Source organism: Schistocerca nitens, chromosome 2, assembly GCF_023898315.1.
Source record: "Schistocerca nitens isolate TAMUIC-IGC-003100 chromosome 2, iqSchNite1.1, whole genome shotgun sequence".
Classification (NCBI taxonomy): domain Eukaryota; kingdom Metazoa; phylum Arthropoda; class Insecta; order Orthoptera; family Acrididae; genus Schistocerca; species Schistocerca nitens.
Window position 1 is genome coordinate 84,485,948 of NC_064615.1, and position 68,336 is coordinate 84,554,283.

At 40.0% G+C, this 68,336-nt stretch overlaps 1 long non-coding RNA gene across 1 annotated transcript; it reads right to left on the minus strand.

Annotated features, from left to right (window-relative positions):
- Positions 1–12,622: 12,622 nt before the first annotated feature.
- Positions 12,623–56,508, minus strand: LOC126234279 (uncharacterized). Its single transcript, XR_007544704.1, has 3 exons — positions 56,414–56,508; positions 47,353–47,529; positions 12,623–13,577 (listed from the first exon to the last, which is right to left on the minus strand). It is a non-coding gene; the product is annotated as an uncharacterized LOC126234279 (long non-coding RNA).
- Positions 56,509–68,336: the final 11,828 nt, after the last annotated feature.

Here is a 68,336-nt window from a genome sequence, read left to right on the forward strand (position 1 = left end):
CTATGTAAATAAATAATCTGGCAGGAAGGATGGGCAGCAATCAGTGTTTGTTTGCTGATGAAGCAGTGTTGTACAGGAAGGTGTCAAAAATGAGTGACTGCAGACTGATACAAGGTGACTTAGATAAAATTTTTAGTCAATGTGATGAATGGCAGCTGGCTCTAAATGTAGGAAAATATAAGTTAATGTGGATGAGTAGGAAAAACAAACCAGTAATATTTGGATAGAGCATTAGTAGTGTCCTGCTGGACAGTCATTCCAAAGCAATATGAAATGGAACAAGCATATGAGGATTTTAATAGGGAAGGTGTATGGGAGACTTTGGTTTATTGGGAGAATTTTGGGAAAGTGTAGTTCGTCGGTAAAGGAGTCTGCATGTAGGATGTCAGTGCAACCCATTCTTGAGTACACTGTCATTTCATTTAAATATATGGGTGTAATGTTGCAAAGCAGTATGAAATGGAATGAGCATATGAGTCTTGTGATAGGGAAGGTGCATGGTAGACTGGTTTATTTGGAGAATTTTGGGAAAGTGTAGCTCATTGGTAAAGGAGACTGCATACACTGATCAGCCAACACATCACAACCACTGGACACTGGATGCTGCCTGGTGGCATTGCAGCCACATGAGGTGATAACAAAAGGATGTAAATGGAACACACCTGGACAGGGGATCATCCTAGCAAAGATATGGGCTGCAAATGAGGGAATCCATTGAGATATATGGCTTTGACAAAGGGCAGATTATTATTGCACAGAACCTGTGAGTGAATATCTCAAAAATGGTGAAGCTGGTTGAATTTTTCACTTGATACTGCTGTGAGTATGTATGGAAAGAGGTAGAACAACACTGAAACTACCATGAAATGTCAGGTTTGGAGGTCTGTCTGCTCTGTAAAGTAGGATAGATGGTAATCTGTGGCGTCTCTGCTGAAAGAGCAGAATGCTGGTGCATTCTCAAGAATTTAGAGCACATCATTCACCATACATTGCTGAACATGGAGCTCTGCACAGACAACCTGAACTCATGTTGTCCCAATGACACCATCAATTATGACTGCAGTGGCATGGAACCATTGGGATTCAGCTGTTGATTGATGGAAACATATTGGTTCTTCAGGTGAATTACATTTTTGCTACACTATGTTGATGGTCGTCTCTACAAATGCCATCATTGAGGTGAATGGCAGCTCAAAACATGTGGAGTTCCTTGGGTGCAGGCTGGTGGGTGCAGTATTATGCTGTGGGAGACATTCTCCTGTGATTGCATGGGACCTGTGGTAGTAATTGAAGACATGCTGACAGCTGCAAACCACCTTGAGGCATCACAGCTAGGGCACGATCACCAATTTATGTATTAAAGCTTTCTTGTATGAATGTACGTGGGCTCCAGTGTAAGCAGTCAGAATCTTATACGATCTGCAATGGGCGAGCTGTGTCCTGCAGATGTGCGTCATGACCACATGGCATGACTACAGCATGTGAAAGTGGCAGAGAGGCACTTACAGAGTAGTTACATTCTCTGGAACTATAAAAAATTAATAACTGATCTACAAATAGCCTGAGTAACTTCATATTAGGTACATAACCTTCTGTAGTGTAAGGGAACAATCTTTCAAAATCTGAAGTCAATAACTGTCATAATCTGGAAGTTACACACAAAAAAGTCAGTAAAAAACGTAATTATCCGACGCTTAAAAAACTAAATCAATATATATATGTTAATAGTTCACCAACTGTGACTATTTGAAAAGACATGATAATACCTTCAGTATTTAGATTCAAATTTGAAAAGTTACCATTTTAGAAAACCTTTCGTAATTTTGCTGTAGTAATAACATTAAGAATTTCAAGTAGATATTTATGTTTTGTGTTAGGATGAGTGTGAAAGAGATTACTTGTGTGAGTGTATGTGGGACATTCACCAATATTAAATTTTCAGTTTGTAATTCTCTACAGGAACTTGCAAGTGTTCCAGCTTTGTATCGTGGGAACGAATCCACCAGTGGTTCCCCTACTAGTGGATGACGGATGTCCAAGCATGTTCGAATATGTAAGAGACAGCCAGAACATTCACGACTATATAGTTAAATTCCAGACGTAAAGTACAGCTTAAAGTTTATTTCATTTTATTTGTTTAACAAGAGAGTTTTGAGTTGATTATTTCAACGACGTCAGTGAGCTGAGAGCAGTGGTTGGTTCTTGCTAGATTTTGGCGTGAGCTGTGCCCTGAAAGTCAGTTCTGATTGGACGTAATTCTGTACAGCCAATAAGAAGTGAGGCGGTTTGCCACCTAACACATGAGATAGAGGTGCTTGTAGAGGCAGAGAGAAGAAGAAGTGGTGGACTAGCTTTCGAAGGAGCCGGTCATTCTGAAAATGTCCGAACGCGTTATGTGTAAAATGAAGTGATATTGTGACTTCCGCATTTTGGTACAGTGATAAAGGTAGCTGGTGTTTACCATTAACTATTTGTGAAATTTTAAGAGTCGAGAGATATTTTGTTCTGGAGAAAATCGCATGTGTAAACTTTGAACTAAAAGCATGGCGGTACTAAGTAAATTTTTTTTACTGAGTATTTATGGCTCTGTTGGGATTTCTCTGCATTGGATTACACATCAGGCTGTTCATGCAGTCACATTTAACATCATCATTATTATATAGGATTAGACATCAGATTATTAATGATGTCACAATTATCCTTATCAACGCCATTATTATTATTATTTTGTCATTATCATTGTCTTGCTTTTGTTTTATTATTATTGTTTTGCTATTGCTGATGCTTCTTGATAACAGGCTATCACATCCATTCTCAGCACTAATGAGCAAACAAATATTTTTCTAGTCTGTTGCAATACGATCAGCTCAATAAGTCCTACATAGTAAAAGGTATCTCTTAGATTTAAACAATTAAAGTCCACTCTTGGTTACCATTAAAACAAGATTTAAAAAAAATCATTCAAGAAACAGTCTGGCTTTCATTTACAAGGGTTTCAATTTCAAGTTCTTGACTGTATCACTAAAATGTGTTAATGGTGAATAGTAGACAAATCAAATGGAAAAACTAAACACTATTATATGTGTAATATAACATGGTACACATTTTCAGAACTGAGAGCATTTTGTTCTCTGTCAGATTCATTTGTCTAAATTCATACAATAATAAGGAGGAATATTACTTTTCCCATGGCTGTGATATGATGCTATTCTTAATAACACTAAGTCAGATTCATTTGACTAACTTCATTCAATACCACGGAGAAATATTACTTTTCTCACAACTGTGATATGATGGTATTCTTAATAACACTAAATGGAAAACAAAAGACAAGTGATTCAAATTGTGAGTCAGTGAACAGTAGCCAATCTCACACAAGCTACACTAAATCCAGTGACCAAAAAGATGTGCGACTGTTCCTAACATTCATAGATCGATTTAAATGTCCAAACTGACTAATCTAAAGTATTTAATAAGACAGTGCAAGTCTCCTCCCCACCTCCCCTCCTTGATAGCCACAACCCATCAATAAAATTTTGGCTGTGGTGAGAGATTGTGTCAACTGCAGCGTAGCTTGAAGTCTAAGTTAGAATGGAATGTGAAAGTATGGCAATGAACTGACAAAGCCAAAGAACTCAGGATAGAGAAATGTTCAATATGAGTTGTGGGCTTTGACTAGTTACACAGGAAAGATGTGACAGTCGTTGTAAACAATATGATGACGTTAATGTGACATTACTAGCAATTTTTTCAAATGGGCTATGCTACACATCAGTCTGTCACCACAACCAGATTTGTTTAGATTCACATTTAGTGACTCCGACAACTCACAGCCAAACTGTCTCTTTCCAACCTAACAAATTCCTCAGGCTAAGCTACAGATCACCTGTCACCACAACCAGTTTTTAATGCTTTCTAATTCGTTGCTTTCACCAGCTAACAACAAAAATGTGAATACATGGCATATCCACCAAATGGTGACAAGTCAGCAGTCATTAACATTATGTTGACTGGTATTGAACATTCCTCTTGGGCCAGGACTCCAATATGGAGTAGAGTACAGCAGCAAATTGATCTACGCCTGTGGGATACATCATTGGTAACATTTGTTCCATATTTAAAACGTCATTATCACTGCATGTGAATCTTATTTCGCAAGGGTCATTTCTACTTCTGGACAGAATCCTCGATTATTATTGTATTACCAGTTCTGTATCATTTCCCAGTCACGACTGGGACTGCATCACGATTACATACACACAAGTTACTTACAATTTTTTATGTATATAAAGAAAAGAAAATAGGTTAAACAGAATCATTTTGTCCATTCACTTTGGCCACTAGCACTGAAGAATGTTCAATTGGATTATAACATGTACTCTTTCAGGTCCTGTGCAACTTTCCTTCTGAATGATCTGGCGGCAGGGTCTGCACTTCTCTGGTCAATGAGCTGAACGTTTTTAAAGCAACCATTGTAAAACTATCTTTTGTTAAAGACACTGATAACTTGGTATATCAACGTTCCTCTAGTTGTGGTTGTCACAGTTATGTAGGCCTATATGTCTTTGCCTCTTGCTGAAAACCCCTTGGTTTTCTTTTACATTGATGAGGCATAAAAACATATACTGGCTGAAGATTATCATTATTCCTAACTGGATGAAAATAAGCTTGCAGTGCTCCAGCCTTGTGCTTGATGCAATAACAATGACTGCTTTCTTTTTTAACATTAATACATCCTTGCAATCTGCAGAGTCCCCATAATAGTTGGCCATGATTTATGTGGCTATGAAATAATACATAATACACTGTCATTAGGTATCAGTCAGTTACACCTTTTAATCTTCTCAGAAGGTATATTACACAGGAGAGCTTGGAGCACACATACGCCGTGTGCTCATTCATTGATAGTTTGCTGTCAATCATGAATCCCAGCAGTATGAGAGCTTCCGTATTATGGCAGTATCCAGCACTACTAAGACTGCCTACCAGATGTGTTTTCTCTTAATTCATTTTCAGTGTGATGTCTATTAATCATTCTTTGATGTTTTCAAAGAGCGCATTTATTGCTTGAGGAGCTTGTGCAGCTTTTCCTTTTGCAAAAAGAGTGGTCTCATCAGCAAACCGTTGTTACAACCCAGATGGTTGACGTAAATAAGGAACACAAGTGGTCCTATGACGAATCTCTGGTGTATGCCATGCTCCAGTTTTTGTTCTTGGGAGATTATACCATGAACTGATACTACCTGCTTTCGGTTTTCGGGACAGGATTGGAGAATAGACAGTGCAGCACCTCCAATACCATAACACTTTCATTTACTAAGCAATATTTTGTGCGAGATGCAGTCAAATGCCTTTTCTGAGGTCACATTAGCACAGTATTTAGTACGCTTTCCTTCATTAATAGCTAAAACAGTAAAATAAATTCGGAAATGCTGTTCTATGTAATAGAGATGTCGCCTACGAGTATGCAAGCTTTTCGTAAAGGCCTACCTACACAGGCCTATATCACAGATCAAACTTTTTCAAGCCTAGTGCAGATCTGGGTCAGGTAACAGAGTATGTAGGTGCTTTATGCAAGGATTTCACAAAGGAGGATGCCGTGGTTATAGTGGGTGGTCTGGGAAATAGCATTGGCAGAGACTCTGAATATTCCATAGAGAGTGACCTGGTGAAGATAGTGTCAGCAACGAAGCATACGAGTGTGGGATTTTTGTCTGTGTTGAGACGCCATGATCGGCCTCATTTGAACTCTTCCGTAGGGAGGGTGAACTTGGAGTTGAAGTGGCTGCTTAGGACAGATATAGGGTCCCATATTGGTTTGATTCCTGTGGATGTTATTGATAGGTGGGATTACACTAGGCATGGCCTTCACCTCAATAGGAAAGGGAAGGGAAATCTGTCTGGGTTGATTGCAGAAAACTTAAGGGGGGACACTGGCACAAGTGGTAAAATACCAGTGGTCACAGGTGTCAGAGGGATGCCTTTTTTAGGATAGGGAAGGTGGAAAGAAAACGAGTTTTAAGAGAGATCGGCAGACACAGTCAGTTTGAGAAAACAGATGAACAGGAGTCAGATTTTATCATACAGCCTCCATTTAAACAGTGTTTAACAGAAAGTAATCAGAAACTGCCAGTTCATCTTCGCAGAAGCAGTTACAATCCCATTAGTATGCAGTATCAGTTATCTTTATTACACCAGAACTCCCGGGATTTAGAAATAAAGTTGATGAACTACTCATTTGTATCGATGAAATGAATTCATCTAACCAAATTGACATAATCTGCCTCTCTGAACATCAAGTGACCACTGATATAGATATGTTAGACATTTCAGGATTTAAGCTAGCTTCCTACTTCTGCAGAGTAGATATGGATGGAGGAGTTGCCACATTTATCAAAAACTGCCATAAATTCAGAAGTAGAGTTCCATAACAGATCCTATATAATGATAACTATTTACCGAGCACCTGCAGGAAATTATAATCTATTCTTAGATCATCTAGAAGCTCTTTTGGGTTATTTAACAGGAAGAAACAAAGAAATTTTGATTGCTGGTGACTTTAATACAGATTTTCTAATGCAATCTTCCAGTAAACATTCACTACAGTTAGTAATGTTGTCTTTCAATCTAACTCTCACTGTAAACTTAGTCTTTCAATCTAACTCACACTGTAAACTTTCCAACTAGGATCACTAAATCCTCACGGCAGCCATTGATAACATTTTTATAGACAAATCAAAGGAACAAAATCATATCATAAAACCTGTTATAAATGGACTATCAGATCATGACATGCAGCTCCTTGTTTTAGATGTAAATTCTAAGCAGATTGTCAAGACTGCTAAATCTGAGTACAGGAGAGTAGTCAATCAACCAAAAATTGAGTGTTTTAGAAAACTGCTCAAAGATATGAACTGGAAAGATGTTTATAGTGCTCATGACATGAATGAAAAATATAACACATTCATGAACAATGTCAGTACCATGTTTGAAAACTGTTTTCCTCTAAAAGTTACTCAAATTAAACAGAAGTCTATAATAAAACCATGGATTACACAAGGAATAAAGATTTCCTGTAAGACAAAAAGGAAAATGTATCTGTTGACCAAGAATACACTCCTGGAAATGGGAAAAAGAACACATTGACACCGGTGTGTCAGACTCACCATACTTGCTCCGGACACTGCGAGAGGGCTGTACAAGCAATGATCACACGCACGGCACAGCAGACACACCAGGAACCGCGGTGTTGGCCGTCGAATGGCGCTAGCTGCACAGCATTTGTGCACCGCCGCCGTCAGTGTCAGCCAGTTTGCCGTGGCATACGGAGCTCCATCGCAGTCTTTAACACTGGTAGCATGCCGCGACAGCGTGGACGTGAACCGTATGTGCAGTTGACGGACTTTGAGCGAGGGCGTATAGTGGGCATGCGGGAGGCCGGGTGGACAGACCGCCGAATTGCTCAACACGTGGGGCGTGAGGTCTCCACAGTACATCGATGTTGTCGCCAGTGGTCGGCGGAAGGTGCACGTGCCCGTCGACCTGGGACCGGACCGCAGCGACGCACGGATGCACGCCAAGACCGTAGGATCCTACGCAGTGCCGTAGGGGACCGCACCGCCACTTCCCAGCAAATTAGGGACACTGTTGCTCCTGGGGTATCGGCGAGGACCATTCGCAACCATCTCCATGAAGCTGGGCTACGGTCCCGCACACCGTTAGGCCATCTTCCGCTCACGCCCAAACATCGTGCAGCCCGCCTCCAGTGGTGTCGCGACAGGCGTGAATGGAGGGACGAATGGAGGCGTGTCGTCTTCAGCGATGAGAGTCGCTTCTGCCTTGGTGCCAATGATGGTCGTATGCGTGTTTGGCACCGTGCAGGTGAGCGCCACAATCAGGACTGCATACGACCGAGGCACACAGGGCCAACACCCGGCATCATGGTGTGGGGAGCGATCTCCTACACTGGCCGTACACCACTGGTGATCGTCGAGGGGACACTGAATAGTGCACGGTACATCCAAACCGTCATCGAACCCATCGTTCTACCATTCCTAGACCGGCAAGGGAACTTGCTGTTCCAACAGGACAATGCACGTCCGCATGTATCCCGTGCCACCCAACGTGCTCTAGAAGGTGTAAGTCAACTACCCTGGCCAGCAAGATCTCCGGATCTGTCCCCCATTGAGCATGTTTGGGACTGGATGAAGCGTCGTCTCACGCGGTCTGCACGTCCAGCACGAACGCTGGTCCAACTGAGGCACCAGGTGGAAATGGCATGGCAAGCCGTTCCACAGGACTACATCCAGCATCTCTACGATCGTTTCCATGGGAGAATAGCAGCCTGCATTGCTGCGAAAGGTGGATATACACTGTACTAGTGCCGACATTGTGCATGCTCTGTTGCCTGTGTCTATGTGCCTGTGGTTCTGTCAGTGTGATCATGTGATGTATCTGACCCCAGGAATGTGTCAATAAAGTTTCCCCTTCCTGGGACAATGAATTCACGGTGTTCTTATTTCAATTTCCAGGAGTGTAGCTCCAATGCTGATGATTTAGCTAAATACAAGGAATACTGTAAAACATAAAAAAAAGTAATTCAGACGTCTAAACAAATGCACTACGAGAAGAAGATAGCAATGTCAGGGAACAAAATAAAAACAATATGGGATATAGTGAAAGAGCAGACTGGTAGAACCAGAAAGGAACAGGAACAAATAGCACTAAGGGTAGATGACACATTAGTAACTGATGGGCATAGTGTGGCAAATCTATTTAACAAGTACTTTATATCCATTACTGATAGAATGGGACTTTCAGGATCAGTAAATAATGCCCTTGAATATCTGAAACTAGCCTTCACAAATAGCTTCAAGTACATGAATATATCACTCACTTCACCAAAAGAAATAACTTCCATAATAAAATCTTTAAAAACAAAGTATTCTAGTGGGTACGATGAAATATCAACAAAGTTAATTAAGGCATGTTCTTGTGAGTTTAGTACAATTCTAAGTTACTTGTGTAACCAGTCACTTATAACTGGGACATTTCCTGACTGGCTAAAATATGCAGATGTTAAGCCTCTATTCAAGAAAGGGGATAAAGAGATACCATCAAACTACAGACCGATTTCACTTTTGCCAGCATTCTCAAAAATTTTAGAAAAAGTAATGTACAGGCAGATGCTCAACCATCTGACCACAAGTAACATATTATCAAGAACACAGTTTGGATTTCTGAAGGGTTCTGATATCGAGAAGGCTATTTACACCTATAGTGAAAATGTACTTAATTCATTAAATAACAAATTACAAGCAGCAGGTATTTTCTGTGATTTGTCAAAGGCATTTGATTGTGTGAACCACAACATCCTTTTAAGTAAATTAGAATTCTATGGTGTCATGGGCAGTGCTGCAAAATGGTTCAAGTCATACCTCACTAACAGGAAACAAAGGGTGTCAGTGCAAGGGACTAGTAAATTAAGTCATCAGTCATCATCAGAATGGGAAGAAATTACATGTGGTGTCCCACAAGGATCCATCTTAGGGCCATTGCTTTTTCTTGTGTACATTAATGATGTCTCATCAGTTACACTGCCAGAAGCAGAGTTCGTTTTGTTTGCAGATGACACAAGTATTGCAATAAATAGTATGTCAAGTGTAGTTCTAGAAAGATCTGCTAATGACATTTTCATGGATATTAATAAATGGTTTAAAGCCAACTCACTGACATTAAACTTCGATAAGACTCACTATATGCAATTCAGAACCTGTAAGAGGTTTCCACCCAGCATATGCATAAAATACGAAGAAGAGCAGATAGAAGAGGTTGACAGTCTTAAATTCCTGGGATTACAACTTGATAATAAATTCAGTTGGGAAGAGCACACCACAGAACTGCAGAAACGCCTTAACAAACCTGTATTTGCAATTCGAGTGTTAGCAGACATAGGCGACATAAAAATGAAAAAGCTTGCATACTTTGCCTACTTCCATTCCATAATGTCATATGGTATAATATTTTGGGGTAACTCTTCAAGTCAAACAAAAGTTTTCAGAGTCCAGAAGCATGTAATACGTATTATTTGTGGAGTAAATTCACGGACGTCCTGCAGAAACCTCTTCAAAGAACTGGGTATACTAACTACTGCCTCTCAGTATATTTACTCATTAATGAAATTTGTCCTAAATAATATATCTCTTTTTCCAACAAACAGCTCAGTTCATACATACAATACTAGGAACAAAAATGATCTGCACAAGGACTTAAAAGCACTTACTTTAGTTGAAAAAGGGGTCCACCACTCAGGAACACTCATCTTCAATAATTTGCCAGTAAACATGAAAAATTTAGTTACAAATAAATATCAGTTTAAAAGGAGCCTGAAAGACTTACTAGTGGCCAACTCCTTCTACTCCATTGACGAATTTTTTAATAGAGACAAATGATGTATTGTATATATTCATACTATGAGTATTGTTATTTCAGCCTTTGTCAAAAAAAAAAAAAAAACTAATCTCTCATTCACATCTACATAAAAAATACCACCTAATTCAGATTCAATACAGTCATCGTCTGTTTTACATATATCAATAACACTGTTTTCTGACCAAGAGAAGAAATCATTAGTACACACAATATCAAAATTCTCATTACTCACACATTCTGGTTTGTGATTAGTATCTACATTACTATAATTAAACATAGTATTCCAAAACTTTTGATTAAAAAGTAAATGAGAAATCTGATATTCCTTCTATTCAACTTCAGATACCTGTGCCACATAACTGTAAGTGTAAATTGGGGGTCTTGTACTTGTTGTGTTTCCTCGCACCAAAACTGTGGACATTCACTAAGGCAGACTGCCATTTCCTGAATGGCCACCTCTATGATTATTTCTTCTATTAAACTGACCATGGTTATCCCCATTATTCCTATTCTGTTGATGTTCAAAATTTCTGTCTGTCTACTACTATTCTGACCCTGATAAAAAATAGCATTATCTTTGTTTCTAGAGTTGTTACCATTGTGATCTCTATCATTTTGATTGTTATGGTACATGCTTCTTTCTACTGCTCTATCCAGCTTGTCAATATATCGTAAAATGTTTCAAGGCAATCATCTGGTCTGTGTAGTAAATCCCAATGCAACCCTTCTGGTTATCTCCTTTTTAGAACATCAATCAATGTCATTTTGTCAAATGGCCTGTCAAGGTGTGCTAATTTCTTAAGTTGATTCTTACAAAACTCTTTCAGTGTACTGCCCCTATTCCTAGAATTAGGACCATTCAGAAATTCACTTTTAATTCTCCCTCATTTGGCTTCTGACCAAAATTTATTTAAAAAAAATTCTTTTGATCCAAACTACTAAAGTTCTGTTCCATTTTTTCTTCTGCAGCCTTCTGTTGAATTCTCGCATCATTAACTTTCTTCTCCTGATATGCAGATTGTGCAACTAACTCATTTTCCAAAACAATAAATTTATCTTCTAATATATCAACGTTTTCATTCACACTTTTTAATCCATCTGACAACCCATTTTTTAGCTCCAAAATCTGATTACTACAGCTCTTGGTCTCGTGGTAGCATTCTCACTTCCTGAGCATGGGGTTCTGTATTTGATTCCCAGTGAGGTCAGGGATTTTCACCTGCCCTGATATGACTGGGTGTTGTGTCATCTTTTTCACCATCATCATTCATCCCCTTTACAGTCTGAGGAAGGCAACAGCAAACCACCTCGATTAGGACCTTGCCTAGTATAGCGGTGGGGGTCTCCCACATTGTTCCCCTACACTCTGTCAAGAAGCATGTGACTTCATCATTATCATCAAGTTGGTGTATTTGGCATTGTACCCCGTCCATTTTAACGATGTTATCAGTTCATATTTCCATTAACTGATCATTGATTGTGCTATATTTTCTACTGTTGTCCATCTTCATCTCCTCTAATTTTGCTCAAATCAACTGCAAACTATCAGTTTTGACTGTTTCTTTGCTGACTACACTTTCAGTTGGTTCAAACATGTCTAGGCTACATCCTACAGCTTTTATTTCATCAGCACTACCTTCATCCTCATTTTCCTAGCAATCAAGCAAGTCCACCAAGAAAAATTAATTTCACAAATGGTTTGTACTTATCTTTTCTGATGTCCTTCATCATACTTGAACCATCTCCTTTCAATTCATCCTGTCTGTCATTGTTGATATTATCTCATCACTGTTGATACGTCTTTGTTGGGCAGTTCTCGGGTCTTCTTTCGTCAAGTGATTGAAGTTCATTTACATCTTTATGTAAAAATACATAAATAATTGTCATTCCTTCTTCTGCAACAGACTAAACTTTGTTATCAGTCAACAGATCCCGGACAGGCCCCCACTTGTAATCTTACCCTCCCATACATCACTATTAAAATTCTCTTAGTGTCTTAATTATTTTCAAAAGCTTTGAGAGGTGTAAGATATACAAAAGAAAAACTTTTTACTTATCTTCATTTTCTCTTCTTGCTGTTGGCTCCAAGTCTTGTGTCTAGGGGTACATTTTTGCAGCTGAAATTTAATTTAACATTGTAGGTTCCTGATGACTAAATAACTGATGAATATTTGTCTGTATATTTCTTGAATTTTATTCTTTGACACATTATTAAATATCACACCATCTTTACATTTTCCACATTAAAACAAAAAGACAATAATTACATTGTAGTTCACAAACTTATAAAAACGTCTCCTTCCATTAGAGGCATGCCCACTACTCCCTACATTCTGTGGTACCCACAATATTCCAAAGAGTTTACAAAGCAAAAAGATTTTATAAACTTTCTTGACAAAAGAAAAATCTTCAAGTTATATCATTATTTTATAAATGAGTACAGAAATAAATTTTTTAATTATTGTCAGATTGTGCAATTAATAATATGAATTTTAAGTATACCAGAAATTTCATAATTTAAGAAGAGTAATTATAACCACACTTACAGATTAGCACGTAACAATTGCAACAATTTATTTCTTTTTTATACATTTTAGCCTGAAATATAATATATCATATACAGAATCATGAATTTCTTGTGGTTAAACAGCTGAGATAGTGTTGGCCTATATGAGATTCGGGTTTAATCCAGCTATCAGTTACTTCTATAAAAAAAAATGTAGTGTTTAAGGAGGGTGTCACATTACAGTGTTCCCTTCAGATGCAAATCCATTGATAATCACTCTCCAGTCTAAATTGGGACTCATCTGTGAAAAAAAAAACATTGGCCCACTGTTCGACCGCCAACGTGGCTCATTGATGATTCCACTCTACATGTTCCATTCTGTGAAGACACATCAGACGTAGACATACAGTAGGTCTCTGACAATAAAGACCACTGTGGTGAAGCCTTCTGCACACCATTTGCCTAGATACAACAGGTCCATTGGATGCTGCGAGTTCACATTCCAGTTGCCGTGCAGTATTAAGGCAGTATTATCATCCCCTAACAGCCAAATGATGGTCCTCTCTTCTGAAGTCACACATGGTCAGCCCTGCCCTGGTCTTTGAGATATAGTTTCAGTCCCTATAAACTGTTGACACACCTGAGAAACAACAAAGCAGTTCACACTAAATTGGAGCAGCACCTTTTTTAGGATAGGTAAGACAGAAAGATGTCAAGTTCTACGAGAGGTCAGGATTGAAACAAATCTTCAGTTTAGGAAAGAAATTAAACAGCACAATTCTAGCACATTGGATCACCAATCACAGCTGTCAATTATAAATTTTCACCAATCACCAGAAATTTTTTCTCCACCAAGTTGTATCTCAGTCCTAGGTTATTGCATTGATGAATTAAAGTCACCCAACCCATTTGACATAATCTGCCTCACTGAACACCATGTGACCACTGGTATAGGAACTAGGCATAAGCACAATGAGAAACACAGACAGGAGAGTACTGCAAATGTTAGAATAAGGAAAGGTTCTCATAAAAGTATAATTAAAAATAATGTAAGTATATTTCATCAAAATATTGGGAGTTTAAAGTATAAAATAGATGAGCTTCTGGTTTGTTTAGAAGATTTAGAAGCTGAGGATGAAATAGATATACTATGCCTGTCTGAGCATCACATTGTTACTGATATGGATAAGGTAAATGTAAGTGGATTTAAGCTCTCTGTGTTGTGGACTGTTAAGGCAGCCAGTCCACAGTGAAGTAGCCGAAAGGGCACACGTCTACTCACGCTGTCTGGCGTTAAGTCTGGAACAGGATGCGTAATGAATGTGATAAAGAAAAGAGCGTAGCTACTAGAACACTTAACTTTTATATTGTCCTTTGGTATACAGCATTCTGGATGATACAAGTGAGACTCTATCATGAGGTACACGCAACGTTACAAATGGTTAATGGTGCCTTGCTAGGTCGTAGCCATTAACTTAGCTGAAGGCTATTCTAACTGTCTCTCAGCAAATGAGAGAAAGGCTTCGTCAGTGTAGTCGCTAGCAACGTTGTCGTACAACTGGGGCGAGTGCTAGTATGTCTCTCGAGACCTGCCTTGTGGTGGCGCTCGGTCTGTGATCCTGACAGTGGCAACACGCGGGTCCGACATGTACTAATGGACCACGGCCGATTTAAGCTACCACCTAGCAAGTGTGGTGTCTGGCGGTGACACCACACTCTGCATATGTAATTAGAGAAAATATGGAGAAAGGAGGAGTTGCCATATATGTCAAAAGTCATCATTGTGCAAAAAGTATAGAAACAAAAAAGTATTGTGTAGAGAAACATATAGAAGCATGTGCTTGTGAGCTTAAATTAAATAAAGGCACATTTATAATTGTAACTGTATATAGGTCCCCATCGGGAAATTTTTATCTATTTCTGAAAAATTTGGACTCCTTGTTGTGCTATCTGTCAGACATGGGGAAGCAAATTATTATTTGTGGGGACTTTAATGTAGATTCTCTGAAAGAGGGTAATAGGAAAAATGACCTTGAAGTATTACTCAGTTCTTTCAATTTGACACCCGTTATTGATTTTCCTACTCAGGTGGTAAAGGATAGCAGCTCACTGATAGATAACTTCTTTGTAGACCAAGATAAGTTTAACCAGATAAATGCTCAGCCTGTTGAGGATGGTCTTTCTGATCATGGTGCACGGCTAGTTACAATATATGACATAGCTCCATTCAGCAGTACTAAACAGTCCACCAAAATAGTACGTTCAGTCAACGATTTAACAATTGGAAATTTCAAGAAAAGCCTACAGCAGTTAGACTGGAATGAGGTGTACCATGAACCTGATGCCAATTTAAAATATAATTTATTTCATGACGCTTTTGTAAATGCATTTGAAAACTACTTCCCCAAGAAAATAGTTAAATATACTCGTAAGAAACCATGTAACAAACCATGGCTTACGAAGGGTATAAAAATATCTTGTAACCGGAGTAGAAAGAGTAGTGACCCAGAAACTATCAAACATTATAAAAACTACTGTGCTATATTAAGAAAAGTTATTAAAAAATCCAGAAGTATGTGTATCATGTCTGAAATCAGCAACTCTGATAATAAAATTAAAACAATTTGGAATATTATTAAAAGAGAAACAGGTCAACCAAGAGCACAGGAAGACAGTATTACCATCAAATTGAATGAAAACTTTACGAACAAAAAGTCAGGAGTTGAAAATATTTTTAATGATCATTTTCTAAATGTGGATATAGTAGGATCCAGGTGTTCATTAGAAGATGCTAGGCTGTTAATGGAAGAGGCCATACCTGTACAATTTGACACAGTTGAAATCTCACCCACTTCTCCCTCTGAAATTAGGAAAATAATAAACTTGCTTAAAAGCAAAAACTCACATGGAATTGATGGCATTTCCAGCAAAATACTAAAAGCTTGTTCTCAACAGATAAGTAAGATTCTCAGCCACCTGTGTAATAGCTCTCTGGAACAGGGCATTTTCCCTGATAGACTGAAATATGCTAGTGTTATACCTTTGCATAAAAAAGGGGATAGATTTGATGTCAACAATGACCGTCCAATCTCCCTTCTAACAGCTTTATCCAAACTTGTTGAGAAAGTAATGTATTCAAGAGTAGCTTCACATATCTGTAGAAATGAAGTACTAACAAAATGTCAGTTTGGTTTCCAGAAAGGTTTTTCAACAGAAAATGCCATATACGCTTTCACCAATCAAATTTTGAATGATCTGAATAACCGAACGCCACCCATTGGGATTTTTTGTGATCTCTCAAAGGCTTTTGATTGTGTAAATCATGAAATTCTGCTAGACAAGCTCAAGTATTGTTGCATGAGTGGGACAGTGCACAAATGGTTTAATTCGTACCTAACTGGAAGAGTGCAGAAAGTTGAAATAAGCAGTTCTCATAATAAGCAAAGATCAGCACATTCCTCAAACTGGGGAACTATCAAGAATGGGGTTCCACAAGGGTTGGTCTTGGATCCTTTGTTGTTCTTAATATATATTAATGACTTGCCATTCTATATTCATGAAGAGGCAAAGTTAGTTCTCTTTGCTGATGATACAAGTATAGTAATCACACCTGACAAACAAGAATTAACTGATGAAATTGTCAATAATGTCTTTCAGAAAATTACTAAGTGGCTCCTTGTAAACGGACTCTCACTGAATTTTGATAAGACACAGTACATACAGTTCCGTACAGTAAATGGTATGACTCCATTAATAAATAATCAGAAGCATATAGCTAAGGTAGAATATTCAAAAATTTTAGGTGTGTCCATTGATGAGAGATTAAATTGGAAGAAACACATTGATGATCTGCTGAAACGTTTGAGTTCAGCTACTTATGCAATAAGGGTCATTGCAAATTTTGGTGATAAACATCTTAGTAAATTAGCTTACTACACCTATTTTCACTCATTGCTTGTATATGGCATCATATTTTTGGGGTAATTCATCATGGAGAAATAAAGTATTTATTGCACAAAAGCGTGTAATCAGAATAATAGCTGGAGTCCACCCAAGATCATCCTGCAGACATGTATTTAAGGATCTAGGGATATTCACGGTAGCTTCTCAGTATATATACTCTCTTATGAAATTTGTTATTAACAACCAAATCCAATTCAAAAGTAATAGCAGTGTGCATAACTACAATACTAGGAGAAAGGATGATCTTCACTATTCAAGATTAAATCTAACTTTGGCACAGAAATGGGTGAATTATACTGCCACTAAAGTCTTTGGTCACTTACCAAATAGTATCAAAAGTCTGACAGATAACCAACAAGTATTTAAGAAAAAATTAAAAGAATTTCTGAATGACAACTCCTTCTACTCCATAGAGGAATTTTTAAATATAAATCAAGAAAAAACCAAACAAAAAAAAAATTATAAAAAAAGTTGTTATATTAACTTAATTATGTTGTTAAATTAACTTAATTATGTCATGTATTGGAAAATTTGACTCGTTCCACATCATTACGAAATATTGTATTCATGATCCATGGAACTAGTATAAATCTAATCTAATCTAATCTAATCTAATTGGACCACACCAGTTTGCGACTGTCCTGCTTCCATTCTAAGACCTTCCACTGCAGAGAACCTGGTAGGCATCTTCTCTGTGCTGTACTGTACCATCTATGACTGTGTGCACAGTGATTGTGGATGTGGGGCTATGCGGCAAACACTACCTCATTTCATAGGTGCCCTGATGTCACTGTTGGCGTGATTGTCCATTGACCGGAATGACATCTTCCATGCAGAACAAGGTAGTACAGACATTTGGTTGACTGTTAGTATGATTATACCATGAATTAGACACAGCATGGGGAAATAGCAGTTTCTTGCTTTAATTCTGGACATCAGTGTAGTACTGACAGTGGATATTGAATGTATACAGAGAACAGCAGCATGTTTAGTCACTGGTTTGTTGGAAGAGTGTCACTGAGATGTTGAAAGAACTGCACTAACAGACTCTTGAAGACATGAAGAAACTATGTCAAGAAAGTCTAATAACAGAGTTTCAAGAACAAGCTTTAAATGGTGACTCTAGGAGAATACTACAACCCCCTAGCTATTGCTCCCATACGAATTATGAGTCTAGTACCTTCTGCCGCAGAAGTCGAACACGCGGCAGAACAAATGGATGTGGTCAGCCCATAGAGGGCTCCGCCTCCGCGGCGGCTATTCCGTGCAGCGGCTATTCCGCGCAGCGGCTCTCGCGCAGCGAGAGCGCCACCGCTAAGCCACGTGCAGACAGCGACCAATAGCCACTCCCTCTGGTTTCGTATATAGGGACCCACTCTGCCCTAGTCCAGCCAGTCTGGTACTCGCTTTGGATTTCGTTTCTATCTCCGCAGTACTGCGTTCTGGTCATTGCTCATTGTTGACATTTGCCTGGCTCTGGTTCCGAGTGGATTTACATTTGGTGTTTGGTGTTGTGGTTTACACAAGCCTCCATTGTTTATCTCTTCCTTGTTGTGTCGCTCATAGTCGGTCGTGGTCGGTTGTTGTCAGTTGTCGTTGGTCTGTCGTCCAACTCCTCCTGTGTTTACCCAGTGGTGCGTGCTCCACCGCCGGTGGCTTCCCCACCTGGCGGCTCCGATCCGCAGCCCAAGGCGTTCCCGCTGTTGGTTGTGGTTACAACATTTGGCGATGAGGTAAACAGAACATAGGAGTATGGAAGAGAAATTACTCACTCTCTTAGAGCAACAGCAGCAGTTCATGCGACAGCAGCAGCAGCAGTTGGAGATCTTGCAGACCTCACTGCAGTTGCTCTTGGACAGGGTCAATAAGCGGGATTCCCTCCCACCTCTTTCCCCAGGTGCCCCGCTTTCAGACATGTTCCCACGTCTGCCGTCGTTCCCACCGTTCAACAACGCAAAAGAGGATTGGGAAACGTACCTGCATCATCTGAAGCAACATTTCACGGCCTTTCAGGTGTCGGATGACTCTCTGCAGCGGTTGTTGTTCTTGTCTTGGGCCTCACCGGACACGTTTTTCTTGCTCCGCAAGTTGGCACCATTGGCCGACCCCGTGGCTCTCTCCTTTCACGAGATCTGTGTGTTGCTAACTATTATTCCCAGTGATACCACGTGGTTGCGTCTTGCTTGGAATTCCATCAATACCTCAAGCAGCCGGGTCAGTCCTACCGTTCCTGGGTGACGGATTTGCAAGGCCTCAGCCGCAAATGCAACTTCACGTGCACCAATCAGCAGTGCAAGGCGTCATATGCAGATTCGTTAATTCGGGATGTGGTCGTTCAACTGGCGCCCGATCCAGAGGTCCGCACTGTGGCGTTAAAGTTGGACAACCCCTCTTTGGAAGACATTCTGCGTATTGCCCATTCCTTCGAAATTTCTCAAGCAGCGAACGAAGGTCTCATGACGCGGCCCCAGGTGGCAGAGGTCGAGTCCACTTCCCGCTCCACTCCTTATCACCGTCGACGGGGCGCAGTCTCCAAAGGGCACCGCCATCGAGATTCCTCACTGTCTGATGTCTCTATGGCGTCCGAACCGCCAGTCGCCCCTCAACGTCGGCCGCATGGCCCCCTCCGGTCGTGCCCCCAGTGCTTCTTGGCCCACACTCGAGCTGACTGTCCCCATCACTGGAAGACCTGTTCGCTCTGTGAGAAAGAGGGCCACCTTCAATCTGTCTGTCGTAGCTGCTCGACCCGCCCCTGCGGGCCAACAGGAGGCCATCCATGCTTTATACGCAGTCGCCCCTCAGACCGACACATTGGCTCAAAAGTTATTCCTCACCCTATGCATCTTTAACGAGGACGTCCGTTTCCAGGTCGATACGGGGCCACAGTTTCTTTGGTCAATCTGACGATGTATGCACATCTCGGGTCTCCAGAATTGTCCTCACTCTCTCGGAGGTTGGTCGCCTATGGCGACGGTTCCATCCCTCTCCGTGGGCAGCTTTCTGTTATGGCCATCTACAAAAACGTTCCCTGGCCCCTTACCCTATTTGTGGTGGACCACCCATCGGCTTTGGACATTTTTGGACTAGATGTGTTTACACGGTTTGGCTTTTCCATTCAAGACGAAGTGCAGTTCGTTTCAACTACGGTTCCATTTCAGGACCTAGATGATCTGTGCACGTCATTTTCCTCCCTGTTTTCGGCAGACCTGGGCTGCGCTTCCGACTTCCAGGCCCACATCACTTTACTGCCGAACACACGGCCTTGCTTTTGTCAGGCTCGGCCTATTCCAGTAGCTTTGCGTGCGGCCGTCAAGCAGGAACTCGATTGGCTGCAGGCTGCGGGGGTTATAGAGCCAGTACAATCAAGTGCCTGGGCAATGCCCTTAGTGGTCATCAAGAAACCCAATGGATCGCTTTGTCTTTGTGGGGATTTTGGGGCTACGGTCAACGCCCAGTCTTTGATCGAAACTTATCCCATTCCTCGACAGGAAGACCTTCTCGCTAAACTGGCAGGTGGCGAGTACTTTTCTAAGATTGATCTGGCAGAAGCCTATCACCAATTGCCGTTGGATGAGGAATCACAGGCCATCGTCGTCATCAACACGCCCTTCGGTCTCTATAAATACAAGCGTCTTCCGTTTGGCATTTCCTCTGCCTCTGTGATTTTCCAGCGGTATCTCGAGCAACTTACGCAACCAATACCGGCTTGTATCAATTACCTCAATGATATCTTAGTCACGGGGCGCACGTGCCAGGAACATCTGGGCAACCTCAGTACCTTATTTCACGCCCTGCAGGCAGTGGGTTTACGTCGTCAACTGGAGAAGTGCAGTTTTTTTCAACCGGAAGTGGAGGACTTAGGACATTGGCTCAGTAAAGATGGCATTCGCCCTTTGGTCTGCAATGTCGCAACCATCGATGCCCTTCCTCGTCCACAAAACTTATCTGAACTCCAGGTATTTTTGGGGAAAGTCAATTATTACTTACAGTTCTTACCCCAAGCCGCCCACGTCACGCATCCCCTAAATCGCCTGCATCGCAAAGGGGTACCTTACACGTGGACTACTGCCTGTGATCAGGCTTTCACCCACTTGAAGACGATGCTGAAATCTGTCCCTTACCTGACTCCTTTCTCTCCGGATCATCCCTTGGTGGTGGCGACCAATGCCTCAGCGTATGTGATTGGGGCAGTCCTGGCACACAGGAATGAGGATGGGTCGGAACAATCTGTGGCATATGCATCCAAGACGTTAACCCCTGCGCAAAGGAATTACTCTCAGATCAAAAAGGAGGCTCTTGCCATTATTTTTGCAGTTCAGAAATTTCACATTTACCTGTTTGTGGCGCAGTTCACCCTCCTCATGGATCACAAGCCCTTAGTGTCGCTTTTCGGGCCCCATTCGCACCTCCCAGAACGGATGGCTCAGCGTCTTCAGCGCTGGGTGTTGTTCTTGCGTAATTACACTTACACCATCCGCTATAAGCCCACCAGTCAACACACTAATGCAGATGCCTTGTCACGTCTCCCAGCAGGACCCAATCCAGCGTTTGACCAGCAGGAAGTCCTGTGCTTCCACATCGACTCTGCTCGCCGGGAGACTCTCGATGGATTTCCTCTGACAGCCACGCAAATCGCCGCTTCCACACACAGGGACCCCATTCTGCGGCAAGTCCTCCGCTATGTGACCCATGGTTGGCCTCCCTACCTTACCCGACATTTGAAAACTGATTTCAGCCCGTGGCGTCACGTCTCACACAGACTTTCGGTGATGGAGGATGTCCTCCTGTTGTCCACGGACTCGGACGCCCATCGGGTGATCATCCCTCCGGACTTACGCCACCGCATCCTGCACTTATTACACCGCGGACACTGGGGGATGTCTCGCATGAAAGCATTGGCTCGACGACATGTCTATTGGCCAGGGATCGATGGAGACATTGAGCACCTGGTCTGTGGTTGCACAGTGTGTGCGCATCATCAGGCTAGTCCTCCACAATCTTTCGTGCCCTGGCCAACACCCAGCCAACCCTGGGACAGGATCCATCTCGATTTTGCAGGCCCCTTCTTAGGCTCCATGTGGCTCCTCCTCATTGATGCCTATTCCAAATACCCATATGTGATTCGCATTACGTCCACCACCACTGATGCCACCCTCACCGCCTTGGCCCAGGTGTTGGCCATTGAAGGCCTTCCTCAGACGTTGGTCGCAGATAACGGGCCCCAATTCATGGTGCCGTCATTCCAGACCTTCTGCTCCGCTATCGGTATCAAACACATTCACTCTCCCCCCTTCCATCCTTCATCCAATGGCGTGGTGGAATGCCTGGTCCGCACTTCAAACAGCAGCTGATGAAATCAGTGGAGCCGTCGGCCACCACCTCGACCCTCACCTTGTTTCTAAGCACCGACCGCACTACACCGGTGGTCGGTCATAGTCCTGCCGAACTCCTTCACTGGCGACAACCTCAGACCTTCCTCCACCTGCTGACACCATCCCCTTCTGGGCTCCGCTCTCGCCCCTCCCGGCGCTACGCCCCGGGCGTGGCTGTGTGGGCCTGCTCCTATAGCAGCACACCTGCATGGACGCCCGCTATGGTGACAGCGGCTCGTGGGTGGCAAGTGACGACCGTACAGACACACAGAGGGCTCGAGTGTCACCACCATAACCAACTCTGGCCTCGGGCCCCTGCCTTGATTCCTCCCCCACCGCCTTCCCTGCTTCCTGGTGTGGACACATCCCTCGAGGTGGAGCCCTTCCCTTCAACCTCCATCTCCTCACCTGCCCTCTGGTGACACCTTGATGGATGCCACAGACAGTCTACCCTCCCCTCCCCCAGTGGTCCCTCCGAACGTCTCACAACCCGTGCCTTCGTTCCGCCCGCCTCGGCATCGTCCGGGGCATTTCCGCCCCTATGCACCAATTTCGGGGGGGAGGGATCTAGTATCTTCCACTGTGGAAGTCGAACACAGGGCAGAACAAATGGATGTGGTCAGCCCATAGAGGGCTCCGCCTCTGTGGCGGCTATTCCCCGCAGCGGCTCTCGCGCAGCGAAGGCGCCACTGCTAAGCCACGTGCAGACAGTAGCCAATAACCGCTCCCTCTGGTTTCGTATATAGGGACCCGCTCTGCCCTAGTCCAGCCAGTCCGGTACTCACTCTGGATTTCGTTTCTATCTCGGCGGTACTGCGTTCTGGTCGTTGCTCATTGTTGACATTTGCCTGGCTCTGGTTCCGAGAGGATTTACGTTTGGTGTTTGGTGTTGTGGTTTCCACAAGCCTCCGTTGTTTATCTCTTCCTTGTTCTGTCGCTCATAGTCAGTCGTGGTCGGTTGTTGTCAGTTTTTGTTGGTCTGTCACCCGACCCGTCCTGTGTTTATCCGGTGGTGCGTGTTCCACCGCCGGCGGCTTCCCCGCTTGGCGGCTCGGATCCGCAGCCCAAGGCATTCCCGCTGTTGGTTGTGGTTACAACAATGAGCGTATAATTAATTTAATTACAGCAGACATAGAGGGATTTAAAGTTCTAATAACCAGAACAGTGGGACATATCCTGTGTCATGTACTTCACAGTGTTTCACATGGAGTAACTATAGATGTAGATGACACAGGGTAGCAGACTGCTGTAAATGCAAATTATGGAATGTGCTCCTACTTCGTCATGCTCACAGTTCTGTGTATGGGTGTGATCAATTTGTAATACACCATGTGGTCCAACTGGGTGGACAATTTAAGGACATCCCACAATATTTACAACCACACTGCATCTGGAGATTGACAGATTTTCCACTGTGTCTCCCCTGACAGTGACACGACCACTAGCACAGCCATACATCAGTGTGCTTCAAGCTTTATGCTTATATGGGTGCATATCAGGTTGTACCACCATAAATAATAAAGTGCATGTTATCTGCAACCAGGTTAGTCATTAGCTTTATCTTTTCCTGGAGTAAAATCTACATTGGTAGTGTGTATCATAATACTTCAATTATTGACAAAATTATTTAATTGGATATATAAAAATATCTACTCACCAAATGACGGCAGAACACACACATAAAAGATGGTTGTGATTGGCAAGCTTTCGGAGCCAGTGGCTCCTCCTTCTGGCAGAAAGATAGAAGGGGAAGGAGGAGGGTTGAAGGAAAAGGACTGGAGACGTCTAGGAAAAGGGGTAGATTTTGGGAAAGCCGCCCAGAACCGTGGGTCAGGGGAGATTTACCATACGAGATGAGAAGGAAAGACTGATTGTTGGGGACTGCAAAAGATGAGGATTTGAAAACCTGAGAGCTTAAAGGTGGAAGACAGGATAATATGCAGACCCAGATTACTGCTTAAACATCATGCATGAATTAATAAGAGTGAAAAGCTAAGTGCATTATATGTAACGGAGGTGGGATGGGGATGGTGAAAAATAGGCAGGAAAGCCAATGAAAGATGTAGAATACTAAAATGGATAGAAACAAAGAGTAGTTACAGTGAATAAATACTGAGACAGGAGAAATTAGCGTAAATTAAGGCCAGGTGGGTAGCGAGAACCAAGGACATGTTGTAGTGCTAGTTCCCACCTGTGGAATTCTGAGAAACTGGTATCTGGGGGAAGAAACCAGATGGTGTTTGTGGTGAAACAGGTGCTGAGATCACGCATGTCATGCAGTACAGCATGCTCTGCAGCAGGATATTGCAAGTTGCCACTATTCAGCCTCTGCCTATGCCCATAGGCTGAACAGCATTTACGTAACAGGTGTCATTTCGCAGGTGGCTCTCCATTTGATAGCGTATGTTTTGCCAGTTACAGGGCTGTTATAGGTGGTGGTAGGAGGGTGCATAGGGTAAGTCTTGCACGGGGTAGGAGCCATAGGGTATGGTGATGGGTGCAATAGGAGCATAGGGTGTGACAAGAATATTGCAGAGACTGGGAGGGTGACAGAAAACTATTCTACGTGTGGTGGGCAAAATTTCAGACAGAATTGCTCTAATTTCAGGGTATGATTTTAGGAAGTCATGGCCCTGTCGAAGTAGCTGATTACCACATTCCAGACCGGGATAATACTGAGTCACCATCAGAGTGTCTGAAGTTGTTTTTTGGAGGGATCAGCAGTTCAGGATTGGATGTGATGGCCTTGGAAATATGGTTTTAACTAGGCTGGTGGGTAATTAAGTGCAGTGAAGGCTGAGGTGAGAAAGGTAGTGTATTGCTGTAAAGAAGGCTGTATGGGAGGGAACATTTGGCATGGAAAGGATGGAAACTGTCAAAATGTAAGTGCTGTTGTCCGTTAGTAGGTTTAAGGGGACATTGTATGTCCAATGCCGCCAATGTTAAATTATCAAATTTTGTGACTCATTATCTTGGAAACTTTTTATGACACCAACTTCCAATTTTCCATAATTATTGAATGCACCTTTCTAGATACACTGAACTAGAATTATTACCAAAATTGTATTGTGGGGCATGTTATCTTTTTTTTCTGAAACATTCAATTTTTTGACAGGATTTTGTAAATAAATGAACATAAAAACAAATCAACTCAGGATATTTCAATTACCCTAGTTCCTTATGTGTTGAATCTCACACTTGGCATGCTGTGAAAATTTCATGTCTCTACCATCAGCACTTTTATAGAAAATGGGTCATTTATTGCAAAAAGTGTAGTTCAGAGATATTGAGGTTTAAAACTTTTTTTATTACAAATTCTTATACAGACTTACATTTCTGCATCATTTACGCACTAGAATTGCCCTGGCCCATAGTCTGTGTCTTATTCAGTGTCACAACAGCCCAGTGCTTGCCTCCTCCTTTTCTTTCTTGCTTCTTTTGTCATTTTCTGAGCAGCTAACTCTGCTTCACATACACGAAGCTCATCCAGTTCCCACAGTCCTTTAGCTGTGTTCTGTGCAAATCTTACCCATCACTTCTCCAGAACCTTAAGTCTTTCATAGTTCCCACCATTAAAAGTTATTACAGCATCAGACACTGCTAACTTTAGAGTCATAAGGCCAACAAATACATTTTTAGGCACATGGCACCACACAACATTATTGAAGGACTCATTCACATTCTGGGTTTTCCCATGTAAATACTTCTTTAGTAGCTCAGGATTTGTCATATCTCTGTAAATAGGTTTGATTGCCTCCATTACTGCCAAAGGAAGAGAATGTTTATGTGTAAATTCATGCAGGGCGCCAGAAAATTCAGCTTGTCTATATTTACACCAAGTGATTAGTGGAGGTGGACACAAAGCATGACATGGCTTTTCATCGGTTGATATTCTATGAAAGAAAGTGCTCCACACAGCTCTTTTCATCTTCTCTAAATTGTCACAGTTATCTCTAATGGCCTTCCCATAATATTCCAGTAATTCATTAATTACTTGGACCATTAGTCTTCCAGCACATTTTATTGTCTCACCATCAGACAGTTTTGTGTTACCCAGATTGGTTTTTAGCTTACACAGACATGTTCCCGTCCTCTTTTTGCCGTGCCCTACACACTCAAGTTTTTGTGTAGGAATATCATATGGCTTACTGTTTTGTACTGCTATGAAAGCCTTACTCTCACATATCTAACACCTTTCTCCTTCTGCGAATGCTGGAAAATGTTAACTGCTCCTTTAACTTCCATTCCTCCAGTTGTGCAATCATATTTTTTTATACACTGCTGCTTATGAAGTAATCTGTTTTCTGGTTCACTGTACAACCTTGGCAGTACTTACTGAGAACTTCAAAATCCAAAACTTTTCCAGTGTCAATACTTACTGCAGATGTAAAACCATTTTTAGGACTAAACCCACAATTTTGCCAGCATCCATCCACAAGAATGCTGATGTCTATGTCACCCTCATTTTGTTCAACAGCTTCTGATGTAGCAGCAACCATTGAATCTTCAGCCACAACATTTACAGAGTCCCCAGTTGCCTTTACATAGTTCATATACCTAGAAGGTGGGTTTGGCAAATTCAACACAGTGCTGAGAACATTATCAGCCCTTGCACTTTTACCAATGCATCTAAGGCCATAGAGCAGTCTCACATTAGTTTCATAAAGTTTAACTTCACCACCACAAAGACAACAAGAGATGTTTCAGAAAGAACTTGTGCAAGGATTTGCAGATCAATAATGACGTTGTCCATAATATCATTACTTTTACCACTGTCACCCATTCTAAAGTTACTTTCCTTTTTGATGCACTATGGGATGTGGTCATTTCAAAAACATTATCGTGGTTTTCTTCACTGCTAGCACACATATTTCCAAGTACTTCAGAAGAAAATGCAGGTCTCACATATCTATTACTTGCATTTCTTGAAGTTACTTTTATGCTTAGTCATTTTATTTATGTATAAATGCAATACATGTTAGCTTACTACAAAAATAGCCAATAATCACACTACTTTCAACAAAAACTAGTATCAGAAACAAAGGACTGATTCGGTTATTCATAATGCCAACTTCTGAGATGTAGCAGTAGACACAAAACAAAGCAATTTCGCAATTCCCAGCCTTCTAGACTGTGTAGTTCCCAAGATATGACTGCTCAACTGTGGCAGTATATATGTAACCGCGAAATTTGACAGTCATATTTCAACATTCAAAATATTGTTTCAAGGTCTCACAATTGTCTGATTTTAATGTATTATATAACAAAATGTTCAGGAAAGTCCAAAGTACATTATGGAGTAGAAAACAGAAAATGTCAAATTTCAACGAATTTCACGTATGGTACAACGTCCCCTTAATGTGGAGGGAAGTGAGTAGCTGGTCTTCGGTGAGAATGAGATCAGCATCAAGGAAAGTGGCATGGGATTTGGAATAGGACCATGTGAAATTTAATTGGGGGAAGGTATTCAGAGATTCCAGGAATTTTAGCTGGTCAGCTTCACCATGAGTCCATATGGTAAAGATGTCATCAACGTGTCTAAACTTTGTCGGGCACAGGTTTCAGACGATCTAGGAATGGTTTGTATCTTTGATGTAGGAGGGGAGTCTTTGTACTAGTTCTGATTCTGATAGTGTGACAGTAGTGATGAATCTAGAAGTGATGAGGAAGAGGTATTTTAATTTATTTTTGATGATGATGGGAATGTGTTAAGTAAAGAGAAAATAAATGAGCAGAGTGTTAATGAAGAGTTAGGGCTTAATGAAAGTGGCAGTGAGGAGGAGGAGGATCATGCTATACACCATTTAACTGTAACTGAAAATTATTTTGACCAACAGGATGATAGTTTGTCTAGGGAGAGGATTAATGAGGATTTGTTGTATGAAGAAGATAACATGGTAAGTATAAAGGAGGTGTGACACCCTGTAATAATAACAAATGTACAAAGTATACCTGTTAAGTATTTATTGGACAGTGGTAGTGATTCAAATGGCATTTTTCAAGCATTTTTGAGAGTACTGAAAACACAAGGGATATAGTAGTGATACATGTCTCAGGAAGCATTAAACAGGTAGTGCTGTTGACTGTTGAATTAGTAGGAGAGAACTTTGAAATATTTCAGAGTCTGGGTAACAATTACTGCAAAAATGATGGAGTGTGTTTAAACCAAGATTGAGACTTAGAAAGTAAGGGGTTCAGTGTTCTGCATTGAATTCATGATGTGACAATAATGCTTCCCCTTGTCAGCTGTCTCATCCTTCCTGTTTCCTGAGATACTCAACCTCTTCTACTCTCCTGCCTGTGGCTTTTAAGTGGATCAATAATTTTCTTTGACTTTTGTGTGATCCTTTGTACAGTAATACATTTCAGCAAAGTTTTTCCAATGCCATTAATTTATGTTGGATTAGTGATTATAAATAATGGAGCTATAAGAGGATGGAAACAAGGACAATATATAAGATACCTATGGTATTTGGTAAAGCTGATGGGATGTTGTATTTATTTTGGTTTTAAGAGTGATCATGAGAATTATGTTGCTTCATCATTAGTAAATTTCTATCAGCCAAAAGATAAGATGAATGAAAAATGAAAAGTTTATCTCTATTTCCAACCAAGAGCTAAATACATAGTATCAATACAAGGCACAAAACAATCTACACGAGGACCAAAAATCACTTACCTTGACCCAAAGATGATGATTATGATGTTTGGTTTCTGGGACGCTCAACTGCTTGGTCATCAGTGCCCATACAACGTCCCAATTTTTACACAGTCCAATTTTCTTTTCACAAGCCAATATAGTCACTGTTACAAATGATGATGGTGAAATGATGAAGACAACATAAACACCCAGTCCCTGGGCATAGAAAATCCCCAGCCCATCTGGGAATTGAACCTGGGACCCTGTGATCCAGAGGCAGCTACGCTAACCACCAGACCGTAAGCTGCAGACTAGGCCCAAAGAGGCATACAATATTCAGGAACATACATTTTCAATTAATTGCCAGCAACCATTAAAAACTTGGTTTTTGATAAAGCACAGTTTAAACAGAGCTTGAAAGACTTTTTTTCATAGGCAACTCCCTCTACTCTATAGATGAATATCTTCTCAGGGACTGTTAGACCAGCTTAAGTAAAAACGTCTGTTAGATTTCAGTTTTCACAGCACCTGGTCACAACAATCAAGATTACATATTTTGTGTATGATAAATTTATTAAAAGTGCATAACTATGTTTCATTCTGACAGTGTATTCATTCTGTAAATATTAGCAGTTCCGGTTTACTGTTATGTGTTCACCTGTTTTGAGAATCTCCTGACAAATGATCAGGATAGTGAGTATTATATTCAAATGTTTTATGTTGTACTTTGTGATATGTTCCATACCTATGATAACTGTCTCATTTTTGGGTCTGTGGAATGAAAACTGAATCTAAACTAAACTAAGGATATGTGCAAGTATTTGAAAGTCATATTTAAGATCTAAAGTAATCAGCTCATGTGTGGAATCATTAGAAATTGGTGCAGCAGCAGAAGCAACATATAGAAAACATCTTAAACACATGATTTGGTATTATTACTGGTAACATAAAAAAATTTGGTTCAGTGCAATTAGTTTTGGAGATAACTGTCCACCTGTGTGAAAATTTCATGGTATAGCCTTTCTAGCTTTTAATACAATGAAATACAGTTCAGATAAAGTTACCTACAGTAGTGTGTGGAATGAAAGTTTATGTGTGTAGTGCCCTTATGGCCAGAATTTCAAGTAATTTTATAGAATACAGTGAAGTAATGATTTTTGCAATTGGTGTTTTTTCTGTTATGTAATGAGAGTAAAGTTTCCATATGTTGTTAGGATGTGTTAACTGTGGAGTGTTATTCTGTTGACTCATTTATTTATTTATTCATTCATTTATTTGCATTTGGGAAGCACAGTAGGTGTTTATTTCTTAGTTTATGGAGTAATAAAGCATGATGATGCAGTGACAAAATAATGAGAAATGTGCTAAGCTATTAATGATTAGGGAGCCTGTCTTTGCGGTAGTATTAAATTTTGAGAATGCGTTCCTCTAGATAACAAGGTAAGAATTGAAAGTAAATGATGGAACTACCAAACATGATTGAGAAATGTAGTGCTAACTATATACAGGTATGAGTGGTTTGGTTATAGTGAAAATTTATTTGAGCTGGGGAACATTTGGTAGTATTTATGTGTGAAATTCATGACACTGTGACTGGAAGGTTAACTGAAAGAGCAATATTTTAGTGAAGTACTGGTTATATATTGCTGCAAATTTGGGTTTTACATGCTGTGGTTAGTTCAATTTGTGTTCTGGGTAATGACTGGCTTAAGGTAGTGATGATGAGCTGAATAAAATATTTTTTAATTAACTGGTAACATTAATTGGAATGTAATGTGAATTGGGAATTTTATGAGGATCTAAATTTCTCGTTGAAGATGAAAGTAGTACTCAGGTTTGTGTGAAGTAATTTGGAACAGCTTCCATTCCCTTAATTTAATTTAATTACTAATTGGGCAATGTTATTCTGATCAGAATTTTATTCCTTTTGGTAAGGTAATGAATGATGAGTTTGTACTGTGTCTTTGTCTGCATATTAAGTGTTGAAGGGATGGAATTCATAATTGAAATATTAATTGCTGGAATGGATAAACAGAAATGTTTCACAAATTTGACACTGTTGAAAACAGGTAATTTGAAGATGTACTGTTTGGCAATTTTGCAAATGAAACTGAGAGCTCTAGCTTTCAATTATAATTAGTTTAAGACAGATTTAAGATCAAGAGTAAAGTAATGCAAACCAAATTCTATTTCTCTTTTCTCTTCCCGTGCAACAGATGTCATTTTCTTACTATATTCAGACGAGGAATAATTATTTTAACATTGTGAGAAATATATATTGTATATAAGTTTGTTTCATATTATGCAATAATCATTGTTTATTACATGAATGAAATCATTTTTTCTTGTGATTGGAGTAAGCACTATTGCACTAAAGTAGGGTATTTTGTTTGTTTTTCATGTATTGTGGCAGAGGGGAAACACCTCCAAGGACATGACGGCAATTAGTCCCACATCCACTACCACTTGGACCTTGCAACAAAGGCATGGAACCACTGATGAAGCTAAGTGCTGTGTAATATGAAAGGTGAGGTGGTGTAAAGTGATAGTGTAATGTGAACTGGAACTGAAGTTATTGTTAATGCGTCATGATTGGCCAGGAGGGGAAAGCCATAGGCATCCGTTGAGGTGAAAAATCAAACATATTTTTAACTGCATGAATGTTTAATGACGTAAAAAGGAAAGGCAGGCCTAGAGAAGCCACCGAGACTGGATGGGCTGCCGCCCAAGAGAGCACGAGAGGAGAGTGTCTGGTCGGATTGGAAGCTGCCAGCAGAAGAGAGCAGACAGCTTGTCCACTCCCAGTGGCTGGCCACAGTTCCACCCTCACATGACTGCCTCAAAACCTCCCTATTGGTCGGCCAAATCATAGATGTGCATTTCAGTAGTGTTACCTCATCAGCAACACATGAGTGTAGCTGCTAATGGCTCAACACATGAGTTTCAAAGTAGTTCTGTACGGTTTCTTGCAATGTGACTGATCTGCTGCAACTAGCCGCCAGGCAAAAGGCACTGGTGAACATCAAGTGAAAAATAAAAATCAAATTTTATACTATTAAATCCATTCAGCAATAGTCCCCACTGTACACCCTTCTCCCCTCCGCAGGAGTGAAGCAGGGGGGGGGGGGGGTCTGGGGTGGGGGGGGGGAGGGGGGGTAAATTGACAGTTACTATGGGGCTCCTGCGAAGGACGGCCTTACATAATTTTGACAATACACTTTGATTTCTTTTTTAAAATTTGCATTTGTTTAAGTAAGTGTGACAATGTTTGTGTTGGGTAATGAAGACTTGCGTGACAGAGTTTGGTCAACAGTGGATGGTGCGGGGGTGGTGTGAGACACAGTGAGTGGCGGCGTAAGGAGCGGCGGTAAGCTGTTGGCGCTGGCAGCAGAGGAGGACGCTGGTCGCGGTGGGCAGTGGTGTGCTGTGATGCACTGCAACTTCTGTCAGAGTGTATAAGAAGGGGGTTCTGGAAGGGGAAAGGCACAGATCCCAAGGGGAGGAAGAGGGTTGACACTTTTGAATCACTTCACAAGCATACTTCATTGCTTACATCTAAAGGAGGGCTATGCCTTTTCTTTTGAGTGTATTTTACTTGTTTATTATTCCTTTCTACTCACTACTATTTCCTAATGGACTACTACAGTGTGGGGGCAGCAAGGAACACTCTTGCTCCCATTTCACAACTTAAGCATGGTATTCCCCAGCTGCACACCCAAAACTTAATGGAACAATTAATTACAGCAGTACAGAGAAAGAATTATTGCATTATTGTTTGGAGTTAACTACTTTTGGTGCTATCTTTATGGGAGAACATTGATGATAGTAACAGATCATGCAGTACGTCAGTGACCCTGAAACTGAGTGATTAAGACTACCAAGTGCAACACAGAGCTGGAAGATTGCACCAGAATGCTGATACCTTAGTAGAAAAGTGAGAGTAGCTCAAATAGATGATGTGCTAATTGACGAATTAAAAGACTACCAGAAAAATGATTCAAAATGCTACCAGTCTCACTCCCATCTGGATTTTGTTACAGTGGATGGAATTCTATACCACAAGACCCCCCCTGGGTAAGCGTATAGTAATACCTAAAACTTGCTATCATGAATTATTGCCCAGTGACACAACAACATCTGAGCTTGCCTTAGCGGATGAAGAGCCACAAATTCCTGCATTTCCATGAAGTATCGGTGGGACAACAGCTGGCGAGATATTGCCAAGTATATAAAAAACAACCTACCATGTGCACCACCTCCACGAATGAAAATTCCATTACAACCTCTTCCCGAGGCATCAAAACCTTTTCAGTTTTTAGCTTTGGATGTAGTTGGGCCACTTCCCATAAGTACACAAGGAAGTAAATATATTCTATCTATTATTGATCACTTTTCCCAATACCTTATTTTGGTACCAATCGCTGACATCTCAGCTGAAATCGTAACACGAGCTTTTGTAGATCATCTTGTCCTTCGTTTCGGAAGCCCTGAAGCCATTACAACCAATCAAGGAACCAATTTTATTTTCACCTTATTTGTCCAAGTTTGCAATTTGCTGAGAATTAAAAAATGGAGAACCACCCCTTTGCACTCACAGGCAAATGGCTGCATTGAACGTGTGCATCGCACTGTGAAACGAATGCTTTCCTATTACATCAACCCAACTCACGGTGACTAGAAAAGATACATTCCATACGTGGCAAGTGTGTACAACAGCTGTTTCCATGAAGCCACTGAACATATCCCTTATGAGATAGTGTTTGGCTGCCCTATGGAGTCCCCCTTTGAGATCAATAAATTACTTCCGGGAATTGATTACACAGCTGTTAAGGAGCTAGTCCGCTGCCTTAAGGCCATTTGGAGCAAGGTACAAGGGAACAACCGCAAGGCAAAAGAAGCAATAAAAATGCCATCCTCCCCCACCCTCTATAAATCTGGTGATTTGGTAAAAAAAAAAAAAAAAAAAAAAAAAAAAAAAAAAAAAAAAAAAAAACCTAGTGTAAAGAAAGGAAGAGTGAAGAAACTTACCCCCCTGTATGATGGACCATATTCAATTATTCGGCTCACCTCTCCTGCTAATGCAGAATTATGACTGCCTGACTACATAGTGATCATCCATTTTGATAGGCTAAAACCCTATTCAGCAACTATGCCTCTCCCCCGCACCTTCTGAGACAAGCGTCGGACCTTCAGCAGGTTCTGTTCCCCCTGTGAAGTGGAGAAAACGGAAAGTTCCATCACCCCCAGATTGCCCTAGATAAGCTCTGAGATCTAAACACCCATAAGCCCTTAGATCCAGGGACTAAGCATTAAGGTACTGTTTTGTACTTAAGAGATTCCCAGTTTTATCAACCAAAGTAAAATGTAACAAGACTCAAGTAACCACCTTATTTTTTTCCTTTGCAGATGAACCTACTACCCATACAATGTGTATTTTATGCTCCCATGCTATGATAACTAAGATGTCACCCTAGCCTACCTCTCTGAAAGAGATTATCAGAGCTTTATCGGCCCAGCCTGTTGTTCAATGGTGGCCTAGCCTAATTAATTCCTAGTACTAACCAGTATTTTACTTATGTTGTTTTTATTTATGTTATTTATATGTTATGACCCGCCTAGTGGTCAGACAGCAGCTCCATATTCAGTACCAATACAGTTAATTCTAAATAAGAATATCGTATAAAGAAGTGATTGCATTAAGTAATATTACCATTTGAACACTGATACTGTGAAGTTGTAAACACGTGCTCTCCACCTGTCCATTCAGCAATACTAAACAGTCCTCCAAAGTAGTACGTTCAGTCAATGATTTAACAATTGCAAATTTCAGGGAAAGCCTACAGCAGTTAGACTGGGATGAGGTGTACCGTGAACCTGATGCCAATTTAAAATATAATTTATTTCATGACATTTTTGTAAGTGCATTTGAAAACTGCTTCCCCAAGAAAATAGTTAAATATACTCGTAAGAAACCTTGTAACAAACCATGGCTTACTAAGGGTATAAAAATATCTTGTAACCGGAAAAGGGAAATGTATCTGACAGCAAGAAAGAGTAGTGACCCACAAACTATCAAACATTATAAAAACTACTGTGTTATATTAAGAAAAGTTATTAAAATATCCAGGAGTATGTGTATCATGTCTGAAATCAGCAACTCTGATAATAAAATTAAAACAATTTGGAATATTATTAAAAGAGAAACAGGTCAACCAAGAGCACAGGAAGACAGTATTACCATCAAATTGAATGAAAACTTTACGAACAAAAAGTCAGAAGTTGAAAATATTTTTAATAATCATTTTCTAAATGTGGATATACCAGGATCCAGGTGTTCATTAGAAGATGCTAGGCTGTTAATGGAAGAGGCCATACCTGTACAATTTGACACAATTGAAATCTCACCCACTTCTCCCTCTGAAATTAGGAAAATAATAAACTTGCTTAAAAGCAAAAACTCACATGGAATTGATGGCATTTCCAGCAAAATACTAAAAGCTTGTTCTCAACAGATAAGTAAGATTCTCAGCCACCTGTGTAATAGCTCTCTGGAACAGGGCATTTTCCCTGATAGACTGAAATATGCTATTGTTATACCTTTGCATAAAAAGGGGGATAGATCTGATGTCAACAATTACCGTCCAATCTCCCTTCTAACAGCTTTATCCAAAATTTTTGAGAAAGTAATGTATTCAAGAGTAGCTTCACATATCTGTAAAAATGAAGTACTAACAAAATGTCAGTTTGGTTTCCAGAAAGGTTTTTCAACAGAAAATGCCATATATGCTTTCACCAATCAAATTTTGAATGATCTGAATAACCGAACACCACCCATTGGGATTTTTTGTGATCTCTCAAAGGCTTTTGATTGTGTAAATCATGAAATTCTGCTAGACAAGCTCAAGTATTGTGGCATGAGTGGGATAGTGCACAAATGGTTTAATTCATACCTAACTGGAAGAGTGTAGAAAGTTGAAATATGTAGTTCTCATAACATGCAAAGATCAGCACATTCCTCAAACTGGGGAACTATCAAGAATGGGGTTCCACAAGGGTCGGTCTTGGGTCCTTTGTTGTTCTTAATATATATTAATGACTTGCCATTCTATATTCATGAAGAGGCAAAGTTACTTCTCTTTGCTGATAATACAAGTATAGTAATCACACCTGACAAACAAGAATTAACTGATGAAATTGTCAATACTGTCTTTCAGAAAATTACTAAGTGGTTCCTTGTAAACGATAAGACACAGTACATACAGTTCCATACAGTGAATGGTATGACTCCATTAATAAATATAGAGCTTAATCAGAAGCATATAGCTAAGGTAGAATATTCCAAATTTTTAGGTGTGTCCATTGATGAGAGATTAAATTGGAAGAAACACATTGATGATCTGCTGAAACGTTTGAGTTCAGCTACTTATGCAATAAGGGTCATTGCAAATTTTGGTGATAAACATCTTAGTAAATTAGCTTACTACACCTATTTTCACTCATTGCTTGTATATGGCATCGTATTTTGGGGTAATTCATCACTGAGGAATAAAGTATTAATTGCACAAAAGTGTGTAATCAGAATAATAGCTGGAGTCCACCCAAGATCATCCTGCAGACATTTATTTAAGGATCTAGGGATATTCACCATAGCTTCTCAGTATATATAATCTCTTATGAAATTTGTTATTAACAACCAAACCCAATTCAAAAGTAATAGCAGTGTGCGTAACTACAATACTAGGAGAAAGGATGATCTTCACTATTCAAGATTAAATCGAACTATGGCACAGAAATGGGTGAATTATACTGGCACTAAAGTCTTTGGTCACTTACCAAATATTATCAATAGTCTGACAGATAACCAACAAGTATTTAAGAAGAAATTAAAAGAATTTCTGAATGACAACTCCTTCTACTCCATAGAGGAATTTTTAGATATAAATTAAGAAAAAAAAGAAAAAAGAAACAAAAAATATTTAAAAAAAAACACACAAAAAAATAAAAAAGTTGTTATATTAACTTAAGTATGTTGTTAAAATAACTTAATTATGTCATGTATTGGAAAATTTGACTCATTCCACATCATTACGAAATATCGTATTCATGATCCATGGAACTAGTATTAATCTAATCTAATCTAATCTGTCAACCGGGAGTTGCACATACGGCGGCCATTTTGCATGGGATGGAGTCATTTCAGTTACCTGGCACCTCCTGTCTAGTATGACACACCTTGATAACCGACTACCTGCTCCTTTACCAAATTCGTAAATGGCTTCACTATTATGTGCCCATCAGGGCCCATTCAACTCATATTTATTGATTCATTTGCGAAAGGAGTTGGAATACTCTTTGCAACAATCACTAAATCCACTCTAATATTACTAATTTACGTGGACTACATTTTGTAAATGGTCCGTTCCAATGCCCCAAGGCATCGCTCACTGAGGACATGCACCTCTGCCCAGCAATCTCAGTGTTACACATGCTACACAGCTGTTCTGCTATCTCAGCACTCCACACACCACATTGCTGCTCTGCAATCTCAGCACTAACTTGAAACCTGCCTCTGACCATTTCTGCCTCTCGCCATTTTCATAACACTACCAGCCTCGCCAAGTACCGAGTTTGATAAATTGTTTTACCACTCAGTATGATGTGCATCTTGTATGATTAGAAGTGTTGAGTGATGTCCAACCCACTATGCATTGCCAGTTGATGTTGTTGTTGTTGTTGTTGTTGTTGTTGTGGTCTTTAGTCCTGACCTTGGTTTGATGCAGCTCTCCATGCTACTCTACCCTGTGCAAGCTGCTTCATCTCCCAGTACATGCTGCAGCCTACATCCTTCTGAACCTGCTTAGTGTATTCATATCTTGGTCTCCCTCTACGATTTTTACCCTCCACGCTGCCCTCAAATACTAAATTGATGATCCCTTGACGCCTCAGAACATGTCCTACCAACCGATCCCTTCTTCTAGTCAAGTTGTGCCACAAACTCCTCTTCTCCCCAATTCTATTCAGTACCTCCTCATTATTTACGTGATCTACCCATCTAATCTTCAGCATTATTCTGTAGCACCACATTTCAAAAGCTTCTATTTTCTTCTTGTCCAAACTATTTATCGTTCATGCTTCACTTCCATACATGGCTATCTACACTCCATACAAATACTTTCAGAAACGACTTCCTGAGACTTAAATCTATACTCAATGTTAACAAATTTCTCTTCTTCAGAAACACTTTCCTTGCCATTGCCAGTCTACATTGCATATCCTCTCTACTTCAACCATCATCAGTTATTTTGCTCCCCAAATAGCAAAACTACTTTACTACTTTAAGTGTCTCTTTCCCTAATCCAATTCCCTCAGCATCACCCAAGTTAACTCGACTACATTTCATTATCCTCATTTTGATTTTGTTGATGTTCATCTTATATCCTCCTTTCAAGACACTGTCCATTCCATTCAGCTGCTCTTCCAAGTCCTTTGCTGTTTCTGGCAGAATTACAATGTCATTGGTGAACCTTAAATTTTTTATTTCTTCTCCATGGATTTTAATACCTACTCCAAATTTTTCTTTTATTTCCTTTATTGCTTGCTCAATATACAGATTGAATAACATCAGGGAGAGGCTACAACCCTGTCTCACTCCCTTCTCAACCACTGCTTCCCTTTCATGTTCCTCGACTCTTATAACTACCATCTGGTTTCTGTTCAAATTGTAAATAGCCATTCGCTCCCTTATTTTACCCCTGCCACCTTCAAAATTTGAAAGAGAGTATTCCAGTCAACATTGTCAAAAGCTTTCTCTAAAACTGATAGTTCAGTAATTTTCACATCTGTCAACACCTGCTTTCTTTGGGATTGGAATTATTATATTCTTCTTGAAGTCTGAGGGTATTTCGCCTGTCTCATACATTTTGCTCACCAGATGGTAGAGTTTTGTCAGGACTGGCTCTCCCAAGGCTGTCAGTAGTTCTAATGGAATGTTGTCTACTACCAGAGCCTTGTTTTGACTTAGGCCTTTCAGTGCTCTGTCAAGCTCTTCACGCAGTATCATATCTCCCATTTCATCTTCATCTACATCCACTTCCATTTCCATAATATTGCCCTCAAGTACATCACCCTTGTATGGATCCTCTATATACTCCTTCCACCTTTCTGCTTTCCCTTCTTTGCTTAGAACTGGGTTTCCATCTGATCTCTTAATATTCATACAAGTGGTTCTCTTTTCTTCAAAGGTCTCTTTAATTTTCCTGTAGGCAGTATCTGTCTTACCCCTAGTGAGATAAGCCTCTAAATCCTTACATTTGTCCTCTAGCCACGCCTGCTTAGCCATTTGGCACTTTCTGTCGATCTTATTTTTGAGACGTTTGTATTCCTTTTTGCCTGCTTCATAGAGTCCACATCTGCCCCTGGAAATGTCTTACAATTTGAAACCTGGTTCCTAAATCTCTGTCTTACTATTATATAATCTATCTGAAATCTGTCAGTATCTCCAGGGTTCTTCCATGTATACAACCTTCTTTTATGATTCTTGAACCAAGTGTTAGCTATGATTAAGTTATGCTTTGTGCTAAATTCTACCAGGCGGCTTCTTCTTTCGTTTCTTACCCCCCCAGTCCATATTCACCTAGTACGTTTCCTTCTCTTCCTTTTCCTACTATCAAATTCCAGTCACCCATGACTATTAAACTTCCGTCTTCCTTCACTATTTGAATAATTTCTTTTATCTCATCATACATTTCATCAATTTCTTTGTCATCTGCAGAGCTAGTTGGCATATAAACTTGTACTACTGTAGTAGGCGTGGGCTTTGTGTCTATCTTGGCCACAATAATTCATTGACTATGCTGCTTGTAATAGCTTTCCCGCTCTCCTATTTTTTTATTCATTATTAAATCTACTCCTGCATTACCCCTATTTGATTTTGTATTTATAACCCTGTATTCACCTGACCAAAAGTCTTGTTCCTCCTGCCACTGAACTTTGCTAATTCCCACTATATCTAACTTTAACCTATCCATTTCCCTTTTTAAATTTTTTAACCTACCTGCCTGATTAAGGGATCTGACATTCCACGTTCCGATCCATAGAACGCCAGTTTTCTTTCTCCTTATAACGACGTCCTTCTGAGTAGTCCCCGCCTGGAGATCCAAATGGGAGACTATTTTACCTCCGGAATATTTTACCAAAGAGGACATCATCATCATTAAACCATACAGTAAAGCAGCATGTCCTTGGGAAAAATTACAGCTGTAATTTCCCCTTGCTTTCAGCCGTTCGCAGTACCAGCACAGCAAGGCAGTTTTGGTTATTGTTACAAGGCCAGGTCAGTCAGTCATCCAGACTCTTGCCCCTGCAACTACTGAAAAGGCTGCTGCCCCTCTTCAGGAACCACATGTTTGTCTGGCCTCTCAACCAGGATGCGATTTGTGCTTTTATCAATGGGGATGATGTCTTAGGGGGTTAATAGAATTATATATGTTACTAGCTTGGACCGTGGTGTTACGCATGGTTAAACAACTATTTATAAATAGATGTTAATGCCGAAACTCACTATTGACGCGTATGCACTATCAGAAAAGCCATCCCTTGTTATATCTTTAAAAGTACGGTACATTATAGGTAAAGCTTATTTACAAAACATCTACATACGGGTACAGATATACGAGGGGAATTCAAAAAGTAGAGGCACATTTGTGGATAGTTGTACTTATTCTGATGATAGAAAACTGAAACATATTACTAGTATTAATAGTAAGACTTTTTAAAAACTTTCAGTGTTCGGCTCCACAAATTTAAATTATATGTAAAGTTTTACTCCAGTGCATGGGAAATAAACATCCCAGTTTGGGATGCACAAACTAAAACCAGAGGAGGGGATGGTCTGATGCAGAGGGGGGGAAATCCCCCCCATCCCCCCCTCCAAATCGCACACTGCTCTCAACAGATACCTCTCCGTTGTGGTGGCACCTATGGTACAGCTATCTGTATCGCTGAGGCATGCAAGCCTCCCCACCAACGGCAAGGTCTATGGTTCATGGGGGATGGCAGTTGATAGCTAATTCATAATTGGTACCAATAACTTGTATTTTTCTCCCCTTATGATTTTATGTTATGTTTAAGCATTTCATAATCATTTTTCTGTGCAGCAACGCCCTTGCTATATCATATATGTTATTTCACGCATGTATTTTTATAATTTATTTCATTGGTGTTGTATAATATGCATTTATATTTTATATGTATGAGTCCAGTATGTAAAGGCCCACCACAGAACTGGATTTTAGATATGTTGCACAACAGCAACACTCCCATTATATAAGATTCCCCTTCAGTTGTGATATATGACTTTATGAGTTAGTGATTCCGGAATCCTATTATGCACCATGTTCATGCCCAGAGCCAGACTGGTATGTTTAGAAGAGAGTGAAGCACCTGAGTTATATAAAATACCCAATTGAGAAGAGTTGAATGTGACCCTGAAGTTGAGAAGAAGTGCGCTACCCTCTCACTGTAGAGCGATAAGCGAGATAGATTTTATGGTTGGATAGAAGTAATTAAGTTTCACCCGAGTAAATGGAGAATAGTAGTTAGCACCCCATGTGTGTATTGCACATTTAAGAGTTCATCCAGATGAATACAGGTTTCATTGCTGTTCACCCTACTTCTTATGAAGAAATTTATTGACGAAGTGAAGATGTCACGAGCGAGCACGGAAATCAACACTGCTAAAATTTGGGTACGTGCCCCACCGTGCATTTAGGGAGTGAGAGACACCTGTTTCTTTTTCCAAACAAACACACGCATAATGTAACAAGATTGAAGCACCCGCTGAAATAAGCACTAGATTGTTGATGATTAGCACCCAAGACGTGACGTCATCTCCCAAGTGCAGTAACACGTTATCTTGTTAGAAATATGGTTAGCAAGAGATTTCCACCCTAATGAATAAAAGTTGTATGGTACAATGTCGCAGTAGTTCGTGCTCCTTTTCTTTGTAGCTCCCCCTGTTACTTCAGGGATTTTGGGAATTTTGTAGCAGTTAACCCCCACAAGACGTAATCGTCCTATGTCTTCCTTGCCCGTGCATTGCACTAGTTGCTCATCTATTCATTCCAACCTCGACCATTACTTTGTACCACCCTCCCCCAGGGCCGTGTGCCTTACACAATGTGGTTAGCACCTGCAGAGTGCCCAACTAATCAGTTTATTCTTTCAGTTTTCATTTTCATAAATTGGTCACCTACCTATCTCTTCTTTCCCATGAACCATGGACCTTGCCGTCGGTGGGGAGGCTTGCGTGCCTCAGCGATACAGATAGCCGTACCGTAGGTACAACCACAATGGAGGGGTATCTGTTGAGAGGCCAGACAAACGTGTGGTTCCTGAAGAGGGGCAGCAGCCTTTTCAGTAGTTGCAAGGGCAACAGTCTGGATGATTGACTGATCTGGCCTTGTAACAATAACCAAAACGGCCTTGCTGTGCTGGTACTGCGAATGGCTGAAAGCAAGGGGAAACTACGGCCGTAATTTTTCCTGAGGGTATGCAGCTTTACTGTATGATTAAATGATGATGGCGTCCTCTTGGGTAAAATATTCTGGAGGTAAAATAGTCCCCCATTCGGATCTCCGGGCGGGGACTACTCAAGAGGATGTTGTTATCAGGAGAAAGAAAACTGGCGTTCTACCGATCGGAGCGTGGAATGTCAGATCCCTTAATCGGGCAGGTAGGTTAGAAAATTCGAAAAGGGAAATGGATAGGTTAAAGTTAGATATAGTGGGAATTAGTGAAGTTCGGTGGCAGGAGGAACAAGACTTCTGGTCAGGTGACCACAGGGTTATAAACACAAAGTCAAATAGGGGTAATGCAGGTGTAGGTTTAATAATGAATAGGAAAATAGGACTGCGGGTAAGCTACTACAAACATCTTAGTGAACGCATTATTGTGGCCAAGATAGAAACGAAGCCCACACCTACTACAGTAGTACAAGTTTATATGCCAACTAGCTCTGCAGATGACGAAGAAATTGAAGAAATGTATGATCAAATAAAAGAAATTATTCAGATAGTGAAGGGAGACGAAAATTTAATAGTCATGGGTGACTGGAATTCGAGTGTAGTAAAAGGGAGAGAAGGAAATGTAGTAGGTGAATATGGATTGCGGCTAAGAAATGAAAGAGGAAGCCGCCTGTTAGAATTTTGCACAGAGCACAACTTAATCATAGCTAACACTTGGTTTAAGAATCATGATAGAAGGTTGTATACATGGAAGAACCCTGGAGATACGAAAAGGTATCAAATAGATTATACGAGGTGTGGCTAGAAAAAAACCGGACTAGTACTGGTGAAACAATAAAACGAATGCAATAAGGCTGAAAGTGACGTGGCCTGTCACGTGACTCTCACTCCGCCTACTGCTCGAGTTTCATCTGCCTCCTGCACTCAGTCTGCCCGTGGCGTCTGTTTTAAGTAGTTGACGTTTTGTCTGTGCGTCGGAAAATGTTGAGTGTACAGAAAGAACAGCGTCTTAACATCAAATTTTGTTTCAAACTAGGAAAATCTGCAAGTGAAACGTTTGTAATGTTACAACAAGTGTACGGCGATGATTGTTTATCGCGAACACAAGTGTTTGAGTGGTTTAAACGATTTAAAGATGGCCGCGAAGACACCAGTGATGACACTCGCACTGGCAGACCATTGTCAGCAAAAACTGATGCAAACATTGAAAAAATTGGTAAACTTGTTCGACAAGATCGCCGTTTAACAATCAATTGAAGCCACTATCTACTAATCTGGCAAACTTCGGAATTATGCCCTGGTCTCGGCACCTTAGTAAAAAAACTTAAAGAGCTCAGTAATCTCGCTCTCAAGTGTCAAAGCTTATCCAATCGTCGAACATATAAAACCATCTCCTCTTGATGTGAATCTTCAGGTTTTGGCGGCGCAAAAACTGTTCAATTAAGTTTCGGGTTTGCAGCCGCAAGAAATCTCCTTCTTCAAGTGGTTTCAATCTTGATAAATCATGGAATCCGGCACTTGCTGTAATAAACTCGCAAAGATGTTGTCACAGTGCAGCTCACAATGATATATCGATATGCCAACACAGATCAACTGCGGCGTCATAGAAACAACTCGTGCATTATGCGCGTCTCTGCCGCAGACCAACGTCTCTGGTGCATTTGCATCTGTGGCCACATGCGCAGTCACGCAGTACAACAGTATAAAGGGACGAAGCGAGCACTGGAGCGGCAGTCTTGCGGCTCACTCTGAAGATGGCTGAACGTTACACAGCCGAAATATTAGAAGAAGAAGGAGATTTCTTGCAGCTGCACACCCAAAACTTAATGGAACAGTCTTTATGCTGCCAAAACCTGAAGATTCACATGCTGTAATTAATTGTTCAGCTGACGGGATGCATAACCAATTGGTCTTTCCTCACCGTCAATACTTTGACTCAGAATAGCTCCTACTGCAAAGTCAGATGCATCACATGAGAGAATGAACGGTTTTTCAAAATCGGGACAGATCAGTAAGGGGGAACTAGTCAGAGCATCTCTGATATGCTGCACAGCAGCTTCACACTTGGGAGTCTATTGATAGGGTACATCTTTCTTCAATAGATTGGTAAGGGGTCTAGCTATTGTGGTGTAGTCCTTTACTAAATGCCTATAATAATTGCTGAGTCCCAAAAAGCTTTGCAATTCTTTTACATACTTAGGAGAAGGGAATATTCTAACTGCTTCAATTAGACGGGGGTCTGGCGTTACTCCATCAGCAGTAATAACGTGCTCTAGATACTGTACTTGGCTCTCAGCAAAGGCACATTTTTCTATTTCTAAACTTAGATTAGCACTTCTTAGGCTAGACAAAACATTTCTTAACCTGGTAACGTGCTCATCTATGGTCCTGGAAAAAACACTGATATCATCTAGATAAACTAGGCACATTGTAGGTTTCAGCCCTCTTAACAGTAAGTCAGCAAATCGTTGGAAAGTGGCTGGAGCGTTGCGCGGCCCGAATGACGTTCTTAGAAATTCATGTAGACCGGAGTGAACTACAAACACTGTTTTTGGCCTGTCCAGTGGTGCAATCAGTATTTGGTGGTACCCACTCTTCATATCAAGGGTAGTGAAGTATTTGCAATTTCCTAACCTGTCCAGTGTTTCGTCGATACGGGGGAGAGGGTAAGTATCAGGGGTGGTTACCTTATTTACTGCTCTCATTTTGACGCAAAGACAGTAGGTCTTCTCTCCATTGATTGATTTCTTGGGGACCACAACAACTGGGGATGACAAGGGACTGGCGGAGGGTTGTATTATCCCTGCCTCTAGCTGCTGTTGGATAGTTTCCTCCACAACAGGCTGGAGGTGATACGGTATTCTATACGGTTTCTGCACAATGGGCCTTGCCTCTCTGGTAGTAATTTCATGGCAAACAAGGTTAGTAGCTGGGAAGTAACACCTTTCCTCGAATAACCAGGAGTGTTCTTCCATTCCAAGATGGAGTACAATTTGTTTTGGTCAGCTGCAGGCAGATGAGCTGACTTATCCTTAAATTTGTCTTTGAGCACGGGAGCAATATGACATATGTTATGTTCTGGAAGCTGGTGTTTTTGGTTAGATTTTGGCTTCTCTCGTACAGGGTGGTTTTCTTCAATCTCGTGGCTGCTAGCTATAATGGTGCCACTAGGAGTCTCTCCTTCCTTCGTTCCAAAATTGTCCAAGCAGATGAGAACATAAAATTTTTTTCCTTGCACTTCTGCTGTTGTTAAACCACATTTAATATGGGCCTGTAATCTGTCAAGGACATAGTTTTGATGGGGAGGATCCACTAATATGACTGTTCTTGGCAGTTCAGACGAGTTGACCCCAAGCCAGAAAATGCGTCCCATGCCACCGCTGATTCTAACAGAGGTAGTTGTATGTAATGCTCACATCTGGGTGGAAGGAACCTGTAGAAGCGGCTGTGTTTCACAAGTACCTTGCGATGGAACGTTGTGGGAGCTGCCGAAACGGTGGGTTTCCTCACCAAGATGGACAGTTTGCGTTCTGTAATCTAGTACACTCTGATAATGGTGGAGGAAATCACTCCCAAGGATGACATCGAAATCTTGCCTTCATTTTTGAATTACATAAATTTCGAAAGGGTAGTGGCTGGTTCTGATTTTCAACTTAACTTGGCGATACCCAGCGGATATGATTATCTCGTTGCTCAGACAGTTAATGTGGTGACAGGATGGTTTTAACACTTGTCTGTCTCCATGTCCTATGAATAAGATGCTAGTTTGTGCTCCCACGTCCATAAGTACTCTTACCTTCTTTCCTCGAATTTTACCGTTGACAAGGATTCTCACAGCCTCATTTATGACACCATGGTGGACTGGATGCATAAATTTTACAGGGGACATGGTCTGAAGGCATGACTTGCCCCTCGACCATTTCCTGACTCTCTTTGGGGTTGGCGTGGATTGTTGGTGAATTGCTCCCTGTGCTGGTTGTACGAGGGGTCCTCGTTTCCCAGCTTCTGCAGGTAGTTTTTACTCATATGCCCTACGGTTCCACACTGAGAACAATAAGGTGTGCAGCACTGTGCGTCAGCATGGCCTGTCTTTCGGCAGCATTGGCATGTCTGCTTATATTTAAAAAACGGACGTGGTTGTTCGTTCGGACACACTGAACTGGCAATAAAATGGGCTACCTCCTCTCGCAACATTGCAAGTTGTGTGGCATCATGCAACGAGGCAGGTGATGCTATTTTTACCTCTCCTCCAACATAAGGGTTGATTCCACATATAAATACATCAATTCAGCAGGCTTCCACCTGCTCAATTAACACCTCTTTATGGACGGAGTCCGACCCCAGTGTGTAAGTGTGGCAAGCCACAGAGCAGATTTGGTAAGAAAATGCCTCTACATCCTTGCTCGATTTTATAGAGCACAGCTGTTTGATGTTTCTCAGGAATGGAAGATATTGCATGCTTGGTGTGACCTGCTCACTCTCCTGATTTGAATCCCATTTATGTCTGGGATGCACTAGGGAGATGGCTTGCATCATGTCAGCATCCACCAACCATTCTCCAAGACTGCGAGCAGCTCTGCAGGAAGAATGGGTGTTATTGCCTCAACATGAGACTGACGACATCATTCACAGCATGCCCCAGTGTTGTCAGACCTGTATTGCAGCCAGAGGGGGTCACACCCCACAGTGAGCACATTAACCAGCTGTTGGAATGTGTGTGCAAATCCATTAAGTTGGAAAAAAATGAAGAACATTTTTGTCTGTGATTATGCATGTTGCAGTTTTTATGTTCTGAATTCTTTGCATTGTTTTTACTTTACTTGTTTACACTGTTTTGTGGTAAAATAAAAGCAACCTTACAAAACCACTGTTTGTTACTTTAATTTTGGACACCAGTGTAGAGAGCACTGTACCCACCCATATTTTCAGCTAATTTTTCGTCGTGGTCACTTCTACTGAAGAACTACAGGGTGAGTTGTGACCAGATATGTCACAACGCAGATCTTAATTTGAACTTATGCTGGCCAGCCTCTCGACTTCCTTCATTTCCATTTCATCTTCTCAGGCCAGAAATCCACCAATGTGAGTTTTACTCTGGGAAAGGATAAAGTCAACGATTAATAATTGCATGGTTGTGGATAAAAAACACTTTATTATTTACAGTGGTATCACCTGATGCATATCCATACAGGCGTAAAGCTCAAAGTACATTACTCTCCTCTCAAGACATTCCACTCACAGGCCTGACTGCACCAGAGAGTTTTATCTCCTCTGCAGTTGCTACCACTGTAAAAGTCCCCCACCCCCCTCCTCCACAACTCACCCTCACCTACCACACACATGTGGAGACCACTGGGGAAGGAGCTAGTCAGGAGCTGTCAGCTTTATGCACCTCTTCATAAGAAAAAATGCTTTCCTAAATACGTTACAGGATTATATAACTAGCCCATTCTTACATTTTTTCCTGAAAAACTGAATTATTTAGTTCTTATGTAAAAAAATAGCCATAAGTTATGCCAAAAATGTCAACAATGCTGAAATTTGCTTTGAAGTGCTGTTCATTAAGTATCTTTCACTCTCATATTTAAATTCTTCTTCCACATGTACTTAAAGTACACTGATTCAACAGGGCAACATGAAAGCTCAATACATATACAAAAATAATATTAAACATCAGAAAAAATATCTATCATAGAAAACACAAGTAAATTATCTACAGCACATGGAAATGACACAAGTACTAATTCATTACATACCACAAAGAAAGTTATATTAAAAACTGAATAAATGCACTGACTGAAATTTGTACACAAAGCTTCAGCTTTCAAATGATTAGTTAGTTAAAATATTTCTCTAAACTTTGTCAAATAACACTGAAAAAAAAAAGCTAATTGCTTCACATGAAAAAAATATAATAAAATACAAATCGTGGCTTATTTACAATCTGTAGAAAAGTAACACAGCACAAGTAAAAATAAATGATCTGTCTGATGATAATTGCTACTATTGTGGTTACTATGTTCCTTCCTGTTGTGGTTATTACCATGTCAATTTTTATTACTACCTCTTTCAAAATGTGTGTGCCTAGTGCGGTTGTATCACCTTTTTTTTCCAAAACTCTATCTAATTTACCTACATATTTCAAAAACTGGTTTACTGTGTCATCTGGCCCATAGACTGGGTCCCACTGTTCCTCAGCTTTTTAAGCACCAGTGTGGGTGACTTCATCAAAAGGTTTGCTTAAATGAGCTAATTTTTTTAAGTTTATTTTTGCAAAACTGTTTCATGCTAATATGTCCTACCCTGTAGTGCCCATTGTAGTATTCACTCTAGCTTGTTCAGTCTCTGACCAAAATCTTCCTAAAAATCTGCTTAGGATGTGTCATCATTAGTATACCAATTAGCCCAACTTAATGCATCACCTTCTAGAAACTTCTTAACAAACTTGATTTTTCATAATATCAGTCATATTAGACAAAAAATTCTCTCTGCAATGCTGCAGAAAATCTACAGGATGTAAACTACATTCACCTGAAAAGTTTTTCACTGGAATGTTGCAAAACATGGAACGAACATTGTTAACAAGATTTCTATTAACTACATCATTGGACAATTCATCAACTTTTTTGCACAGAACAGAAACAGTACTTTCTAGGATGTTGGTTTTATTGTTATTTAATAATAAATTTGCTGTCTACTTTCTCCACCTGTTCAAAAAAAAAAAAATGGTGCAAATGGCTCTGAGTACTATGGGACTTAACATCTATGGTCATCAGTCCCCTAGAACTTAGAACTACGTAAACCTAACTAACCTAAGGACAACACACAACACCCAGTCATCACGAGGCAGAGAAAATCCCTGACCCCGCCGGGAATTGAACCCGGGAACCCGGGCGTGGGAAGCAAGAACGCTACCGCACAACCCACCTGTTCAACAAAACTGCTTCCAACAAGTGCTAGTTTGGTTTCAACATTAGTTTCCAGTGTCAGAATTCGACTATTTACATTTTTGTCAACAGTTCTTTCTTCCTCCTGCACATTTTTGAAGTCAGTTTTTTTTCCTATCTTCTGTGATCTCATCTTTGATATTTTTTGACTTCAGTGTTAAATTTAAGTTTAATTTCTTTCATTTTAGACTCAACAGATTCTACTCAACCATCTAACCTCTCAATTTTTGACTGATATTGTAGGCAACAAATTAAACCCACATACAGCTTGGCACAAAATACTTTATTTTTCCAACTTGGAAAAGAAAAACTAACTGAACTAACAGTCAAAGAATAAAAACTTATATCTAATGTCCGCTGCACTTGTGCACTTGCATGGAGTAAACAAAGCATGCATCACTGGCTATTCCCTAGTCCCACATTCCCACACAGCCCCCCCCCCCCCCCTTAAAGTGCGGAGCACCAGGGACCAATGGGTACTTAAACTTAACTTGTCTCCCTGCTCTCGTATGGATGACTTGTTGCTGCCAGGATGAGGGAACCGGTGTGGGCTGTTGCATTGTGGTTCCATGTACTCTTGCCATGGGTTCTTCTACCAAATCATGCATAGTGAGTTCCAAACTTGGGTCCTTCTCATCCTGACGAGTGTTATCATACTCCAGTTCTGGTAAGACCCATGCTGGTTTTACCCTCTCTATGGACACTCTAACAGTTTTGTTGTTCTGTGAGATGTCCATAGTATGGATGTTGCATCATACTATTTGATAAGGTCCAGTATATGGAGGTTGTAGTGGCACTCTGAGTGAATCTGTGTGGAGTATGACATGTGTACAATCTGCCAATGGCTTATGCATGAAAACTGACAATGTCTAGATACTGGAGGGCTTCTCATTGTTTCCACATGCTCACGTATTTCACGTATCAGTGACGAGAGGTTCATTGGCATTGGCGATGCCACAGTGGTTAGGTAATCTGCTGGGATTCTCAGTGGTTCCCCATACACCAATTCTGCCACTGAGGCACCGATGTATGTTTTATATGTGGTCCATAATACAAGGAGAACCAATGGTAATGCTTCTGTCCAGCTTCTCTGATGACACATGAAAGCTGCCTTCAATGTCCTGTGCCACCTCTCCATAATACCATTGCTTACTGGATGGCAGCTTGTTGTATGGTGGTGCTGGAACCCATATAAATTACCTAGTTCATTGAACAGACTAGACCCGAACTGGCAGCCTTGATCTGTTGTGATATGAAGGGGGCACCCAAAGCGAGCTAGCCACTGAGAGACAAATCCCTTTGCAACCAGTTCTGTCACTAGGTCAGTGATCGGAATGGCCTACACCCATCTCGTGCATCTGTCTACCGCTGTTAACAAGTATTAATAGCCATTCAAAACTGTGAGTGGATCCACTAAGACCAGAGGGACGTGGGCAAATCTTGCAGGTGATCCTGTGAAATTCCCAATTTCCGCATGAACATGTCGTCCTACTTTGTAGCGCTGACATTGTAGGCATGTGTGAGTCCATTCCGCGGTGTTCTTTTTAATTGATGGCCAGACAAAACGTTATGGTTGTGGCTTCTGCTGTGATATATGGCATAACTGAAGCCTTCTTCCTGGCATGAGTGTTGGCAATAAGTGTAACCCTGTTGTGTGGTCCATCAATAACTTCTGTAGATCCAGATCTGCTTTCTGTGATGTGGCGAGTTCTTTGTAGTTTATTGTGCTGGTCACACCATAAACACAAGAAAAGCAATATGCAACCAGATTCTCCATACCTCTGATTTGCATTATATCCATAGTGAATTGACTGATAAACTATGTGCCGGAACTGTCTTGGTGAGCACTTATCACTGATGTTGCTGAAAACTGACACTATAGGTTTATGATCAGTGAAAATTGTTGCTGGCCTGGCTTCAATATACAGGCAGAAATGTTTGATGCTTTCATATATTGCTGACAACTCTCTGTCATATGCACTCCATTTTGTCTGTCAAAGTTGTAGCTTCTTTTAGAAGAAACTAAGAGGTTGCCAGTATCCATCGACCTGTTGTTGCAATTGTGACCTGGCTGGCATCTACTACAATACTCAATGGCGCTGCAGGTATGGGGTGTGCCAGTAACACTGCCTCCTCTAAGCTTTCTTGTAAGTCGCCAAAAGCTTTGGTCATTGGTATCCATTGTAGCTTTTGCTTTCCTGTGGTATTCTTGCCAGCCAGTGCATTCGTAAAAGGTGCCTGTGTTTCGGCGGTAACTGGTAAATGATGCTGGTAAAAATTTACCATACCGAGATAACACCTAAGTCATTTGTAGTCTGTAGCTTTGGGTAGGTTGCACAACATGTTGATCTTCTCTGGTAATGACTGTATTCCGTTGGCTGAGACTATATAGCCAAGAAAAGTTACTCAACTCTCGCCCATGATGCATTTGCATTCATTCAACACTACTCAATATGTATCGAGCCTCTGTTATACCTCCTGAATATGTCTATCATGAGACTGCATATCCTCTGAGAATACCAAAATATCATCCAGATATGCATAACAGAAAGGTAATCCCTCGAGCACTTCATCAATGAATCTTTGCCAGAATTGGGCAAAATTTTGAGTCCAAATGGCATCAACAAAAATTTGAATAGCCCAAAGCATGTGATCAGTGCCGTCTTTGCCACATTGGCCAGAGCCACAGGAATCTGATTGTATGCCTTATGACAATCTGGTACTGAGAATACTTCCACATCCACTAGAGTGTAGGTAAACTCTTGAATGTTTGGTATGGGGTACTTATCCAGGATTGTTCTCGTGTTCAGTCGGCTTTAGTCACAACAGGGATGCCATGTGCTGTCTTTCTTGCGTACTAGGCAGAGAAGTGATGCCCAAGAACTGTCAGACCTTCTAATTACTCCAGCCTGGAGCATCTCCTCAAATATCACTTTTGTCTCTGCTAATCGCTCTGGAGCTAATCTGTGGACTCATCTTGATACTGGCGGACCTGGAGTGGTGCGTATATAATGCACTGTATTATGTTTAACTACTGGAGTCTTTATGGCCCCTTCTTGGGGAGACTGTATAGCTGAGCTACTGACTCCTCCTAAAACAGCCTCTGCCATACTGCACCAAAAAACTTTTATCGTGCCCCTGTTTGACCTGGTAGTAAGAGAGTTATTTACCAAGTCCAGGTGTGGCAGTTCCATCTGCTTTTATTTCTTCGTTTGTTGTCCTTGGTGTCAACATACTGGCTGAAAAATGGGTTGTGTGGATTCTGGAACTGACTACTTTAAATGATGTAGCTGACATATGCACACGTTTTACAGTACTTTAATTTCACTGTTCACAACCCCCTAATAATACACAGTTATATGGCAAGTGCACTATTACTTAACCTTTGATAGGCCTCATTAATAGTTAGCAGGCGAAACTACACATGCTGCTACTATAGTTTCTTGTTGAACATCTACAAATAGTAAGACCTAACCACAAAGTTCACAGTCCTTGAAGAATAATCAGGTACGTATGGGGCAGACACTGTCACTGTTTTTACACACAGCCTAATTGTTTAACACTTATTCCACACATCATTTGAAGCTTTGTTATTGTTCTAAACAGCACAGGTTAGTCATCAGAAACTCGGCCATGGACTGACTGTCTCGTGACCAAAAATCAGGCCCTTATATATCATCACTATAATAGACGCTGAAACTACACATTGTTGTTAAATTTACAGAAATTACAATTAAAACTTAACTCATTAAATTAACTGAATACATCAAAAATTGTTTCATTTTAACAGTTTCTTTTACTGCAAGAGTTAGGCTGAATTATTTGTTTAAATCATGAAATTAACAAATATAGTTACACAAACAATACTTTGGACAAAACTGTTAATTATTTTTGAATTAATTAAGAACCAGCTTTGTTAACCTGTTTTTGAATAGAGCCAAATAGATACTTTAAGATTACTAGTATTTCTTCTTCCAAATGTTTATAATTATTACAGAATTGATATTTGTTTAAATGTCAACAATAGAATTAAAGTTATGAAACAATTACTGATCTTGCCCTATAACAAAAGATAATAACTAGGAATAACCAAAATAAATTAGAAAATCAAATACATACTTAAAACTAAGCACAAAGTTAGATCTGGTGTTAAATCCTTTAGAACTGAGGGCCATCCTTTCTCTTTTATGAAAATACAGATTATATTCACGTACCATATGTTAATGGTGAATTGTAAAACAAAAAAAAAAATGAATTTATGGAGGCAATGGCAAAACAAGAGGTGAAGTGCAAAATGAAGTGCAAAATGGGACAATAAATCTGCACTTAAGATTGGCTGTAAAATATCTGCCATTACAAAATTCCACTTGTAACGGGTAGATAAACCAATATCTATCACGAGCTCTTTATAACTATATGTGTTTATACTTGATTATAATAGAGGGAAACATTCCAGGTGGGAAAAATATATCTAAAAACAAAGATGATGTGACTTACCAAATGAAAGTGCTGGCAGGTTGACAGACACACAAACAAACACAAACATACACACAAAATTCAAGCTTTCGCAACAAACTGTTGCCTCATCAGGAAAGAGAGAAGGAGAGGGAAAGACGAAAGGATGTGGGTTTTAAGGGAGAGGGTAAGGAGTCATTCCAATCCCGGGAGCGGAAAGACTTACCTTAGGGGGAAAAAAGGATGGGTATACACTCGCACACACACACATATCCATCCACACATATACAGACACCACACGGTTGAAATATTAAAAGTTTTTGCTGGGTTCGTTGTCTAGGGGCTGGGATACGTAGGGATTTGAAAAAAAGTGGTATTGCAGTCAGTACCTCTTCCCGACCTGCATCCTTGTTTTGGATGGTTTTGTGGTGCAAAGATATTTACCACCTTAGATTTAAACCGGGCTTATAATCAAATTCCGTTCGCGGAAACTTCCAAACTGATTACGGCCTTCGCGACTGATTGGAATATTTATGAATCCAATGGGGTTCCGTTCAGATTATCTATGGATGCTGCAGTTCTGTCTCAGCTCCTAGACAAAATATTCTTGGACATTAAGTTTAACTTTATATACCACTACTTGGAAGACTTGGTAGTTTATAGTAATTCCATGCAGGAACATTATCAACACTTAAGGGAGGTTTTAGTGAGATTAAGGAAGGCGGGTCTTATGGTGAATCCAGCCAAGGTAAAGTGTGCTTGTGAATCTATGCTCTTCCTTGGTCATGTGGTCTCTACGGAGGGGATAACCATTGCTGAGGAATGGGTGCAAGCTACAAAGAAGTTGCCCATTCCTAGAAATGTGAAGGAGGTTGTGAAGTGTGTCAGGGTAGCTAATTTCTTCCGTAAGTTCATTCTGGAGTTTGCAAAGAAGGCAGCCCCATTGAATGCCTTACGTAAGAAGGCGCAAAAATTTGAGTGGGGTCCTTCGCAGGAAGCTGTGTGGGAATCCCTGAAACAGTCCTTAGCGTCAGCACCAGTACTCATGCTTCCTGATTTCAGTGCTCCGTTTGTACTTCAGACTGACGCCTCAAATTCAGGGGTGGGGGCGGTCCTTCTTCAGGAAGGGGTCAATGGAAGCAGGCCTACTGCCTACACTTCGCATGCTTTGAACCATTTAGAAAAGAACTATTCTATTTACGAGCTGGAGGTGCTCGCAGTATTATTTGGCATGGAGAAATTTCGGTATTACGTGGAACATACACAGTTTTTCTTAGAGAACGATAACCAGGTGCTCAGCTAGGTCCTTGCACGTCCTCGTAAGACCAGAAGGGTAGCCAGGTGGGCAACAAAGATCTTGGCATTTAAGTTCCAGGTCAAGAACATTAAAGGACCGGAAAACCAGCTAGTCGATAGTCTCAGCCACCTTTTTCAGGAACCTGATATACAACATGATAGCCATGAATTGGATGAAGGTAGTGCTTCCATAGGGAGACAGTTCAATTCTCACTGATTTTCCACAGCTGTTTAAAGACATTTGGGAATATCACGAGAAGGATGACGAAGTGCGGGAGATAAAACAAAAAATTGAAGATGGAAAGGTGGTGACACCATACCTGCTTAGAGATGGTGTATTTTGTTGCATGGCTCGGTACAGTAATACAGTACTGGTCTCCAAGAAAACTGGCATCCTGAAAACCAGACTGGAAAGGTTAATACAAGGCAGGGTCCTACTTCGGTGTGAATCTGGACTTAAGAATGTGCACTTTTAAGCCGAATTATTCATTGTAGTATGGTTTATGAAATTTCAATGCTCTTGGAGTAGCCTGATGTCATGTTTCTTTTATGAGATAATGTAAGGTCTGTTAATGCTATATATGTACAAACACATGTAAATGCTCACTTGAAGGTGAGTAAGCAGGCAAATTTGGTCAATAGTACTGACTAAAATATTTTGATTCAAATATATTGACAGCTTTAGCAGAATTTTACAAATCTGTCTTCCAGGAAATACAGTATTATACGATCACAAGACATATTTCAAAACTTGTCTGGAACCTCCCCCAGGCTTGACGTGCTTTTTAATTTGTGTTGTTTATATCTTAAATTTACAGAATGCCATTCTTTGGTAAATTATAGATTGGCAGCACACTGTGTTTTGCCATTGTAACTCCCCACAAGTGTTTACATTTACTTCTGAAGTAGAATATAAACTGCCAGTTATACAGTTTCCTGGGTTCACAGGTAATGATGTTAATTTTTTATACCATTTGAAAAAGTCATGAAAAACTTATTGTCCTTAGTTCTGGCATATACCAACAACTGCGGTGTTTTTTCAAGAAATTTGTATTTCTTCTTACTAGTTTTTGCAGTGCTGTGTGGATGGGGTAAACCTGATTGATATGCTAGATAACAGTATTGCAGAGTTCGAATGTTATATATATATATATATATATATATATATATATATATATATATATATATATATATATATATATATATATATATATATATATAAAAGCCTGGGTATTTTGATTTGTACGCCAAGTACTGCTTTCTTACTTTGTATTCCTTACCTGAATAGGATATGATACAATAACTCTGTATGTCATCACCGAAAAACATGCTGCAGTGCTGCACATGTTCATTTGATGCCCCCATTACACACAAAATTCCAAATAGAAATGTGATGAAAGGCATATGAGCAGAGAAAACATCAGCCACAGGCTTCCTATGTCATCACAGCTGCGCATGTGCTGTAACACCTGTTCTTTGGTGCTCTGTGGCAACTGTTCAAACAAACCTATTTCTAACAGGTTGTGGGAAAATTTTGCGACTGGTGGTTTGAGAAACATTACATTCAAAGAAAATTTCCTTTTATGGAAAATGAAATATATTATGTGTGAGAATGTGTGATTAATTTCTTAAATCACAGAGCATTTGATTCAAAACTTAACACCTTGAGAACCAGCCACTTAGAAAACTTTTAGGCCCAGAAGATAAGCCATTTATATCATTATTTAAAATTTTAGTGGCATATTTGTGTGTGATAAAATCTTAAAGGGTAACACACTAATGTTATATGTGAAAGCTGAACTTTTCTTGTAGTTATATTGTATGTACATTAATTTAACCCATTAACTTCTCCTATTTGTGTGTTTGTGCTACTTAACAGTGATGTTGCTATTAGCTGACTACATCACATGTCCTATGCTGTGAAACATGCTGTCATTGGCTGATGAAATCAAATGACATGAACTATGATTGGCTGACAAAAGCACGTCGCAATCTCGATTTCAGTGCCTCGGAAACTAATGTGCTGTATTTGGTGGAATTCGTATTTATACTTTTGTAATAAGAAAATATGCAGTATACATGTTGCTGTGCATCAGAGAGCTTTCCAAAATATGTTTGTTTGCTTTGTTTCTTAAAGTGCTGAGGAGTTCAATGCTGGTGTATAAAACCTTTACCATTCAAAAGATTTGTAAGTTTTACAACTCCAAGGAAAAGTACACCGTCACTTAACATGGAAAAGATGTATTTTCACCCATGAAAAGTGTATTTTCACCCAGGAGAAGGTACATGAATTTTTATTTGATTTATTTATTTATTGTGTGCACTCTGGTTCTGGGAATGAACCATTCTGCGTTACAGAATGCTGTGAAAATGTGAGAAACCTTTTTACTGATGTTAACTACACAGCAAGACGTCTACCTCATTTGGGATGTGTGTAGTTATTTTCATGTTTCTGACGTTTCTGTCAGTATTAGTTTTTCACAATATGTCTTTATTATGTCTGTTTTGTTATATAATCTCATTTATCATTGTAGCTTTTTAAGTCATACGTAGAAACAAAAAATAATTATTATCATACATGAAATTGTTTCTTCATAAATTTAAATCTCATACAACATAACAAATTCAGTTACCACAATTGAGATTGTCCAGGCATGGTCGCCATTTATAGTGTTACAAGGGTTACATGAAGAAAAAGATAAATGCAAAATTGTTTTTGGGATGCTCAACTTGTAAATAACACCATAAGTGATGGCTGATGGGAAAGTTCCCTAGTTATGTGCAACAAATATTTAGTTCTATATAAGGTATGAAGACACTTTTCATGCTGAGCAGGCCAGTGAAATATCTTATCATAAATACTTTACCACCAGCTTATAATAAACAACTACATTCATTATATTTAACTATTACTTCCTTTAATTATAGTTTTCTGTTGTTATATCAGACTTTGTCTCCAAGTAATACATTTCATAGGAATGGAAAATGTATTGAAATAAATATTCTCTTTAACCACAATTCTTGTTTCACAAATTATTTTCAATTCTAAAGGAATACATCTTACTTCAACAACACAGAGGTAAGAAAAAGATGATACAGAAAAGTGAAAATCATTAATTTCAACTGTTTTCCCACATAGTGCCTCGTTTGTGTTCAGAGGCTTACATGCAAATCATTTAAACAAAAATATAAATATATTTCTTGACATTTAGTATGTTGTTGTTGTTGTGGTCTTCAGTCCTGAGACTGGTTTGATGCAGCTCTCCATGTTACTCTATCCTGTCCAAGCTTATTCATCTCCCAGTACCTACTGCAACCTACATCCTTCTGAATCTGTTTAGTGTATTCATCTCTTGGTCTCCCTCTACGATTTTTACCCTCCACACTGCCCTCCAATACTAAATTGGTGATCCCTTGATGCCTCAGAACATGTCCTACCAACCGATCCCTTCTTCTAGTCAAGTTGTGCCACAAACTTCTCTTCTCCCCAATCCTATTCAATACCTCCTCATTAGTTATATGATCTACCCATCTAATCTTCAGCATTCTTCTATAGCACCACATTTCAAAAGCTTCTATTCTCTTCTTGTCCAAACTAGTTATCGTCCATGTTTCACTTCCATACATGGCTACACTCCGTACAAATACTTTCAGAAACAACTTCCTGACACTTAAATCTATACTCGATGTTAACAAATTTCTCCTCTTCAGAAATGCTTTCCTTGCCATTGCCAGTCTACATTTGATATCCTCTCTACTTTGACCACCATCAGTTATTTTGCTCCCCAGATAGCAAAACTCCTTTACTACTTTAAGTGACTCATTTCCTAATCTAATTCCCTCAGCATCACCCGACTTAATTCAACTACATTCCATTATCCTCGTTTTGCTTTTGTTGATGTTCATCTTATACCCTCCTTTCATGACACTGTCCATTCCGTTCAACTGCTCTTCCAAGTCCTTTTCTGTCTCTGACAGAATTACATTGTCATCGGCGAACCTCAAAGTTTTTATTACTTCTCCATGGATTTTAATACCTTCTCCAAATTTTTCTTTTGTTTCCTTCACTGCTTGCTCAATATACAGATTGAATTACATCAGGGAGAGGCTACAATGCTGCCTCACTCCCTTCCCAACCACTGCTTCCCTTTCATGCCCCTCGACTCTTATAACTGCCATCTGGTTTCTGTACAAATTGTAAATAGCCTTTCGCTCCCTGTATTTTACCCCTGCCAGCTTCAGAATTTGAAAGAGAGTATTCCAGTCAACATTGTCAAAAGCTTTCTCTAAGTCTACAAATGCTAGAAATGTAGGTTTGCCTTTCCTAAATCTAGCTTCTAAGGTAAGTCGTAGGGTCAGTATTGCCTCACGTGTTCCAATATTTCTACGGAATCCAAACCGATCTTCCCTGAGGTCAGCTTCTACCAGTTTTTCCATTCGTCCGTAAAGAATTCGCATTAGTATTTTGCATCCGTGACTTATTAAACTGATTGTTCGGTAATTTTCACATCTGTCAGCACCTGCTTTCTTTGGGATTGGAATTATTATATTCTTCTTGAAGTCTGAGGATATTTCGCCTGTCTCATACATCTTGCTCACCAGATGGTAGAGTTTTGTCAGGACTGGCTCTCCCAAGGCCGTCAGTAGTTCTAATGGAATGTTGTCTACTCCCGGGGCCTTGTTTCGACTCAGGTTAGTCTTATGAATTTAAGTTTTCATCAGTGAGCACTCCCAAGAATGTAGAACTTTATATCTCATTTACTATTTTTTGTTGGTAAGCTACATTTATAGTAGGTGGGGAATTTTTTATGGTACAAAACCTTTTTCTGTCCCCTTTCAAATTTTAAAATCAGGTAACACCCTTACCAAAGACATCATTTACTATTTTCTCTGTGGATGCTTCTTTTATTTACTTCACAACAATGGTTGTATCATCCACAACTAAACCAGGCACACGCTGAGCCATGCTTTCCATAAAAATTTATTTTCTTTACTATTAAAACATTATAATCTACACAATCATATGCCTTTGATAAGCCGCAGAAGAGTGCAACAGGTGATATTTTATCATTTAAAATTTTTGTTATGTACTGAGAGAAGGTATTTACAGACTCCTCGGGTGAACAGACCCTTTGTAATACAAACTAGGACTATCTTAAGTATCTGACTACTCAGATAGTTGAAAACTTTTAAGAATATTACCTTTTCAAACATTTTGTGAAATCATGTAAGAAGTGAGACTGATTGGTTGTTACTGACACCTGTGGAGTCACCTTTCGTATAAGGAGATCTAACAATGACACACTTTAATCTGTGTGAGAAAATATCTTGAACTGATTATGTATTACACTTGTGACAGAACATAACAAAGTATAGGTCCAACTTCTTATTGGAGATTTCATCAACTTCACACAACCTTTTATTTTCAAGCATCATGAATGATCTTCTTTATTTCAGACATGGAACTGTCACAAATTTTTATTTCACTAAATATCTACTGTACTAATTGTTTAGTGTACAGTTGTGCTTTAATGTCTTGCACATTTCCTGACCTACTTCTAAAAAGCAGTTAATAAAAGTATATGCCACACATGAACAGGATTTTATAATGCTTCCCTTCTCCTTAGTAGAAATAATGTCAATTTCTTAGGCTTCTTTACCTGTCTCTCTTATTACAGTATCCAAAAATAATTTGCTTTTGTTGTCTGATCTGCCAATCTTTGACAAGATGAGCATAATCTTGGGTTTCTTTTTTCAGTTTTTCTTAAAATGTAACAGAGCTGTTTATAATATGAAAGTACTTCTTGTTGTCATTATTTTAGAGATTCCACTTTCTAGTTCTGAAGGTACCTTAATACCTGCAGTGATTCATGGTTTCTCTAAAGACTTCGCAATACTGGACCTACTTTTTAAACTGCTTTGAAAAATGTTTACAAATGTACGAAGAACTGGCTTAGAGCCCGAATGTTTATGTTGTTCACAAAAGCATCATCTTCTAAACTTCACACATAAATTAAGGCCATAGAAGCATGGACTTTTATGAATGTATGAAAAATAGATTCTGGAAGCTAGAGTAAGAGTTTCTTTTAATCCTGTCTTTTCGAGTTCTTTTGGTGACATTTCCAAAGAAACTTTTATCCCCTAAAATACAACTTCATGAATCAAATCTAAATTTTCATACATTTAGCTTTAAAAATATTTTAATATAATGAAATATTTTCATAAAAAATTTCACACCATATTTCACCCCCTTAGGAGTTGAATTTCCAAAAACTCTGAAATGCTTTTTTTCCTGTCTGAGAAGCATAATACAAATGTTCTTAGATATAGTTTAAAAAAATGTTTCCATAGTGACATATTTTCATAAAAAATTTCATCCCCGGTTTCACCCCCTTAGAAGTTGAACGTCCAAAAACACTGAAAAATGTATTTTTTAATAACTAACTGAGAAGTCAAATACCAGTTTTCATTACTGTAGTTTTAAATATAGTTTATTAGTATTTTAATAATGATTTATTATCAAAAACATTTTTCATCCACTGTTTTATCCCCTTCGTGATTGAATTTCCAAAAATGCTGAGGCACGGATGTGTCAATGAATCAGTCAAGCTCTATTTCACGCCCTTCCAATAACACTGCACATGTGTTTTTTATTTCTAACCCCAAAATCAAACACCTGTTTTCACAGCTGTAGCTTTAAAAATGCTTTATTAGGGTTTTAATAATGATTTGCTTTCAAAAAAATTTTGCATATCGTTTCACCCCCATTGGGGTTAAATTTCCAAAAATTCTGAAATATATTTCTTTACTTCTGACTGAAAAACCAAATACCAGTTTTTGTAGTTCTAGCTTCAAAATTGCTTAATACTGTTGTAATCCATTCCTTCTGTATAACAGACTGTACAGTAAGGTATCAAAATATTTAACGAATGTTTCCCAATGTTTTATTGTTCAATATCAACTCACAGCTGCATGCTTCTATAATCTGTTATTCATAAAATATACCTATTTGTCTATTTTGGACTTTACATTCGTTTTTTATGGAAGTTACCACTCCTCCTCCATCTATATTTGGTCTGCATGAATATGCAGCTAAATTGTAACCACTTACTGTAAGATTATCTATTCCAGTGATTGTAAGATATTTGGACAGACAAATCTCATCACTTTCTTTAAAGTTACTGAGATCTTCCACACTAACAGTACCTACTACACTAACTACTTCACGTTTACCCCACAATATTCTGCTGAAACAAGTTAATTTCCCAATTTAAAAAGTTAATTTCCATCTACTCTGGTATGATAATGTGGGAATCTGTCCATTTAATTTCATTTAATATTGTCTGTTAGGTTAGGTTAGGTTAGGTTAGGTTAGGTTAGATCTGAATTCAAACAACAGGAGTTTTTCTTCTACTCAGTCAAGTATCACTTCCTTCTGTAGTGATACTTTGTGTCCCCATAAGTATACTTAAAACATAATTATTTATAGCTGCAGAGTTAATGTTGATTTATACTTATTTTATGGCGTTCGGTTTCTCTGTATAAGTAAAACAAAGTTGACTCTGTATTTGCCTGAAATTGAGGCAGAAATCCTTAGTCCTCACTGTTGTACAGTATCAGTTATTGCACTGCTCTTATTTTCACTCAATAGTGCTTGCATAAGCAATGGGAACAAGCTGAGAAAAAATCACACTGTTACAACAATGGTTTCACAATTTTTTAAACTTGGGCTCAAATCCTGCTGAGGTATCCATAGTCACCAGATGAGTGTCAGTAGTTAGTTGCTTTGATAGAGTGACTTTTTCTCTACTCTTCAATGTTACTAATGCTATTTCCTAAGCGCCTCACAGGCACTGGGTCAGTAACCTTGTATATAACAAAATTAAGTCATTTATATGATCAATTATGGAAGGAACTCATTGCTACCTTTGAGAAACTGTAAATCATTCTGGCCACTGCAAAAGAAATAGAAATTTTGAAAAAGGAAATCAGGTATCAATTCCATCAAGTCTTTTTTTACTCAACAATACCTGCTTACTAGGGAACTGTAGTAGGTCATAGCTACATATGACATTAATTTTGTCATTATACAAAAAAATTAATTACACAATGCAGCATACACTAGAATAAATTTAGAGAACAAAGAAACAAATGAAGGCAGAACATGATAGAAAACTAAAACCTGCAACTATTCTACATCTGGTTTGAACTCTATTAAGCCACTGACTGCCCTAGAATGTCTGTCAAGTCTCGCCATTTCCATAGCTGCTGACTAAACCACTTTTGGCACCACAGGTTCTACTATGAACCCTTCTGGATTTGGGTCCTGGCAGGGCTAAAGCCATCACAATGTCTTTCAGGCCCATATGCATGTCTACAACTATTTCCCACAGTCACTAAATAGGACAATATATACAGAAATTTTCACAGTATGCTTTATGGACTGTCCTGATCTTTGGGAATGTCTAAGTCACTGGCTCGCTCTTTAAGTTCCAGGACCGGATCGGCATCCTGAAGAGTACCAGTGACTGCAAAAGATGATATTCCTCTGAGTGACAACCAGAGGAAGCATCTGCTGTTCATATTCATTGGCACATGTGGTCCTGGAACTGCAGGAGGCTGCTGCGATGGCTCAGTCCTATTGGCAGATATTGTTCTAACAGTATATGGTTTCATTACACCACCTCTTCCCCCTGTTATAACTCTTCTGGCATTGCTCCTCCCATAGTGCATTGACTTAAATCTACTATTAAACTCCCAGGATTTTAGTGGTATCTTTTCATTTCACTTGTATGTATATTATTTGATATTCTGTCAACTGCACTCCATAGGTTTGTGTTTACCACCACTTCTTCCATGGTAATGTTAGATCTTATTGTGTTTTTACCAACACTGTAGTTTGGACACTGCAGCACAATGTGACCTGAGGTTCCCTCATGACCACAAGTGCAAAGATTTGTGGTGTGCTTTTGAATTCTTTTCAGGTAAACAGCATGTGGACCATGCCCTGTTAAAAATTGTATCATTCCTCTACTGGGGTTAATGTGCCTCAATTTTAGTATATTCCTGATGTTCAGAAATAAAGCATGAACTCTTCACACTGTATTCAATGAGTCTTATTTATGCTGCAACTCCTGCACCTTCCACTTCTGCAGGGCTAGCTTGTTATCAATAGTTGTACTGAATCAATAGTTGTACTGAAGGTATCAATCAGCCAAAGTAGGATACTTCTGTAACATTTGTAACAGAGCTGGTGCACCCATCCACTTGTGGCAAAGCCCACTATGGTAGGTTCCCACAGCATCCAATGGAAGTCTGTTCTGAGCTGCGCATTGTGTACCATGCTCTTTGTGTGACTGTTGCTATATGCACCATTAATATTACTTCTATTATGTTCTATTAAGACTGTTGCTGTTTATCGCTCCCAAAATTGTCCCTGCCTCAACCTACAGTAACCTACTATCTCCATACCATCCACCCAGCAGCCTCTGCCCCCTCTGTTCTGTCACCTTTTTCCAACTCACTCCCCTCTCCCTGACCCCCTCCTCTCAATTCTGCACTGCACTCTGCCAATGCATCCATCAATCTATTGCCCTTCTCTGCTCCTCTCCTTTCTGCTCTCTTTTCTCCCCTTCCCTCGCTCCCTCACAGCCTCCAGGGCAAAAGATTAATGTGTAACTTTCTTTTTCCTGTGCCTGTCTGCAACTCAGTGCATCATTTTTGCGATGGATAGCAATCTGTTCTTTCCATAGTTGTTGATATTCCAGCCTGGACTTTCCACTGTTTGAAAATATTTCTTCTTTCATCCAATAGCACACTGAGACATCGGGTTGTGTTACTACAGTGAACTGGAGCACTCTCCAGTCTTATCACTGGATTTCTAGTAGATGACAAATTTCCCATTAGTAGTTCATATGCTGTCTTATAGGCAGCAATAGTTCAATGCAGGTGCAGCATGCCTGCATTTCAGAAGCGCACAATTTGCTTCCTCTTGAGTTTGTCCCTGAAACTTCCAGATATTGCCACAAAAACATCATTAGCATACACCGCCATGCCATCTTCCTTTTCATCATTTTTTTAGTACCTGTAGAAGTGGTACAATAGTCAGATCCCAAATATGAGGTTGCTAACTGACTCCTGTGGCCAGCCTTTGTAATCTTCTTCAATATTTTGGTCTTCCCCGTGGTCCAATCAATTGTATGGCCCCTACAATATCTCAAAATGCTATAGTAGAGGCATTTAGTGATCTGGATGTGTCTCATTCTTTGGAAGATTGCTGGCCATCATAGATTGTCACAAGCCCCAGATAAATCAATTAATATGCTGCCATGTACTTCTGGTGGATCAAGTCCACTATTCTAAGAGTGTGGTTGATGGCGTTTTCTATTGATCTCACTTTTTGAGAGCTAAACTGTCATTGGCTAAGACCAACAAGCTCCCTGTGTAACTGTATTCTATCACACAAAAGACGCTCCTGCATCTTAGTCAGCGTATTAAGCAGACATATTGGTTTATAGCTCTTTGGTTTGAGAGGGCTCTTGCTTTCTCCTTTTTTATTATTACAACTTCACCCATTTTCCAAAATTGTGGAACTCTCCCCAGAAGAAATGCTTCGTTCAACAATGTTAGGACTGGAGCAGTATAGGTTGTGATATTATGTAGTACTTCCAGATGGAGCCCATTGGGCCTGGTGCTTTGTTTCTCTTAAGCTCATATACTGCCTTAATCACCTCTTCTTGTGTGAGGGGCAGTACTTGCGTATTGTTCTCATAGTCTTCTGACAGAAAGTCCCTAAGATTTTTTCATTCATGAGTATCAGCAATTGGTATGTCACTGGGTAAAGTGATTTTCAGCAGATGCTGATGCAGATGAGCCACTCCGTTAGTGGGTCATGGCATCAATTTTCTTCTGCACCATTTATTGGGCTACTGTAGTCTTCTCTGTAAGAAGTTTATATGTCTTCCCTCATACATTCAGTTCAATGTATGTCCTCACATACTGATCCCAATGCTATTGTTTATTTTCAAAGAATCTGGTTTTGTACTCACTCTTGACATTCCTACATACACTATGTATCTGGGCACCTGGCTGAAAATGACTTAAAAGTTCATGATGCCCTCCATTGGTAACGCTGGAATTTAATATGGTGTTGGCTCACCCTTAGCCTTGATTACAACTTCCACTCTCACAGGCATACGTTAAATCAGGTGATGGAAGGTTTTTTGGGGAAGGGCAGCCCATTCTTCACAGAGTGCTGCAACGAGGAGAGATATCAATGTCATTCAGTGAGGCCTGGCACATAGTTGATGTTCCAAAACATCCCAGAGGTGTTCTATAGGATTCAGGTCAGGATTCTGCATAGGCCAGTCCATTACATGGATGTTATTGTCATGTAACAACTTCGACATAGGCTGTGCATTATGAACAGGTGATCGATTGTGTTGAAAGATACAATCGCCATCCCCAAATTGCTCTCCAGCAGTGGGAATCTCCAGCAGTGGGAATCAATGTAGGTCTGTGCTGTGATTGTGCTTTGCAAAACAACAAGGAGTGCAAGCCCCATCCATGAAAACCACAACCGCACCGTAACCCCACCACCTCCGTATTTTACTATTGGCCCTAGATACACTGGCAAATGATGTTCACCGGTCATTCGCCACACCCACACCCTGCCATCAGATCGCCACGTTGTATACTGTGATTTGTCACTCCACACAACGTTTTTCCACTGTTCAATCATCCAATGTTTATGCTCCTTACACCAAGCGAGGTGTCGTTTGGCATTTACCGGTGTGATGTGTGGCTCATGTGCAGCCGCTGACCATGAAATCCAAGTTTTCTCACTTCCTGCCTAACTGTCATAGTACATGCAGTGGATCCTGATGCAGTGTGGAATTCTTGTGTGATGGTCTGGACAGATGTCTGCCTATTACACATTACAACCCTCTTCAACTGTTGGCAGTTTCTGTCAATGAGAAGATGAGGTCATCCTGTACGCTTTTGTGCTGTACATGTCCCTTCACGTTTCAACTTCACTATCACATTGGAAACAGTGGACCTAGGGTTGTTTAGGAGTGTGGAAATATCACATACAGACGTATGACACAAGTGACACCCAAACACCATACAGACGTATGACACAAGTGACACCCAAACACCAGACCACATTTGAAGTCTGTGACTTCCGTGGAGTGCCCCATTCTGCTCTCTCACAATGTCTAATGACTACTGAAGTTGCTGATATGGAGTACCTGGCAGTAGGTTGCAGCATAATGCACCTATCTGTGCGGAGTTAATTTAGGGGCGACTAGACACTTCAACAAGAACAACAAACAATAGGATTAGCATTGCCTCAACTTAACAAATAGCTTCTACTCCCCTAATGTTACACCAATGCCCATTCCCAACTGGCCATAGTTGATTGGTTAATGGAGATGGGTGCCTTCAATAACAGCTCACACAACATTACTGATTTATGTAATTTATTAATGATAGTTCTCTGAAAAACAAGTCTAAAAACACTTCATTCATAGAAACGCTGGTTAAATAACTGTTCCTTTGATAAATCGGGTAATAAATTCTCAACCAATAACAGTAGCAAACAACATCACTTCAAAATAAAAACTTACATAATCCTAATGGTAGAAAGGTATCTTACTATAAAAACTTACATAATCCTAATGGTAGAAAGGTACCTTACAAACTTCAAAATTCATTTTCATTTATCATGCACATATAAAAACGTATCCAAAACTCACACTTAGCATATTTGTCAAATTCCAGTATTTATAACCTGCTGAACTACAGCACACAACTGATAATTTCAAATCTGTCCAATGAGCAGTCCTGATAACAGAAAATTATGTTCACAAATAAGACATATAATAACTTTATGACAACGCCCATCAGGCATTGGCCACACTTTTACACAGTCGTAAATTCCGTTGAAAAGTGAGAGTTACTGCTCAATCTCCACACAGTTAAGTAAACTAACACCACAGAAGTCACTGAAGGTTAATACACTTATCGTATTCCACTTCTTTCTTCTCCAGTATCATGACATCCTTATTGTGGGCAAACATGCTACAGCATAGTGTGTTCAAGTTGGGCCCATGCTGTTTTGTTTATCTGCCATGGCAAAACACCCACAAATAACATCGGCCACAGCTCGCTGTAAATTGTGTCCTTACAAATGCAGAGCCC